Source organism: Hippopotamus amphibius, chromosome 9, assembly GCF_030028045.1.
Source record: "Hippopotamus amphibius kiboko isolate mHipAmp2 chromosome 9, mHipAmp2.hap2, whole genome shotgun sequence".
In the NCBI taxonomy this organism is placed as follows: domain Eukaryota; kingdom Metazoa; phylum Chordata; class Mammalia; order Artiodactyla; family Hippopotamidae; genus Hippopotamus; species Hippopotamus amphibius.
Window position 1 is genome coordinate 93008961 of NC_080194.1, and position 72089 is coordinate 93081049.

The following is a 72089-nucleotide window of genomic DNA, read 5'->3' on the forward strand; positions in this document are numbered from 1 at the left end:
CATATTCTCTTTTAAAATTATTTTCCATTATAGGTTATTACAAGATATTGAATACAGTTCCCTGTGTTATACAGTAAATCCTATATTTTTATTAGGATATTTTATTTTACTGTATATTTTATATACAGTAGAATCTGTTAATCCCAAGCTCCTAATTTATTCCTCCCTCCCCTTTCCCCTTTGGTAACCATGTTTGTTTTCTATGTCTGTGAGTCTGTTTCTGTTTTGTAAATAAGTTCATTTGTATAAATTTTTTTTTAGGTTCCACACATAAGTGGTATCATATGATATTTATCTTTCTTTCTCTGGCTTACTTCACTTAGTATGAGAATCTCTAGGTCCATCCAAGTTGCTGCAAACAGCATTATTTCATTCTTTTTTTATGGCTGAGTAGTATCCCATTGTACAGATATACCACATCTTCTTTGTTCATTCATCTGTCAATGAACACTTAGGTTGCTTCCATGTCTTGGCTATTGTAAATAGTGCTGCTATGAACATTAGGGTGAATCTATCTTTTTAAATTCGAGTTGTCTCTGGAAAATCCAAGAGCATGCAATATTTTTCCATTTCTACATGTCATTCTGAACAAGATGGATGTAACTGTTAAACGGCTACCTGCCTTTGTTCTGCCCCTGAGATCCAGAGGTGTGTGGAAGACGGCGTCCTCCTCCCCTCTGCCACGTCCCCTCTCTTTCCTAGAGTGGATGCCCTCAGCCGTACATCACTCAGGATCTCCTTTCTTCTCCCTGACAGTGAGCCCCTCCCTGGCTTGGCAGCAATGGCGCCCCCGACATCTGCTACCTTGAGATACAAAACAAAGCTAGATTTGGAGGAACCTGGATCAGGGGACTGATGGTAGAGTGGAAAGGGCTTGGGCTTTGGGGCCAGAGAGTTGGGTTTGAAATCCAGCACTTTCATCATGGGTGAACTTGGAAATTCTTTGACTTCTCCAAGCCTCAGTTTTCTCATCTGTAAAATGACCCAGTCTTGTTGGGAGGATTAAATAAATAATGGATGTAAAGCTTGTGCCCCAGAGCCTGGGACTCAGTAAGTGGTCTCCCTTTTCCTGCCTCGGCAGGAGGCAGTGGGAAATATCTGCCTGGCATGTTCTGCATCTCAGGGCCAAAGGTGTGGATGCAGCAGGGCAGCCTGTGGAAGGCCCAGGATGAGAAGGTCTAGGACTCCAAGTCCAGGGTCCCTTCTGTCCTCCTTAGTGTCTCTCAGCCTTCTGGAGCCACCTCGGGTGGGCCACTCCATTTCTTCTCATCCTAGATGATCTCTAAGGTGGTCCAGTTCTAAAAAGTCCAAATCGTATGGCTCCATCTGGAACTCTGTGGATCCTTGGACCTGTATGGTGGAGACCACACCTGGAGGCTAGACAGCTGAGCTGTTTCACCCTCCCTTGCAGACATCACTGACTGGACAACCTAGCCTTGCATGCAGGCCCTACGTGAGTGGAGGACCGCGACCCTCAGCTCCCAGTAAGGACACACAGAGCAGGGCCACCAACCACCCCGCTTTGCCAGAGATTGGTGAGTTTCCCAAGATATAGAACTTTCAGTGCAACACTGGGATGAATTGGGCACCCTGTGACAAATCTTAAATTCAGTTCTATAAATGTTAGTTGAAGCTCTGCTATGGGCAAGGCACAAGGACACAGTAATGACAGAAGCCGGCCTTACCTTGAAGGTGCTCAGAACACAATGGAGGAGCAGTTATAGTGGGTGATAAGGGGGCAGACTGAAGACTGTCCAAAAATTAGGATGCCTTGAGGAGAGGGGTGAACTCTGGTTTAATGGTGATGGGCGGGGGGTGGGGGGAAGGTCGCCAGGAGGGCTTCCTAGAGGAGTTGGTAGTTGAGGTTTTGAAGTCTAAAGAGATGTTTGCAAGGCAGACAGAATGGAGGGAGGGCTGGGGTAGAGCTCAAGAGGCAGAACTTGGAGATGTATAAAAAGACACAGGTATAAAAGCTTGCGTGTGTAATGGGGATGGGAGGCCAAGAGGCTGCAGATACTGAAAGGTAAACTTTCCCTTTCCTGCAACCTAAAGATGGGAGTGGGATGTGGTTGGGAAGAAGGAAGTACTTGGGACCAGGGAGAGGTTGGGATGCCCTCCCCACCTAAGGATGGAGACATAATTTGCACAATGTCCAGGTTCCATCTCAGCCTTCCAAGGCTTATGAGGATGTCACAGGGCTGCTCCGTGCCAGTGCTGCTGGCTCCCTGGCATGGCTGGGTGCCTGGCCTGTGGCTGGAGGCCAGTGGCCCAGAGCCCAGGGAAGCCAGCTGGTGACAGGATAGAGTTGTCCTGGCTTTGGCCAGGCAGACTGGTGGGCTCTGACCCAAGCTGTGATCCCTGCAGGACCTCCTCTTGGAGATATTTAGCTCTGCTAAGAGGCAAGGACGGTGGTCTGGCTCTGCCCAGAGGGTCCCCTTGCATCTCCCTTGACATGGGGAATCTGAGGACTCAGCCTCTTTGCAGGGGGAGGCTGAGCTTAGTAACCTGTCCAAGGTTAATTCCATCTCCCTCAGATCCCGCAGTCAGTGGGCCTGGGGTGATTAAGAAGCCGTGGACCAGAGTCAGCCGGTGAGCACTGGACCTCCATCCTTGAACTAAACCTGGGGATGGAACCGTTAGATGAATACAGGAGTGACAAGTGGGCAGGCCAAGCTTATTCCTTTGACCCCTGTAGGAGAGAACGCACTGCCTTGGTCCACCTCAAATCCTTTTTGGGATAAAACAGGGTATTGTAACAACCAACTAGTCAGCCAACCATCAACCATGAAAACTTGACCAGAAGCTTCAATACAGCATCTCATAGGAAGGAGCCCCAGGTACCAGGTGCCCAGTGAGGACAGGACCTAGGCATCTTGCTTCCATCACAGCCGCCCTCATCTCTCTTTATGTGGTAGCAGGATACTTGGCTTGAGAAACTGGGTGTCAGAGGCTCCTACGGTGTTTTCTTCTGACCTACAGTTGTTTACCAATGCAGATAACTTTTTGGACGCAAGGCTAGAAATGAATTCATACGGGTACTTAAAAAATAGGTCAGAGAAAGACAATGATGAGAGTGTAATGTGTGTGTGTGGGGGGGGAGGGGGGGAACACAGTGCAGCAGGTTTGGGGTCCATCCTGGCCCTGTCACTCATCTGTAGGTTGCTTAGCCTCTCTGAACCCCAGTTCCTGCCCTGTGGAGACGAATTCTGTCTCCTTGGCCTTTTCCTTTTCTGGTCACTTAGTAGGTCTCCCCAGTAGACTGAATTTTGGGGGGAAGGAGTGCTCTCCTCTTTTTTCTTCTTCTCTTGCCTTTGTGTCCCCAGGGCCTGGCACAAAGTAGAAACTCAATAAATGTTAGTCAAATGAATGAATAAACGTTTGAATAACAAAAATACCTGCTCTCTGGACCTCTCTCAGGATTATTGGGAGGATCAAATGAGATAATGCCCATGAAAGCACTTTGTAAATTGCAGAGCTCTATACAAATGCAAATTGTTCACAGCTTTGGTGGAAATTATTATTCAAATTATTATTATTATTTTCATTGTGAAGGAGGACAGGAAGGAGAGGGCCATGGAATCAGTCCCTAGTGGTGGAAGCAGGGCTCTGGCCGTGGGCAGTGCTCTCAAGCCTGCCTGGCAGCCGGGCTGCCTCCTGGTAAGGTGGGCCTGGCGGCAGCCACTCAGGTAGGGGCAGAAGTCGCTGTTGGAATCCCGCCCAGTGTGGGGACAGAAGCTACAAGCACATCTTAGCCTGAACAAAATGAATTAAACGCCAAGCTCTAAATGAAAAAGGTTTCCTTTTCTCTGCTGCTTCCAAAAAAAAAAAGTGGAAAGGGCGGCGTGCTAGAAATGGGGTGATGGCAGAGAGAGACAGACAGACCCAGGGTTCCCCTGAACTTGGAGTGCACCCCACCTCCACAGGCTGAGCTCAGATTTCCAAAGCTATTATTTCCACCTCTTCCACCCCTGGCCTGTGAGGGGGAGAGCGAGCCGGCTGGGTCGCCAAGAGACTCAGAGCAAAGGCGTGATTGATAATTGGCGACTGTAATTCTATAATTCATCTCCCTGCACCGCAGTGAAATTAAAAGAGTTTAGGTTCCCAAGCATAATGATCATCAATTAAACGCCGGGGAGATTTAGTGTCCTCATTTGAATTTTGTTTTATTTATTTAAATGTGTCTCCCTTCGGGGGAGGGAGTGTCGGGAGTGGGAGCGGGTGAGTGAGGGGCTTGCGGGGGGCGGGCGGCTGCTGCCGGGCAGGAGGGTCTCCGAGGAGCCGGGTCGCGCAGGGCTGCCGAGGGCGGCGGAGGGTGGAGCGCGGCCCGCGGGGCGGCGGGCTGAGCGAGACAGGGGATCCATCATCCCCGGGCCTAATCAGTTAATACTGATAAACTGCCAGCAATAACTGCCAATTGCGCCGCCGTTTTGGAGCTGCCAGTTCATTCATTTAGGGAGTGCGGCGGCACGTCGGGGAAGCGCTCCCGACCCCCGCATCCTTTCTGTTTGTCGGTTCTCCCGGAGAAGATGCATCTGGTGGAGGCCAAGGGCCACCAATGACTTCTGAGGGAAGGAAAAGGAACACTGGCCAGCTTAACGGTGGCCGAGCGGGCTGCGGGGATGGATCTGGCTTGAGCTGGCCCGCGGAAGAGGCCGGCCGCCTGGTTCTTCCCCACCCGGCTGGCTGGCTGGCTTGGAGAGGGCACCTGCTTGGAGGATGCATCTCCGAGGGAGAGGTTTCTGCGTCAAGCCCCTGATCTCCTGGTGCAGGGCCAGAGAAGGAAGCCCCAGGAAACAGGGTATTGTTTCTCTAGATGCTGTCATGCCCACCTGTGTGACTCAGTTTCCAACGCTGGAAAGAGGGGGGCATCTGGGCTAGGTGGCCTCTAGGGGTCCTCCTACCCGTGGCTTTACTGAAACTACTTTGCTGTGCTGGCCTAGAGGTGGGTGGATACCCTACCCTCTGCCCTGCTTTCCACCCCAGGAAGTTTGGGATTCCTAATCTCCCCTCCCACTGAGCGGCTCCCCCTCCCCACGTTCTGTCCATTTTTCTGGGTTGGTTTCTGCTGCAGTTTCCTGGCATACTCTGATTCCGACTTCTCACTTGCAATCAAGAAGCTAAAAATAGAGCATAAAGGAGCTCTCCAAGGGGGGTGGGTGGGGGTGGGCAGAGGACGAGGAAAGTGCTTGGTTCCTCTTGGGAATGAGATCTCATCAGCTCCACATAGGGAGTTAGAAATCCAATCCAGGCCATTGGCAAGGGGCCGGGTAAGAGATGAGGAGCCCTCCTGATCTCCGAGTGGGAAGTTTGAGAGAAAACCGTGTGGGCGTGCTTGCCTGGGAAAGGGGAGTTAGGGAGAAGGAGGGTGGGCGTTTAGGTCCTCTGGGGTGTCACCCAGAGCCTGTCCTGCATGATGTCCCCCACCCCTGGGCTGAGCGAGAGCTGAAATCCATAGGCCCTGGGGGTGGGGGCCTCATGGACACCAGAAGAGCCTCGTGTTCTAATTCATGTGCCAGGAGGGAGCACCCTATTCTAATTTTAACAAAGGCAGCTGGTGCAAGTGGAGGCTCCTGAGGCTTGCGGGGACTCGTTGTGTAGTTGTCCTATGGGGCTTGTAGACAAACAGGACCCCCACCAGGGATTTCTTCTACAGGACCCCAGAAATGATGTAAGGAATGGCTGTGGTCAAGCTTAATGTGACAGGATGGGCATCTTGAAGGCTCTGCTGGGAAAAAAGGCTGAGAGGGAGTCTGGACTCTCAGAGGGCAGGTCCCAGAGCACAGCTGAGCCCTTCCTGTTGGTGGGGGCGGTGGGGGGTGGGGGGGAGGCTGATTCTGGAGTCCACAGCCCTGAGCCACATCACTCCATGCCTTGGGACTGTTGCTTGTCCCTCTGAGCCTCAGTTTCTCCTCCTGTCTAACAGGATGTACTGCATAAAAACTCAGGGTGGGGAGGTACTTTACAAACACCAGGAGTTGTTGTTTTAACTTTCATCTCTCATGCATGGAAACAGGCAGCAGTCTGGCCTTATCTTCTAAGGGGCAGCACCGAGGGAGAACTTTATCTCCACCCTTGTCTGGTGCTGCCTCACAGGCCCGTCTCACACCGGGCTATCTGCAGGACCCATGGGGGAAGAAGGGAAATGGCTAATATTAGAATCCAGAGACCTGCCATGTTTTTGTACCACAGATTCAAATCAAGATACTGTCTTTCAGTCTCCTCTCTGTCCGGCTGAACTTATTCCAGTTTCCTTACCAAGCCCATCTCTATCCAGAGAGAGTCGGTCCTTGAAAGTGTAGTGATTTCTCCTGAGCTGCAGGGAGCCAGGCATCCCTGGTTTTTTCCAGTCTCATCTGCAAGGCTGTCTTCTCCTAGCTTCTAAAGGAGCTCTTCTCATCGCCCCTTCCTCCAGAAAGGCGTTCTGGGTTGATCTGAGGAGAGATGAAGGTGACCCCTGTCCCCAGGGAAGCCTACGTCTCTTTACGGATCCATCATGTTTTGTCCTGTGCCTGGGCCATCCTCCTCTTCCCTGACTGGTCTGGTGTCAAGGGCTGTTCTGTGGCTCCCCAGGAATGTCTTTGGCCCCTCGGGCAGATCAGCAGATGTATTTGAGATAAGGAGATCCAGGGGTCAAGGACTTTACAATTTTCCGTGTGGAATCTGTAAGTGCACCAAGCCCAAGTGGGCATGCAGCCCAACAAAGGCTTTTAAAAATTACCATGAGCTGTCCTTTTCTCTGATTACAAAAGTAATACATATTTATGGTCAAAAATTTGGAAAATACAGAAAAGCACAAAGAAAAAAATTCATCCATATTCCACTACCCGGAAGCAACCACTATTAATGTGGGAGGTGTATCAGCTCGCGGGCCTTCCCTTTCTCTCTGCTCCTTATCTCTGTCTTTGAACAGGAATCTCATGCAGTAATATCTTTTTTTTTTTTTTTTTTTGGTCACCTGCTTCATCACAGTGTACTGGGAGCAAACGCTACACACAAAGTGTAGCCAGGTGTTTGCTCTGGGAACCGTGGGAGGACAGGCTCTTGGGGATCTCAGCGCTGACAGATCTGACTCCTCTCTTGCTCTCCGTGAAGACAGAGGACCTTCAAGCCTATCAGCTGGAGGTGGCCTGACAGGCAGGGCAGTGTGCAATCCACAGTGTCTCCAAGATGTCTCCAGAGTGTGCAGGCGGATCCTGCAGCCTCACCTGAGGGCCCTTCACGGCATCAGCTTTCTTCCTATGTGGGTGCTTGCCTCCTCCGACACGGCAGGCAAGCGGGAGGCAGGGAGAGGGCCAAGGTGCCAATCACTTGGAAGCTCAAAGTAAGGCTAGAAATGTAAAGGGTGGCACCAGCAGTTGCTTGCAGTGAGGATGGAGCCCAGAGCTTTTTCCCCCAGAGGAATGTGCCTGAGAGATGCTGGTAACAAGGAAGCCCGTCCTGTTTAACTGCAGAGATTCAGTTGAGCTAAGTAGGGTGTGCATTTGGGGTCCGCAACCTCTCCAAATGCTGAACAAAGTGTTCCAGGATCTTGGTTTGCAGACGCTGCCCACACCCAATTCATCTAGTCAGCACAGCCTACCGGGTTCACCTTCCTTCATGCACTCCTGATTTGACAGAAGCCTGTCTCCTTTCTACCTACTTTTTTCCTCTCTTCAAACTCTGCTCAAGATGCCCTTCCTTCAACCACAACAACCTCCTATGCATAACCCAATGAAAAATGGGAAAAGGACTTGAATAGATGATATACAAATGACCTGCATGCATGTGAAAAGATGCTCAATGTTCCTGTCACCTACAAATTGGCACTGGCCATCTACCTCGACAAGGACCACATGAGCCACTGCAACTGCTGACCATCAACACCCCATGAAAGGAGTTCAGGGTGGAGTTCAGGAGTGGGGTGCTCTGTGCTCTGGGAAAAACTGGCAGAACAGGTCTTCAGATAGATATTTTCAGGAGGTGATTTTATGAGTCCAATTCTTGTATCTCCTTATATCTAGAAAAGCACCAAAACCCTTCATGGTGATGTCTGCTTCTCGTGACTAGCAGTGATCTTCGCGAGACTAGCAGAAACCTGCAAAAAATATGTGCTTGAGTGCATGTACTCCTCCTTCCCCCACATCATGTATATACTGACTTTCCTCCCTACCTCTTTGGAGCAGTTTCTCAGAGCTATCTGAAATGCTGTCTCCTGGGCTATAGTCCTCATTTTGCCCCAAATAAAACTTAGCTTACAACTCTCACATTATGCATTTTTTTTCAGTTGATGTTACTAATCGTTAGAGACAAGGAAGTCAAAAGCACAATGAGATATCACCTCACACCCTTGCCCCCCCACCCCCCCAAAAAAACCCTCAAAAACAAGTGTTATGGGGGATGTAGAGAAATTGGCACCCTTGTGCACTTTTTGTGGGATCGAAAAATGGTCCAGCCGCTATGGAAAACAGTATGTCGTTCCCCAAAATAAAAAATTAAATTAAACTACCATATGATCCAGCAATTCCACTTTTCCACTTCTGGATATACTTCCAAAAGAATTGAAAGCTGGATCTCAAAGAGGTATTTGCACACCCATGTTCACAACAGCATTATTCAGAGTATCTAAGAGGAAAGTAACCCACATATCCACTGATGGATGAAACAATAAACAAAATGTGGTATAAACATACAATTAATATTTTTCAGGCTTAAAAAGGAAGGAAACTCTGATACACACTACAGCCTGGATGAACATTGAGGACATTATGCTAAGAGACATAAGCCAGTCACAAGAAGACAAACACTGTATGCTTCCACTTATGTGAAGTATCTGATGTAGTTAAATTCATAGAAACAGAGAGTAGAATAGTGGTTGCCAGGGGCTGCGAGGTGAGGGAAATGGAGAGGTTTTTTAAAATGAGCGTAGAGTTTTACTTTCAGGAGATGAAGAGTTCCAGAGGTCTGTTGTACAACAATGTGAATGAACTTACGACTGAATTGTACACTTAAAATGGTTACTATGGGAAATTTTATGCCATTTTATTATTATCATTATTTTACCGCCACTGAAGTCTCTTCCTGCCTTCTCTGGCCAACCCAGCAAGAAAGGAGCTCTCCTTTTACTGAATACCTAATGTGCTTGCGTTTTCTAAGCTAGGCCCCCAAACTAACCTTTCACCTTCTTATATGTTCACATTCAAGCGGCCTTTCAGACAAGTTCTTTGAAGGCAGGGATACAGGCTTTAACTCTTCATTTTCCTCATGGCACCTAACACAGTGCCTCAAACCCAACCCAGTTAATAGTTGCGCAATGAATCGTCACTTCCCTTAATAAAATTTTGGACTATGGGCTGGAGAGTGATGGGTGGAGGTGAGAGCAAGTACAAAGAGGAAGGTGGAAGAGAGGGCCTGGTGTGAGCCTGGTTTCCACACACGGGCTGTGGATTGTTTAGGCAACTGCATCCACGCATAGGTCAACTTACGTGACTCACACTAGTTTTACGTGAACACACTTATGAGATGGGGGAGGGGAGAGACTATGGATTCCTAATCTTGAGTGAGAATTAGACCTGAGGAAATGGTGTTTTGAACCTTTTCAGAGCTTTCAGACTAAAAAATGTTGGAAGGCATTAACTTAAACCACCTGGGACATGTACCTAATTTTAGTTTTCTTTAGGATTCCTAGAGAAACAGATTCTCGACTCTCCTCGGGAGCATGGATCAGTGTCTTACAGCTCTTCTGCCTGGAAAGTTTCTCCTGACCCCTCACCTCCATCCCTCTGGCCGCAATGTAAACTCCTTTGCTGAAATGGAGAACATTCCCTGCACCAAACATCCCTTGTAGGTGCTTTTTCAAAAACTGGACTTTAACAGAATAAAGATCCTTCACATTAGGTATCTGTAATTTTCTCTTTGTAGGGTGGCTCCTCTGCTAAATTAATTATCTGGTTCTCTTGAAAAGCAATCTTTTCCCCCAGTTCATGTTCGTTCTTGACCTAACATGGCCATTCTTGGCCTTTTGAATGGAATTTGCTTCTAGTGGGGAATTAAATTTCCATAGCAACGCCAGCAGCCATCTTGTTTCCATCCTCTACCACCTCCAACACAGGCTGGTCGTTTGCTTGCTTGTAAGTCATGGTATCTTTATTCTCATTTCAGTCAGGGCGGACAACAGCGGTGGCAACTCAAACTACTAATGGGATGAACAGAAAAATACATGAAGGAGCCTGCCTGCTTTTAGTTCCTAGGGGCCCTGGGCTCCTGAGGAAACATTGGTGTTTACTTTTTAGCTTTATAGCATTAAAAAAAAAAAAAAAAAAAAAAAGGTGGGGATTGGAGGTTTTCATCTTTCTGGGTCTTTTTCTTTAAGCAGGGCACCCTGCTAAGCTAGAAGCAGGAGAGAGGCCTGAATCCTAGTTTTGGGGTTGTGTCTGTTTGTTCAAAGTATATTATTTATGGCTGTTTTTAAGTAAACCATAAAAAGGGTGAGGAGTTTTTCCTCCCAAACACACCACTATGCTCCCTATCAGTAACTCTGAAAGGGTCTTAGTTGACTGTGGAATCAATTCCTAATTCTGTAACATGGCGCTCAAGGCCCCCAATTCTCTGGCCTCAACCTGCCTTCTCAGTTATAACTCCCTGACTCCCCCCTTGGGTTCCTACCCTCCTGCCAAACAGGGTATCGGCATGTTGTCAAAACACACCAGACCTTTAGACCTCTGCCCTGTGCCCCTGAACTTGCAACATTCTTTCTCCCAACTCACCTGCTGAAGTTGCTCCTTCTTCGAGGCAGGGCTTCCCAACTGGTGTGTAGTGAAGTGTTCATTCCTCTTCGCCCTCAGCGCAGCCAGATGGGGCCACGGCCACCGGAAACCTTCCTGGCCTGTGCTCCCATCCAAGGGCAGCTTTATCCATTTGTCCCAGTGAGCCAGCCAGCTGAAACCATTTTCTGTGAGTGCCACAAGGTGAAAAGGTTGGGAAGCGTTGTTTAAAGCCTAGCTCAGTGCAGTCTCCTCCACAAATCCCCTCCCAGGCCCTCCAGCCAGAAGGCTCCACCCCTCCCCCAGATACCACACCCAGTCCTTCTGGTCTGCTTTGTATCTTGGATACAATCCTTATGGTCTGCTTTGTATCATGGATATTTAGTGCTTTTTATAGGCATCCTCCCTGCTTCCCTCCCCCCCAAAAGATTGGAAGAACTTTGCAAATTTTGTTCTTGTTTATCTACACACAGAGTCTACATGATAGTGATTTATAATAAGAAATATATATTTGGTCCTCATCCACCTTTCTGGCACATAGTTCCTAAAACCCTAGGAATTTCCTAAATGGTGAGAGCAGTATTGGTGTCTTTAGTTATGTTAATGAGGTTACCTTTAGACTGCCCCTGGGTCATCTAAGGATGGGGGCTGGTTGCCAGAGGAACCAACCTGTGATTAGAGGGTTGGAACTTTCTTCCTGTGGGAAAAGAGGCTGGAGGTTGAATCAATTGCCAATGGCCAATAATTTAATCAACCTTGCCTTTGTAAAACCCCAAAAGGATGGGGTTTGGATAGCTTCCAGGCTGATGGACACGTGGAGATTTGGGGAGTGTCTCGGCTGGAGAGGGCATGGATGCTTTGTGCCCTTTCACCCTATCTTGCCCTGTGCCTCTATCTCTTCCATCTGGCTCTTCCTGAGTTTTATCCTTTCATAATAAACTGGTGATCTAGGAAGTCAAATGTTACTCTGAATTCTGTGAGTCACTCTAGCAAACTAACTGGACTCAAGGAGAAGGTTGTGGGAAACTCTGATCTATAGCCTGTCAGTCAGGAGCGCAGGGTCCTGGACTTTCAATTGGGTTCTGAAGTAGGGTGTGGGGGGCGATGGTGCAGGGGGTGGGGGGTGAGGGAGCACTCGTGTGGAATGGAGCCCTTAACCTGTGGAATCTGATGCCGTCTCTGGGTAGATGGTGTCAGGCTTGAGTTGCATTGTAGGACAGCCAGCTAGTGTCTGGAGAGGTGCTTGTTGGATGTGTGTTGGGGGGGGTCCCACTCCCACATTGGAATTTGGTGGGCAGAACACAGAAGAGTCTAGAACTTGTCTAGTATGTACTAGGGACACCTTAAATGTCTGTTGATTTGAAATCTAGAGCTTGTCCTCCCTGATATACTGCTCTTATTCCAATGACCCTAGCAGTGTTCAAAATATTTCAGGCATTTCTTCTCTGGAATGACTCTCAGAGAAAGTGTATGAGCCAAAGAATAAAACTAGTCTCTTTTCTTTAGAATCAAACAACATATGTTTAATTTTCATTTTGTTGTCATTGTTAGTCAACAAATATTTATTGAGCCCCAGCCACCTAGTTGTTTTTTTAAAATTTAAATATAAATATAAAAATATATATAAATGACTTGTCTACCTTATTGGCAAGATTTGACTCCAAATAAGATTGGTCTTTTTCCAGAAATCGAACTTACCCTCAAAACATTAAAGATTTACTATCCTGGAGCAGATTCACAGCAATGAAAGCAAGGAATACAGAACTGCAAAAAAACCAAAACTTAAACCAAAACACAGTAAGTGGTAACATCGCTGGGATAAATGCAGAGACTCCTAAAGTATCAGCTTGCAAGGGACAACATTAACTTGGATACATAGGCTCTGGAGTGTTTGTTAAAAGGACTTAGTCTCCCTGGCTTATGTCACACCTTGTACAGGTATGTATCATTCAGGAACTAATGATGAGTCAATACAGTGTAGTTAGATTATGCCATTTGAAGCCAATGGGTACAGTTTATGCCCTCAGTCTGTCACCTACCAGTGGGGTGGCCATGGGTAGCCATTTAAAGTGTCAGGTAATTTCTTGCCTGTATCATAAGGGATGATGTCTACTTTATAGGGCTGTTGTAAAGGTGAATGTTGACTCTGGCACCCAGATCATCTGATTTTGAAGAAAACATCTATACACATTTTGGATTATTATTTTTTCCCCTAGAGAATAAAAGGGCTAAGGAATAAATTGTTGCCTTCAAACTTTTGGAGACTTAGATTGCAGACTGGGCTTTAAGTTTTTCTCTCTGATTCCTCAGAAGAGAGTAGGAGAAGCCCTGGCATTTGGTTGCTATAGAAATGAGATGGGCTGGATCTCATGATGAACTTCCCCTGAAGATGGTTAGGCTGAGGGATGGGTAAATAAGTGAGGGTGGAGGGGATCATTTATTGAGAAGCAGCACCCTCATTTGGTAATAGAGGTAATGCCTGACTTTTTCCTGTACTGTAGCTATTTGAATGACAGTTGGTGTTACCAAGTCCAAGCTTGCTCTGCTTGCCACACAAGAGGCCAATAAATCGGGAGACGAGTTGTTGAGGCAAGGAATATGACTGGCAGACAGAGAAGATGGCAGACTAATGTCTCCAAAAAAACCCATCTTATTGAGGTTTGGATGCCAGTTTCTTTTATAGAACAGAGAGGGGAGGAGATGAAGAAGTAAAGTAAAAAGGCCATAAGTCTTGCAAATATCTCCTAGAATGCCCAGTCTTCTCAGGGAGGGGATGTGTTAATTTCTTCTTTTCTACAGCCATTCACAGGTGGGCAGGGTCAGATTGTCTCCCTGTGAGCTGAACAAACACACTTGAGTTTAACATTCAGGCAGAGGGTTAGGATTCCCTGAGGCAGGCCATGGTGCATAATAATAATAAAGGCAGAGAAAAAAATAATAACAAAGGCAGAGAAAAGCAAAGGTTAAAGTAAAAGAAACAGATCCAACATGGAGTCAAAATTGGCTCTTCCCTATTACATTGGGACCTTCTTTTGAACTGTGGGCTGTTCTGCCTAAACCCAGCTGCACTCTCTGGGCATTGGGCATTGGAAACTGCTGGGCAAAGCTCAACTTCTCCAGGAAGCTTTCCCAGAGAAACATGATTATGATGTAATAGATATGGTCACGTCACACAGACCCACTCACTTAACCCTAGAGGCGGGTTCCATAATGGCCCCTGTTTTATGGATGAGGAAATAAAGGCCCGGAGATGGAAGCAGATTGACCATAGCTAGTTAGTGGCAGAGCCAGGGTTGGAGCCGTCCTAATTTCCCAGCAGCCTCATCACTCCTTGACTCTGCCCACTTGAAGGATTTGCAGGTTAGTACAAATGAATTAATTACTTATCGCGTTCGTTGTTTGTCCTCTTTCCATCAGTGCCTAGGCCCCATGAGGTCAAAAATTTTTGTCTTTCTTATTAACTGCTGAATCCCTAGTACCCCGAACAGTGGAAGCACACATAAGAGATGTTTAATAAATGTTTGTGGAATAAATGAGCTTGTTAACATGTTGAAATACATTAATGCATTTAAAAATGTTTTAATTGAAGTATAGTTCATTTACAATGTTGTGTTAGTTTCTAGTATATAGCAAAGTGATTCAGTTATTTATATATATATATATATATATATATATATACACACATATTTATATATATATATATATATATATATATATATACACACACACATATTCCTTTTCATAGCCTTTTCCATTATGGTTTTTTACAGGTGCATTATTTTTTTAAACCTTTTTTTTTTTTTTCTTTTTTCTTTTTTTTTAGCACATTGCTTTTTAGGAGTTCTGACCTGCACACTCCTGAGCTTCTGACAGCCCTGCCTTGCACAGGGCTGGATTTTAATCAGTGTTATTAGTCAGGATACCACCTCTTTTCCAGGGAAAGCGTATTCCCGGTCCAAAGCTTGTCTTCTGTGGGTACTTTTCCTAGTTAGAGGAGATCATAAGCCCCAGAAATAAACTTGTCTCGGAGTTGTCATGATAAAAAGGCCGCACAGAGATGATTTTCTGGTGTTTATTTACTTTTTTTTTTAGGCTGAGTGACTTTTGGTGGGAATGTACTCCTCTCTTTGCTGCAGTCCCTTACGGCCATGGTTTAACAGTCATCCAGTTTCCCTCCTGGTCCCTAAATGGAGTCACATGCTTCCAGTCCAACCACATGGTTTTACAGTTGAGGAAACTGAGACCTAGAGAAGGGGTGACTTGTTTGTGGTCACGTAACTGGCAGAGCCTGGAATCCAGTGCTGGCCCCTCTCCCAGCTGGTGTGCTTCCTCTTCTGCCAAGGTGTGTGCCCTGGGCAGGAACGCCTTGTCTGAACAGGGATGAAAAGCAGATGTCATTAGTCCCAGGGATGGTGAGTTTGGGGAGAAGGGATGACAGAGAGGAGTTGCATGGCAACAGGCACTTCTCCTTGTCCTCCATCCCCTCATAGTCCCTGTGCTCACTGGCAACCCCTTCAAATGACGGTATTTTCAGCAAATGGGAAATGGGTCTTTCTCTTTCCCTCCCCACCCCCCATTGTAATTAGTTGTCAAAAATTTTAAATGGAAGGGGGAATGTTCAGGTCCTGATGAGATGATACAGCAAAGATTTCATTTCATCTTGAATTTGACATTAAACTTTAATAGTCTCAAGGACAAGAAGCCAAGAGATATCAGATGTAATGAGATAAAGCAAAGTTTCTCTGACAGCAAATTTGATCACAAATGGGCTCCGAGATTGCTTCTTTGATATAAATGAAACATAATTCATCTTCTAGCGCCCCGAATGGTCTTTCAGGCTGGGGATGAGGCTGGCACCTCTCTTGCCTGGTGCTGACAAGTGGCGGCACGGGGAAGAGGTGGAGGCTTTGCTGGACACTGCCTGGCAGTTCAGTCACTCCGTCTGGGAAGAGATGGGCCAGCCAGCCGCGGGAGCTGGAGGGCATCGAGGGTTCCAGCCGGGGGCTGTGAACACCTGCACTCTGAGCTGGGTTTTTTCTTGGGAGGTTCTCTGCAAGCTCAGAATGGCAAAGAGAGTGTCACACAGGTCAGGGCCCCCCTCACACGTCTGAATTTCATGGGAAACTGCACTTTTGATAATGTCCTGGTTTGGGCACGAGAGGTGCCTTACAGTTTATTTTTGAATGCCCCCGTCATGCTCCTCTGAAATGTCTTCCTGATACAGTCCCTTCCTTTCTCCACCTCCTGCTGCTGCCCAGATTGAGACGCTGTGTTGCTAAGGTGGGGGTGGGTGGGAGGTTCTAGCCTCCCAGTCTCTGTCAAATCCCCACTGGTTTCCTTAATCTTGCATAAATTATCATGTTGATGCCTTCAGGTCCTGCTCCCCACCCTTCAACAAGATGACTGCCCTCAGCCAGTTGTATGCAGACTCTGCAGGTGCTGCTGGGTCAGCTTCCCTGCATCTGGTCGTGGGGGAGGGCCACTGCTGCAACCTCCTACCTCCAGCCTTTGCCCCTTCTGACCCCTCCTCCTTGGGTCACAAACCTGTACATATTTTAGGACAGATGTCTTAACCTGCTGCCCCAAGCGCCTTTCTAGCCCATCCTCCACACCTGCCCTGAGCACCTGCTTCATAGCTGGGTGGGGATGGGGGAGTGGAGGACCACACCCTCCTCCTGCTCTTGCTCCCGCTGGCCCCTCAAGAAGCCCTTCTCCTTTTGCTCAAACATTACTCACCCTCCTTCTATCTTTTCTTTAAATTTATTTATTTATTTATTTATTTATTTATTTATTTATTTTTGGGCTGTGTTGGGTCTTTTTTGCTGCGCACGGACTTTCTCTAGTTGCAGTGAGTGGGAGCTACTCCTCCTTGCGGTGCGCAGCCTTCTCATTGTGGTGGCTTCTCTTGTTGTGGAGCACGGGCTCTAGGTGTGCAGCTTCAGTAGTTGCAGCACTCGGGCTCAGTAGTTGTGGCTCATGGGCTTGGTTGCTCTGAGGCATGTGGGATCTTCCCCGACCAGGGCTCAAATCCGTGTCCCCTGCATTGGCAGGTGGATTCCTCACCACTGTGCCACCAGGGAAGTCCCCTTCCTTCAATCTTGATGTCACATCATCTGAGAAACCTGCCTTCCCCAGCTCTGCCAGAAGACAGCTGCTGTCCTCTGCATTCCTGGGCCCCTGTAGGACTCAGAGTCCGTCTTCCCTGTCTTACTCTCTTTCTGCACGTATCTGTCTCCTTGTCCAGCCCCTGAGCTCCTCAGGCCATGTCTCACTGATGTTTCTGTATCCCTGGGTGTGTATCATGGTGCCCGACATGGAGCAGGTACCCAGCCAGGACGTATTAGGTGAAACCGAATCCTGGCCCATGATATGGCCTTCTGGGATATGCCTGGCTTAGTGTGGCCAATAGTCCTCCCCTGGGGTTAAGAGAATCAGAATGCATGCACATTTATCTATCTGCCCAGATTGATGGGCAAATATACCAAACACAGTAGTTCAAACTAAATAATAACTTTGTCCAAGTTCTCCTTGATTGAAATATCGGGATTGCAAAATTGAAACCAGATTAAAGACAGAAGGTCTGCTGACATCCTCTCCTCTTTCCTGGAGGCCCAGGGTGAGGGCTCTGTTTAAGGCATCCTCACCTTTCTCAGCTGAAGACAGTCTGAACACCTGGTTAGGAGGGACCTTTCCTTGGAGACGGCATGTTGAGTTTGGAGTTACTTGGGCTATATAAACATGCAGGCAGGAGGGCTGTGCTAGAGTAGGGTGTGCATGGGAGCTGGCCAGGCCAACCAAGGAGGCAGACTCAGAGCGAGGGAGCAAGGACTGGTGTGCTAATTCAAAGGGAGCATGGGTTTGAGAGCTCTGGGTCCTACTGGAACTGTAGACTTAGCCCAAATGTCCATCAACAGATAAATGGATAAGCAAATTCTAGTATATCCAGACGATGGAATATTATTCAGCCATAAAAAGGAATAAAGTAGTGATATGTGCTACAATGTGATGAACCTCAAAAACATTCTAAGTGAAAGAAGCCAGTCACAGAGGTCATATATGATTCCATTTCTATGAAATGTCCAGAACAGGTGAATCTACAGGGTTGGAAAGCAGATTGGTGGGCACCAGGGGCTGGGAGGAGTGAATATGTACATGGTGTTTTCTTTGGGGGTGATGGAAATATTTTGGAACTGGACAGAGGTAGTGGTTGCCCAATATTTTATTGTTCTAGATGTGAACATACTAAATTGTTCACTTTTTTTTTTGAATGTGTGTGGTGTTTTTGTTTTTTAAAATTTTTATTTTATATTGGAGTATAGTTGGTTAACAATGTTGTGTTAGTTTCAGGTGTACAGCGAAGTAATCAGTTGCATCTATTCTTTTTCAAATTCTTTCCCCATTTAGGTTATTACAGAATATTGAGCAGGGTTCCCTGTGCTATACAGTAGGTTTTTGTTGGCCATCTATTTTAAATATAGCAGTGTGTATCTGTCAATCCCAAACTCCCAATTTATCCCTCCCCCCACCTTTCCCCAATTGTTCACTTTAAAATGATTAATTTTGTTACATGAATTTCGTGTAGATAAAAAATTACAGACAAACAAAAAAGAGATTGTAGGCTTATTTCTAGGGGATCTGGGTAAATTCTGCTGGTTGCCTTTCTCAACATCCTTACCTGTCTTATGAAGCTGCCCACATATATGTGTAGGTGTCTCCCTGGGCTGTCATTCTGCACAAATCCAGGGGACACCATTGACGTGATGGTCCATGCAGATGGAGTACGGTGGGCCTGTGTCCACCCTGGGGAACCTCGGGGCCTCTGGCTAAGAGAGGGGTACAGCAGAAGCTCCAGGCCATCCCTGTCTCCTGCGCTCATAGTCGTGATGGGATTCATTTCCCTCCCTGCAGATGCTGACCAAGGGGACTGACTACTGCTTATCAAGATGTAATGGGTGGAAAGATGGTCTCCCCCTCTGTGGCATCAACCTCCATCCCTGCTGTCCTTCCTGTCTCCCAGCAGCGGGGTCATTGCCAGCGCTCTTGAGATATAGTGGGCAAGGGAGGGAGAGGAGACCCTAGGTGATGACAGAGGAGACCTAGAGTCATTATTTTAATGGAGTCATTGGCTGTGCTTCCAAATCTTCTTATCAATGTCATTAGGATTAATTCGATTGCATGCTCTTCCTCTTCTCTCTCTCTCCTTCCTCATCACAAATGACTTTCCTCATAGGTCTGTTACCCTGGGGCACAGCAAGTTTCTGGGCATGGGGACCCTTGAGGCGGTGGTAGTGATGTGCAGAAGCTTCTGCTCACCGGGAGCTGGCTGCAGAGACCTCCTCCTCGTGGATGCTGCTTCCCTTGTTCTCAGGGCATGAGCCTTCTGTCTGGCAGGTGTCTCCCTAGAGAACTAAGAAATCCTGGGTCCTGCTCCCATCAGCCACAACCAAATTTAGGGACCAGAGCTCTGAAGAATCTTTGCTCCTTGACTCAGACTTAAGCCACGTGAAATTCTCCACCCTGGCCCTAGACTCCCCTCCCACCCAATCCAGTCCTCATAGACCAGAGGCTTGTGACACAGTCTCATGAGGGCTGTGGGCTGACCTGCATACCGTGCACGGGGAGGGGAAGGGGGAGGGGGAGGACTCATGGAAAAGGATCTGTAAGTGAGAGTGAGGGTCCTTTGGCACGAACAGGTATCATCCACTGGGTGAGGCCCCCCGTGGTTCTTGTCACTGTGTCCTCAGAGCTGACCTCACTGAGGCTGCAAATGAGGAGCGGAGCTTCCCGGGTTCTGGGCAAACTCCTACTTTCTGCCACCGACTTCCTTGGGCAGCCTGAGAAGCTGGTCACATGTTGTCCTTCTGAGAAGACCCTGTGGAAAGGTCCTTAGTGTGTTTGCTAACTGCCAGCTGAGGTTTCAACAGGGTTGGAAATAGGAGCATGTGGCAGCTGGAATGGCACCCATAGCCCTTGACCCATTGCGCTGTGGGCACGTGCCTGGCCTGATGGCCTTTACAAGATCAGGTTGATTCCAGGATCTATGGGTGGGACATCAAGTGAGTGCTCCCCTCTAGCAGACGGGCTCTGTTTCTGTGTCTGAAAGAATGCCTGGAAGAGGCTGCTGCTCTGACTCTCTACAGAGCTCAGGGTCACACCTCGCAGAGGTAGGGGGTGAGGGTTAGACTCTGTGTCAGTGTGCTGGAGTGAAAGTAGCCCGGGAGGGGGTCCAAAACCCCTTGGAGCCCTGCCTTGGCCATTATCTAGCCGTCTGACCTTGGACATGTCATTTCCCCCTGTGGGCTGTATTAGTTAGCTCCGGCTGCTATAACAAAGTACCACTAACTGGATGGCTTAGAACAACAGAATTGTGTTGTTTCGCAGTGCTGGGGACTAGAGGTCTGAAATCAAGGTGTTGGCAGGGCTATGCTCCCTCTGGAACCTGTAGGGGAGGATCCTTCCTTACTTCCAGCTTCTGGTAGCTCAGGACATTCCTTGGCTTGTGACAGCGTAACTGCAACCTTCACGTGGCATTCTCCCTGTCTCTTCACATCGTCTTCCCTCTGTGCATATCTGTCTCTGTGTCCAAATTTCTCCTTTTGTAAGGACACCTGTCACATCAGATGAGGACCCATCCTAATGACCTCATTTTAACTCGAATTCCTCTGTAAAGACTCAGTTTCCAAATAAGGTTGCAAGCTGAGGGGGACACAGTTCAACCTGGGACATGGGCCTTGGTCTGCATACCTGCATAATGAAGGTTGAATTAGGGCCCCCTCCGTCATGGACCTTCTATAATCCTGTATCTCTTGCTAGAAACTTTCACCCATTTTTGCCAATGTAAACGAAGGAAAGTCTAAATTTCCAGGCAGAGGAAAAGAAAGGTTTTGTATCGGTAGTTGTCAAACTCTAAGACCCTCCTGGGGAGCAGGTTAAAATGGCAACATTTTGGTCCCACCCCTAGAGATTCTGATCCAGAGGGATTTGCTGAGGCCTGAGGATCTGCGTTGTTACAAGCTCCCTGTGATTCTGATGCCAATGGTCCTTGGACCGCAGTTTAAGAAATTTCACCTTTCACGGTGTATGTGTGTATCAAAACATCAAGTCATACACCTTAAATATATACAATTTTAGTTTGTTACATCTCCATAAAGATGGGGAAGAAAGAGAAATTCCGCTTTGCCTCTTGGTTTAGACTCCGGTACTGTCCTCGCCTAAGAGGTGGAATATGGATGCTGGGATAGAGGGCTGGAGGAAGAGCTATCTGAACTTGACCCTCAGCACTTTGGATCCACTGCCCAAGGCTTAGTTACAGTCCCACACAGAGAGACCCGAGGCAGGGGAGGCTCCCCAATATGCATGCCTCCAGGGTCTTCTCTCAGGTCCCAGGGAGAGAGTCAGGGTTCTGTGAAGGAGGCAGGGGCTGGTAGGAGTGGTGGGCAGCTGCCATCACCTCAAGGCCTGTGACAAACACCTTTCATTGTTGCCGAGAGGAATAAGGCAGGTTTTGCAGTCCCAGATATCTTTTCTTAATTGGTGAGACAGGGCTGATTTATTTGTTAATTAACAGATGGAGGCGCATGCAATAATGTGCTTTGCTTTATTTATAATTGACGGTGGTGGGTTTCTGGAGGAGCACCTGGGGATGCAAGAACTGCTTGAAGAAGGGACTGGGATAATGGATGTGATGGGAAGATGAGTCATCCTGGTTGGTCACCTTCAAGGTTACATTTGTTTCCCCAGGGATATCCCACCTTCCTCTCCTGACCAGGAAATCAGTGCCTCTTCTGGCTGGAAAATTTGTTCGGTCAGGTAAAAAACCAAAGGTATTATTTATCAAAAATCTCAAAATTTCCTCCTTTCATTATTTCTTAGTCTCTTCTTCTACAAATATTGACTGTCTACTATTACACATGCCAGGCACTGTTCTAGGTGCTGGGAAGTCAGCAGAGAACACCCCAGACACAGCTCTTGCTTTCAGAGATCAGTGGGGTAAGCCTAAAAGGGCTTCCTTTTTAATCAAGATATAATTGACATATAACATTTGTATAGTTTAAAGTGAACAACTTGATGGTTTGATTGATTTATATATGCAATGTGATTACTGCCATAGCCTTAGCTAGTATCTTTATCAAGTCACATATTTATCATTTCTTTTTTGTGTTAAGGACAGTTAAGATTTAGTCTCTTAGCATCTTTGAAGTTTATAATACAGTACTGTACACTATAATCACTGTGCTGTGCATTAGCTCCCCAGAACTAATTTATCTACTAGTTGTCAGTTTGTTCCCTTAAATGAATAGCATCTCTCCCGTTTCCCCACCCCCAGCGCCTGGTAAGCATGATTCTACTCTCTGTTTTTATAAGTTCAGATTTTTTAGATTCCATATATAAATGATATCATACAGTATTTGTCTTCCTCCATCTGACTTATCTCACTTAGCGTAATGCCTTCGAGGTCCATCAATTTTGTTGCAAATGGCAGAATTTCTTTCTTTCTTGTGGCTGAATAATATTCTATTGTATGTATGTATATACATACACACAGATATGTGAGATATGTTTATATATCACCTTCTTTATCCATTCATCCACTGACAGACACTTAAGTTGTTTCTGTATCTTGGCTGTTGTAAATAATGCTGCAGTGAACATGGGTGTAAAGATGTTTCTTTGGGATGCTGATTTCAATTCCTTTGGATCTGTATCCAGGAGTGGGACTGCTGGATTGTAGAGCAGTTCAATTTTTCTGAGGAACCATCATATTGTTTTCCATAGTGTTGCACCTATTTCCATCCCACCAACAGTGCACAAGAGTTCCCTTCTCTCCTTGCCAACACTCGTTCTCTCTTGTCTTTTTTTTTTAAATAAATTTATTTATTTATTTATTGGCTGTGTTGGTCTTCTTTGCTGCATGTGGGCTTTCTCTAGTTGCGGCAAGTGGGGCTACTCTTCACTGCGTTGCGCATGCTTCTGATTGTGGTGGCTCTCGTTGCAGAGCGCGGACTCTAGGCACGTGGGCTTCAGTAGTTGTAGAACGTGGGCTCAATAGTTGTGGCTCACGGGCTGTAGAGCACAGGCTCAGTAGTTGTGGCACATGGGCTTAGTTGCTCCACGGCATGTGGGATCTTCCTGGACCAAGGATCAAACCCGTGTCCCCTGCATTGGCAGGTGGATTCTTAACCACTGAGCCACCAGGGAAGTCCCTCTCTTGCCTTTTTGTTAATAGCCATCCTAACAGATATAAGGTGATAGCTCATTGTGATTTTGATTTGTGTTTCCCTGATGATTTGTGATGTTGAGGGCCTTTCATATACTTGTTGGCCATGTGTGTGTCTTTGGAAAAAATGTCCACCTTTGCTAGAATGGCTGCTCTGTTTATCCTGTTCCTTCTTGCTTAGTGTGAAGAAACAGGGATCCACACAGGATGCACTTGGCTCTAAGGCAGACCCAGCTGCACTGAACACTTGGCAGATGCCTCCTCTGGCTGGACTGACCTATGCGGAGAGTCATCCCCAGTCCAGTTCCAGTATGATCGGAAGTCTTTCCCTTGAGGAGCTCGCACAGGGGCAGAAGCCTGGGCTTGCCTGCATTGGAGGGAATTTGCAAGTCCCTAACCTGGGGTGTGGGCATCCTGGTGGATGCCTTCCAACCAGGTCTGTGCCTTTTAATTCCAAATGTTGGGACCAGGTTTCCAAGGATCCTTCACATTTGATCCACAGCTCAAATTCTCTTTAAGACTCTGGCCAGTAGATGGCCATGTCTAGGCTGAATAGCAGAAGCTAGCCAATGTCTATATATTTTGTAGTTTGAAGTGCTTAGTGGTTTTCCTATTACCTTGGGCCTTAGCACATTTAATCCTCATAGCAAGCTTATGAGAGAAGTACTATTATCACCTTCATTTTATAGATGAGAAAACAGAGGTGGGAAGAGATGATGCTTCCCTGGGAGATGAAGGTCTCCAGGTGGATGAAGGGCAGAACTAGGCTCTGGTTCTAGAGCTGGTGTTCTTAACCACTTTACTACCCCCCTCACAGGGTAGTGTAAGCCTTGTCTATGGCCAGATCCATAGCTACACCCAAAACCTAATCTACCTCCTCTCGCTCCGTTTCGGTACATGCTGACACCTAGGTGAGTATCAGGACACAGGTGGGCTTGAAGTCAAATACACTGCAGTGGGATGCCGACTTGCCTTTACATGGCTGTTTGTCCCTGCCACTCGACATTGCCATCCCCCCTTCTCTACGTACAGAGGAGCGTGTGAACGGCGTTTTCAAGTAGGCTGGAAGAAGAACAGCAGCCTCCAGTAAAAAGCAGTTGTGAGCAGGTAGCTTAATGGCTGTGGGCTTGAGCTCTGGAGCCAGTCTGTCTGTGTCATAGGCCTGCTCTGCCGTGGACCAGCTGTGGGACCACGGGCCACTCATCTCTTCAGGCCTCGATTTCTTCCTGGGTTAAGTGGAGATAACAGTAGTACCTGTCTCATATAGTTATGGCAGCAATCAAGTCAGGTAACGCGTGGAAAGCGCTCATCACAGCCGCGGGCAGAGTCAGTAGTGAATGAACAGTGGTGGTGATGGTGTTGATGAAGATGATGATAACGCACATGATGAAGATGCTGTGGATGAAGGAGGAAGACGAGGAGGAGGAGAAGGGGCCAGGCCTGTGTGGAGGACTTTATAAACGTCCTCGCCACCAACTTTGGGGAGAATACGTTTATCTCTCTGGTCCAGAAGACACTGCCCGACCGCTATGGAGGAAGCATCCCTTAGCAGATGTACAAGGAGAGGAGCAATTTCAATGTGTTCCCCTCGTGGGGGGCAACCGTGTGTCCACACACATGCGCATTCGCCCTGTGCTCTGGGAACACCTTGACAGTGAGCCATGCAGAGCTGCAGTGCCGGCTTCCAAATCCTTCTATTCAACTCTGCAGATCCCCTCGCTTCAGTCTATGAAAACAGATGGTTTAAGTAATTAGAAAGCCAAACAGCTTTGCTAAGACCCAAGAAGGTGACTATTTCCACCAAGCATTCATAATAGCTACCATTGTGTCCCAGTTAGGTGTCAGGTCCTCCACAAAACAGTCAGAGTGATCCTGTTAAAGGGTAAATCGGACCATGTCCATCTGCTGCTCCAGAGGGATCCCCATTTCACTAAAAAATTTTTAAAAAGCCAACACTTTACAGTGGCCTCTAAGGTCGTATGGAACTGGATCTTCTGTTCCCTCTTCGACCTCATCTCTTGCTCCTCTTCGCCTGTCTCTCTCTGCTCCAGTCATACCGAGGTTCTCTATACTGCAGACATATGAGGCACACTCCCACTTCAGGGCCTTTGCACTGTCTGTTTCCTCTGCCTGAAGTGCTCCCCTCCACACATCCCCATGGCTCAGTCCCTCCCTTCTTTCAGTTATTGTTCAAAGATTCCCGTCTTGGTCAGGACCACCCTGACCACTTTAATTGAACTTGAAAACCCTTCCCCATTCCCTTACTCTGTTCTTTCTTTGTAGAAACACTTACCTTCTACTACGCTGGATAACTGTCTAATTTGTTATGTTGTGCTTGATTTCCCAATTAGCACGTAAGCTCTATGAAGTCAGGGATTTTTTTTTTAATTAATGGGTATAGTTCAGGATTTTTTTAAAAAATAAATTTATTTATTTATTTATTTTAGGCTGCGTTGGCTCTTCATTGCTGCACACGGGCTTTCTCTAGCTGCAGTGAGCGGGGGCTACTCTTCGTTGTGGTGCTTGGGCTTCTCAGTGTGGTGGCTTCTCTTATTGTGGAGCACAGCCTCTAGGGCTCTAGGTGAGCGGGCTTCAGTAGTTGTGCCTGGCGGGCTGTAGAGCACAGGCTCAGTAGTTGTGGCACATGGGCTTAGTTGCTCCGCGGCATGTGGGATCTTTGCGAACCAGGGCTCGAACCCATGTCCCCTCCATTGGCAGGCGGATTCGTAACCACTGCGCCCCCAGGGAAGTCCTGAAGTCAGGGATTTTTATCTGTCTTGTTTAACGAGGTAGTCCTGGTGCTCGGACCAGCATGTGGCACACAGCAGGAGCTCAATAAACATGTGCTGGTGGATAGGCAAGTGCTTTATGTGTATTCTCTTACTTAATATTTACAAAAAGCCTACAAAATAGGTAGTAGTATTATCCCCATATTATCCTTCAGTTAAGGAAATAGAGGTCCAGAGAGATTAAGCAACTTTTTCAAGGCCACACAACCGAAAAATGGTGGAGCTGACTTTGGAACCCGGCATTACTTTAGAGCTGATGCTAGGGTCAGTTATACCATGCTACTTCTTCCATCCATCCTTCCAGACTCTCTCTCTCTGGCAAAATCTAATTTGACCAGTTACCATGATAGGCTTATGGATCCAGAGAAGACATGACGGGTAACTGACTGATCATTGCCTTCAAGGGTGCACGGCACGGCAGCGCAGGCCTCCAGGGGCTACATTCAGATTTGTAGGAAAGGAAGTTGGTTCTAAGCATGACTAAGCTGGAAAATTTGGGATGATTTTCTTTGTGATCTGGCTTCAAGTATCACGGTATTAATCTATTTTCATCTTGTCTGTGTACCACAATATCCACACACTCTGCACACAAATCTCTACATAGGAAGGCAGAAGTCTCATCTGAATATTTTATTTGGTGCCTGACACGATGTTGGTCCCCTGAAAGCTCTTGGTAGAAATGATAGGAGGTGGGGGATGCCTGAAGCAGGAGTTTATCATTATGTTGCTGCTTTAGTTAAAGTTTGCCCTGACTGAAAGTTACAATGGAGAAAAAGAACCAAATTGTTCTACTTATGTGAAATCCCAAAGGCTAAAAGTTAGTTTTTTGAAGTCTGGATCAGTGAAGTGTCCATATAAGAAAGTAATTGAACCTGGTTTCTTGGTATCAGAGGCAAGTTTTGTGAAATTCTTTCCTACTAGTGAAATGTCAACACAGTTTCATTTGTTATTCTTATTCTTATTTGTAGGAATAATAGTGAACATTTGTTGTGCATTACTACTGTGGCAAGCCTGTGCTAAGGGCTTTTACATATGTTATTTTATTTAATGATCACAAGATACGCCCCCCCCCCCCGCCCCCGCGCCATAGGTAGGTAACATCAGTTCCATTTTACATAAAAGGAAATAAACTTGGAGATTAGTAATAGAACATGTTCAATCCAGCCCAGTGCCTGGGATATAGTGGGTGCTCAAACAATGTTAGTCCTCTCCTTGGCTACTCTTCTTAATAGAACGCTATGGCTGTAGAAGCCTTGAACTTTCCTAGACACACCTGGAGTCCATTAGTGTTTGCTGCCTACACCACCTCTTGGGTTAATGAGTTTTACAAGCTGACAACCAGCTGTGCCAAGCAGTAGTTCTTCTTTTCATTTGTTTTAAACTACCTATTTCAGGCTTCAAGTGGTGCCTCTGTAGATCCAGTGATTCAGGAGCTGATGAGCCCATTCACGCTTGTCTTTGACAGCCTTTAATCTCGCAGCCATTTATTGTGCACCTGCTAAGTGCCAGGCATTGTGCTACCCTCTGTGCATCCAAAAAAGAAATCTTCCCTGACCTTAAGGAGCTCTGACTTAAAAGACTTTGATTACTGGATGCTGTAAGATAGAGGAAATGGACTTCGGAACCAAGTGAGCAGAGGCCTTACATCGAGTACATGGGTTGTGCACTGCATAACTCTAAGTGGTGCCATCCACACTGTACACAGTTGTACACAATGGATTTGTGCAGTGCACGACCTGGACAACGGCACTTGGGGACCTTGTTGCTGCTGGGAGTTGGGAGTGGGGGTGGGGGCAGGGGTGGTATCACAATCAACTTACTCATATTTTCTTTAAAATTCTTCTTCCTTAGCTGAAATATGGTAATCCCACTCCCTTCCTCACAGAGTCACCTTGACGGTTAAACAAGATCATGAATGCCGAGTGAAGATTACAGGGTCTGGCATACAGGGGCTGCTGAGTAAATAGTAGCCTCTATCATCTTGTCTTTCCAAGGTCAAGAGTATGCTTTGCTGTGGAGTGAGCTCTAAATGGGTCTGATCTTATCTGGGAAGGCTCAGGCTGATGGTCCTACCTGAGAACATGCACGTATTTTATTGAGACCTTGGCCCTGATCGATAGAAACAGAGTTCTCAGCTGCTGCTGAAAGGTTAGAAACCTCATCTGAGAGCCGAAGCCTGACGTGGCTGCACAGAATCCTCCCCAGCTCTTTCTTGCAAAGCTTAGACAAACTAACAATACAATCATTATTGTTGTTGTTTTTATTTAATAAATATTTGACATTGGTGGTTTGCTAAAATCTCTGAACAGTCTTAACTGTTATTTTTTAATATTTATTTATTTATTTATTTGGCTGCATTGGGTCTCCGTTGCTGCGCACGGGCTTTATCTACGTGTGGTGAGCAGGGGCTACTCTTCACTGTGGTGCATGGGCTTCTTACTGTGGTGGCTTCTCTTGTTGCAGAGCATGGGCTCTGGGTGCTCAGGCCTCAGTAGTTGTGGCTTACGGGTTCAGTAGTTGTGGCACATGGGCTTAGTTGCTCCTCGGCATGTGGGATCTTCCGGGCCAGGGATGGAGCCTGTGATCCCTGCGTTGGTAGGTGGATTCTTAACCACTGTGCCACCAGAGAAGTCCCTGAACAGCGTCTTTAGATCTGGGTGATTTGCACAGATTTTCGTAATTCTTCCTAAGGCAGAGGCCAGGAGACTTGCAACCTCCCTTGCAGCTGAGGCCTGGGTCATGACTGAGGTTGGGCCAACCAGACTGGTCCTCAGAGAATTAATAGCAAGTGGAGATGGCGATGGGGTTGGGGGGGTGAGGGGGTGGTGGTGGTGAGGAATTGGTTTTCTGGCCAGCGCAACGGTTGACTGTTTGGGTCTCTGAGGGTGGCAGTGGCAGAGCTTCTAGCATTTAGTTCTGAGCTGATGGAGGCGTCAACAGGCCACCCGCAGAACTTTGATCCTGACTGCATGAGCCTAGAGTCTGGGTCTGCGTTGTTGGGAGCTGCATGTATCTTTTAATAAATATCTTTTTTTTTTTTTTTTTGCAAGAACTAGCCAGAGTGGGTTGGGTTCTTTACACCTAAGAAGGCTGACTGATAATGTAGGAATGGAAGTGATAATGTTTATGTCAGGATAACTACAAGCCCCTCTGTATCCATCACCTTTGGCAGGAGTGACTGAGGATTCCCAGGAAGCACTCCCACCAACACTGCTCACCCTTCTCTCCTCTCCACGCCCGGCCTCACCACCTCTCTCTAGCTTAGTCTCTGGACGCTTTCCTATGCCTTTCATCCTCCTTTATGTCAATCACAAGAGAAGCCTTCTCACCCCGGAGGCCCTGCCCTACATTAGGCTCTGCATGGCTCCTTTTCTGACTTAATTTCTGGTCCCTCCCAGTCCTCGCTCTTGCCCTCTGGAACTCATCACCAGCCATCAGCAACCCCCTCTTTTCTCAGTCTCTTCTCTCAACAGTCCCTGGTTTGTCTTTGCTGCTTTCACACTATCCTCACTCCCCTCTCGCAGCACCTGCAGCTTTGGAACGCATGTCGTCAAGAGTTGCCATGGGTTCCTAACGGCTCTGGGTGACTTGCTCTCCTTCCTTCAGGATTCCAGCCCCAGCCCACTGCCTTTCCGACACTACCTGCTCAAAATTCTTGGTGGTTTCAATATCCGTGATCCTTCTAGTACTTTGGCCTCTTAATTCTTTGACTTCCTCCGATGTTCTCCATCCTACCCCCGGCCACCCTGCCCCATGGCCATGCCCTAAACTTCGTCATTGCTGATCACTGCCACCCCTCCAAGATACGCATGTTAAGGACCTCCTCTCCTTGTTCTTCTAGCTTCCAAGCTCTGGTGTCTGGTCTCTAACAATTCTTCCTCTTATTGGAACCCACAATGCCCTTCTCAGGCCCTCCCTTTTATCCGTATCCAGTTTAAATTCCCCAGTCCATCATGATCGTCCCTCCTTCACCGCCCCATCTTTGCATTCCTGGAGTAAAACCCCAACTCAGATGAACCCCAGCTCTCTGTTGACTTTGAGCTTACATGTGGGCAGCTGAACATGGCTGGAGAGGAACCCATCCTCATCTGACTGACCTTACTGCACATTCACGAGCCCTGAGTTCTGCGCAGTCGTGTTTTCCCACCTCTCATTCTCCCACTGTCCCCATGACTGTTTCCTCCCTTTCCTCCTCCTCAAAGCTGCAGCACCTCCTCCCCTGTCTTTGCTCTCAGCTGATGACTTTACCTCCTATGTCACCACCCCATCTACCTACCTGGGCACCTGTGCCCATATATACACCTGCCTCGCTCCTGTGACCATGGCTGTATCGCCCATGCTCCTGGGCAAGTGTGTGCTCTGTCCTGCCCCCACCAGATTCCCAAGGACATGGCCCCACAGTTCTTCCTGCTCTCCTCATCTCATCAGTTTCCTCCAACCTGCAGCATCATTTATCTTAGCATAAAACTTACTGTTATCTCTCTTAGCTTTAGAAAGTCTTTCTTTTGACCCCACATATCCCTTTAGCAAGCTCCTCCAAAGAGATGTGTGTGCCTATGCCTCCAATTTCTCCTCTCATTCTCTCTCCAACCCATTCCAATTAAGTATCATTGCCACCTCTGAAACTGCCATTGTCAAGGTCACAAATGAGCTCTGAGTTGCTAAATCCAATGGTCAATTCTTCATCTTCTTCCAGCTTGGCACCTCGCTGATATTTGATAGCGATTTGATGTTTGACCCTTTCCTACTCAAAACACTTTCTTCATTTGTCTTTCAGGACATCTTTCCTGTTTTCCTCTTTGCTCACCAGCTGCTTTTTAACTCCCTGTCTTCTTAATGATGGAGCGTCCCAGAGCTCAGTCCCTAGACCTCTCCTCCGTCGACCCCATGTGACCTCAGCAGGCCCCCACAGCTGTAAGTTCACAGCAGATAAGACGCTCAGATGTGTACGTCCCGTTCAGCTGCCACCCTGGACTCCAGAGTTATACCCAGCTGCTTGTCGACACCCCCACCTGGATGTCTAGACATGAACTGCTGACTCTACGCTCCAGACCTGCCATGACAAAGCGCCACAAACTGAGTAGCTTGAACAACAGAAATTTGATGTCTCACAGTCTGAATCAAGGTGTTGTCAGGGCTGTGCTCCCTCTGAAGGCACCAGGAAAGAATCTGTTCCAGGCTTCACTCCTAGCTTCTGGCAATTCCTTGACTTGAGGCAGCATAACTCCAGTTTTCACACGACGTTTTCCCTGGTGTGTGTATCTGTGTCCAAATTTCCTGTTTTTATAAGGACACCAGTCATATTGGATTATGGACATTAGGACACCCTAATGACCTCACCTTAACTTGACTATATCTGCAAAGACTCTCTTTCCAAATAAGGTCACATTTTCAGTTCTGGGGTTTAAGACTTTAACCTTCCTCCCTCCCTCCCTTCCTTTCTCGGCTGTGTTGGGTCTTCATGGCTGCAGGCAGGCTTTCTCTAGTTGTGGCGAGCAGGGGCTACTCTTTGTTGTGGTGCAGGGGCTTCTCATCGTGGTGGCTTCTCTTGTTGCAGAGCATGGGCTCTAGGCGCATGGGCTTCTGAGGTTGTGGCACATGGGCTCAGTAGTTGTGGCTTATGGGCTTAGTTGCTCTGAGGCACATGTGATCTTCCCAGACCAGGGATTGAACCTGTGTCCCCTGCATTGGCAGGTGGATTCTTAACCACTGCACCACCAGGGAAGTCCCATAAGGTATCATTTTTGAGGGATATAATTCAATCCATAACACCTGCTCCTCCTACTTTATCTCATTTTGGTAAATGGTAACTCCATTCTTTCTACTGCTCAGGTCAAAAACCTTGGCATCATCAGTGACTCTTTGCTTTCTTACACAATGACATCCAATCCATCAGCATATCTGGTTGGTTCTACCTTCAAAATATATCCAGAATCCAAATATGTCTCATTACCTCTGTTGCTACCTCCCTGGTCTGAGCCACTATCTTCTGTCATCTGGATTAGTGGCAAGAGCCTCCTAACTTGTCTCCTTGTTTCTGCTTTTGCCCTCCCTCAGTAGCCAGAGTGACTCTAAAAATGTTAAGACTTTGTCACTGCGTTTCCCTGGTGGCACAGTGGTTAAGAATCCATCTACCAGTGGAGGGGACATGGGTTCGATTCCTGGTCTGGGAAGATCCCACAAGCCACGGAGCAACTAAGCTCATGTGCCACAACTACAGAACCTGTGCTCTAGAGCCTGCGAGCCACAACAAATGAGCCCATGCTCTGCAACTACTGAAGCCTGCGTGCCTAGAGCCCGTGCTCCACAACAAGAGAAGCCACTGCAATGAGAAGCCTGTATACCACAATGAAGTGTAGCTCCTGCTCTCTGCAACTACAGAAAGCCTGAGCACAGCAACAAGATCGAATGCAGCCAATAAATAAAAATAAATCAATTAATTAAAAAAAATTGTCACTGCTCTGCTCAAAACCCCTCCCTGCCATGGCACATAGAGTAAAAGCCAATGACCTGCAAGGCCTTACAGGACCCACCACCTGCTTTCCTGCTCTGGACTCAGCCCTTGCTACTCTTTCCTTCCTCCCTCCATCTGCGGCATCCACTCTGGCCTCCTTGCTGGTTCTGCCTCAGGATCTTTGCACTTGCTGTTCCACTGCTCAGAACACTCTTTCTCTGGATAACTGCCCTGCTTGCTCCCCTCATTCCCTTAGAGCCTTGTCCAAATATCACCTTCTCTGTGTGGTCAGCCCTGAGCAGCCCTCCCCTCCTCACTCCTTATACTCCCCTCCCCAATTTATTTTCTCTCTAGCATTAAGCTTCACCTGATAAACTACATATTTTACTTGTTTCTTGTCAGTCTGTCTCCCTCACTTAAATGCATGCTCCTTGGAGACAGGGACATTATCTGCTTTAATTGCTGCTATATCTCCAGGCCTAGGACAGGGCTGGCGCATAGTAGGTGACCAGGAAATATTTGCACAAGGAATTCATTAATTGAATTAATAATCATAATTCTAATGGTGACCTGACAGTGATTTGCAGCTTTCAGAGGATGGTCATCACTGAATTGCTCCTCCAGGAGCCTGATGAGGTCGGTCTTATTATCTTCACTTTGCAGATGAGGAAACTGAAGCTTCATGTGATTATGTGATAGATCCCAGGTCATGCTGCTAAGAATGAAGCAAGAACTTGACTTTGGGATCAGACCATCCAGGTTCAAAGGCTCACTCTGCCTCTTTCTGTATGTGTGTGGATTAAGCATTTTCCATAATCTCTTGGCACTTCAATTTCTTTTTCCATAAAATGGGGGTAATACTAGTTCTCATTTCATAGAGGTGTTGAGAAAATAAAAATGAGATAATCTTTGGGAAATGACTGGCAAGCAGGAAGCACTTGCTAAGTGTTACTTTTTTAAAATTAATTAGTTAATTAATTTATTTATTGGTTGTGTTGGGTCTTTGTTGCTGTGTGTGGGCTTTCTCTAGTTGCAGAGTGGGGGCTACTCTTTGTTGCAGTGCATGGGCTTCTCATTGTGGTGGCTTCTCTTGCTATGGAGAATGGGCTCTAGGCACACGGGCTTCAGTAGTTGTGGCATGTGGGCTCAGTAGTTGCAGCACACAGGCTTAGTTGCTCCGAGGCATGTGGGATCTTCCCGGACCAGGGCTTGAACCTGTGTCCTCTGCATTGGCAGACAGATTCTTAACCAGTGCGCCACCAGGGAAGTCCTAAATATTACTTTTTATTGTTATTATTCTACCAATTTATGACCGTGACTATACCCCACTGATGAAGCGACAGATAAAATTATGGAGAAGGGAGTCTCTTTGAGAGTCTTTATTTCTTTTGGGCAGCAGCTCAGCATATAGCTATAGCATTCTTCTATGATCTTGAAATTCATTATTTTAAAAAAACCAGGCCCAATCTAGTCCCGTCTCAACAAGTATATGTTAGTGTTAGTGTGTATGTGGGTGAGTGTGTGTTGCTTGTGCCTGTGTGTCTTTATTTTCCATTTACTTAGAAAATGGATAGATTTCCAATTTAGAACAAGGGGGGACCAGGAGCGAGAAGGGAAATGGAGCTGCCCATCAAAATTAGCAGGGAAGTGAGTAAAGGTCATTTGATCACAGCTTGGCTGCCTCTGAATTAACCTGCATAAGAGAAACTTGTTGAGTTTGCAGCTCTTTAGGGTGCATATTAACACCAGGAGTGAGGCAAGGAGACACCTGAAAAGAAGGTCAATTTGTGGCTGCTCAGATCACCAGGGCTCCTGGAGAAACTTGGCTGGAGAAGCCAGCCCTGGGCCATTAGGGTGAGGAGCAAGGCAGGAAAGTCTGGTCCACAGAGGAGGCCTGGGTGCCTCTCCGAGGGCTACTTCTGAAGTCTGGCTGGCCCTGTGAGATCCCTGGTGTTGAGGCTGGGAGGGGCATCCTAGCTGCTGAAGCTGCAGCAGAAAGAGAATTAAGGAGACGTGAGCACCGCATCCAGTGTGGCAATTGCAGATTCATTAATCGTCTGTGGGGAAAAGAATGGGAGGCATTTATATGATAAAGATGCTGGGAAATTAGAAGGAGCAGCAGTGCTGTTTACTGTTTTTATTTTATTTTTATTATCATTAAATTGCTTCAAGTCACCTGTAATTTTCCGAGGCTGTCACAATTACAAATCTTCGAGGATTACACAAGACACACACAGAAAGGTATAGAATTTAAACTTTCAAAGGTCTCAGAGCCTCCATTCTTTTTTCATTACCTCCCTGGCATTTGGCTCTGTTGGGTTGAGTTAGGTGATCCACACCCCCCCTCCCCCCCCCCCGCCCGCAAGCCCAAGGCTGGTTCCAGCCCCCAAGCTTCATTATTTTTTATCATGTTGGGGGCATGGTGGACCATGAGGCAGCTGTACCCTGGAGGGAAGAGGCATGACCTGGGGCCAAGGACCTAACTTCATATTCCTACTTTTCTCCAGAATGTTTCCCTGCCTAAGGGGGAGTCATGTACCGCCTCTGTGTCTCAGTCTCCTCATCTGTAACATGGGATATTGATATGCAACTTACAAGATTGTGGTTTGACTTATATAGGGCTGTGGTTCCTGTGTTCTGACAATTCTCTGACACCTACTGAGTGTCCTGCAATACAATTCAATTCTGACACTACCTGGAGTTAGCTTCAGATTCCAGAGTTAAAGACCAAGGACCTGGACATACCTGATGGTCCACTAGTTAAGAATCCACCTGCCGATGCAGGGGACATGGGTTTGATCCCTGGTCTGGGAAGGTCCCACACTCTGTGGGGCAACTAAGCCCGTGTGCCACAACTACTGGAGCCTGCGTGCTCTGGGGCTTGTGTACCTCAACAAGAGAAGCCACCACAATGAGAAGCCCTCACATCGCAACAAAGAGTAGCCCCCACTCACCACTACTAGAGAAAGCCCACAGGCAGAAACGAAGACCCAATACAGCCAAAGGAAAAAAAAAAAAGACCAAGGTCCCCAACAAGACTGCCCTTACCTCAGATGTGCCACAAATGGGGTCCCTATCCTACCTGCACTTCTGACTTGGCTACAAACTCAGGGGTTCCTACAACCTCCCTTTAGGTTGGTTAATTTTCTAGAACTCCCTGAAAGTGCTATTCTTACAATTACAATTTTATTGTAAAGGATACAACTCAGGAACTTCCAAATGGTCTTGGGCGGTGGTGGGGGCGTGGCTAGAGCATCCATGCTCTCTCCTTGTGGAATTGGGTTCAGTCACCTCTCAACACACAGTATGTTGGCCAACCAGGAAGGGCCACAGAACTTCAGTGTCCAGAGTTTTTATATGGGTTCCATTACGTAAGCACATTTGATTAAATCAATGGCTATGTGATGGACCTCAATGTCCAGTCCCTCTCTCCCCACCAGAGGTTAGGGGCTGGGACTGAAAGTTCTGTTCTTGGTCATTCTGGCATGGCCAGCCCCTCCCTAGCAACTAGCTAAGGGCCCACAGTTAGCATAAACTCAGGAATGATCAAAAGAGGCTCATTATGAATAGTGAAAGACACTCCCATCAGGAAATTCTAAGGAGTTTCGAAGTTCTGTACCAGGAGTTAGGGACAGAGACCAGATAATAAATTGCCAGCTTATAGTTTTCTTTATTTTTATTTTTTTAAAGGTTTCTTTTAAAAAAATTTATTTATTTATGTATTTATTTATTTATTTATTTATATTTATTGGCTGTGTTGGGTCTTCATTGATGTGCGTGGGCCTTCTGTAGTTGTGGTGAGCGGGGGCTACTCTTCAGTTCGGTGCGCAGGCTTCTTAATGTGGTGGCTTCTCTTGTTGTGGAGCATGGGCTCTAGGTGTGTGGGCTTTGGTAGTTGTGGCACGTGGGCTCAGTCGTTGTGGCTCATGGGCTCTAGAGCGCAGGCTCAGTAGTCGTGGTGCATGGGCTTAGTTGCTCCATGGCGTGTGGAATCTTCCCAGACCAGGGCTCGAACCCGTGTCCCCTGTGTTGGCAGGTGAATTCTTTACCATTGCAGCATCAGGGAAGTGCTAGTTTTCTCAGTTTCCAGGGTCCCAGCTCTCCAGGTGATTGATACATCAGGTCTTGGCTGAGACCTACAAATCTGCATGCCTACCATGCTCCCAAGTGATGTTGGTGCTGGTGGTCTATTGCTCATACTTGGAGGAAAGCTGATGTGTTATCATGTACAGTGATAGGCATGAAATTGCTCTGAAAACTGTGACATTCATCACAAACATCAGGCATTGTCCTGAGAATTGTCTCCTCCTTTGAACAGATCTGATCATTGGATATATGTTAAGTGTAATTATAATTAAATATCAGAGTTGAAGGAAGCCTAGAAGCCTTAGGACTCTAGTCTTCTGGAACTCCTAGAGGGGTTTTCAGGGGTTGGGAAAAGTTAGAAGATGGAGTCAGAACTGTGGGGTGTGCAAAGGCTAACGGAGTTTAGAGTCAGGCCATTTGCAATGTTCTCCTAGCAATTCCTGCAGTCACCCTCTTCTCTCCCCCTGCTCTTTATGTCCTTGTTCATCCCATCGATGGGTGAACCCCACTTACTGCCTCACTCCCACTCCTGGGATGAGTATGATGGATATAGCCTGGGGCCTCTGCAAATCTGGGCTCTCAGCTGTGACCCCAAAACTCTTGCAAGCTTCTAATTCAGTTTTTCCAACTGTGGTCTCAGGACATCTCCCAAAGAACCACCTGGAGAGTGATCCTGAAATGGTATCTTTGTGGGGGGCAGAGGTGGGCCAAGGAATTGGCTTGCTAGACAAGTTCCCAAGGACCCTAACCCCCTCTCCCTGAGCAGACGGCCTTGCCTCCAAGTTGCTGGAAGTCTGGTGCAGGGTAACAAGGGTCAGTTTCCTGTTGGCAGGTAGTAGGTCCTCAGTGGATGTTTAGGGAATGAATGAGAGTGTGACGGATAATTCAGTTCTTCATCTCTCCACCTTCAAGTTCTTTTGTGTCTTCCTTTGTCTTTCTACTCCCAGCCCACGTCCTGACTGAGACCCCGTAAGGCTTCTGGCCTCTTGCAGGTTCTTGCTTTCTTAGTTATTCTCTTTCCTGTACCTTCAGCCTCTTTTTTTTCCACCAGCTCTTTCTGCATAACTAGGTCTCCCCAGCCCTTCTTGCAAGGGACCTCCTGTTCTTTCTCATTGTCTCTGATCAGCCTTTGCTACTTCCCCACTGAGATTAACGGCATCACCCCTCCCCCAGCTCCCTCCCACCCCAGCTGTCTTCGACTCCTCTCTCTCCTTCATTCCACATCCAGTCTGTGGCTTGGTCTTCTTTACTTTACCTCTGATTTCTGTCTTATATCCCTTTCTTTTCCCCTCCCCATGTTACTCCTTCCGTCAGGCCTTCATGCACTCAAATTGGGTCTCTTGCAGTAGCTTCTACTCTCTGACCGCTGCCCTCCAAATGACACTGAACCCTTGGCCCAATTCATCATTTTAAGTCTTAGGTCTTTTCATACCATTACTCTATTCGGAATGTTTCTCTGACTCCCCATTGCTAGCAGAATAGGTCGCCAGTCTTCAGCCTCCACAATACAACCCCTACCTATTTTTCCAGATTTATCTTCACTACTCCCCTAAACTTCCAGTTTTCCCAGAATCCTAGATTCCTAACCTCTTGGACATAAATACTTGCTGTATCCTCTTGCCTCCTCATCCTTACCCTTTCTCCTCTCCCATCGTCATTGCCCACCCCCCACCATCTGTTAAACTCCTTCAACTACAATGGCACCCGTTCTAGGAACCCTTCCATCATCCCCAGACATAAGGGCATCCCTGGAACCTCTATGAGACTCCACTGGTCTCCGCTCTGCTTTGCTTTGTGGTTATGTATACATGTATCTTCTGAGATTGTTAACTCCTTGCAGGCAGGTAACGGTATCAATAACAGCACACTGAATGACAGGGATGACCGTAATTGATTGAGCGCTTATTACGATTACTAGGGCCTTTGCATGCAATAACTTATCACCATACTCTGATTTAGTTATCTCCATTTTAGAGATATGGAAACTGAGGCTTAGAGAGGTAAAAGCCAAAAAGCTGACAAGTGGTAGGGATGAGATTTAAACCTAGACTGACTCCAAACCCACTCTCTTTCTACTCCCAACACAGCTCTCAAAGCAAAGAAGAAAATCTACATTCATGGAGCAACTACTATGTGCCAGTCAGTGCTGGCAGGGGTCCAAAATTGGGCAAGATAATTCCATGAGATAATATACATGAAAGTGACCAGCACTGTGTTTGGCACATAGTAGGTATTCAAAATGCTATAGATGCTAACTGAGAAATGGATAAACTCTGTGTCTACTCCGGGCCTGAGCTTGCTTCTGGGGTAGTGGCTGTGTCCCACTTGGAGAGCTGTGGAAGGAACCCTGGGGCCGAGATCTCATTCGGGCTCAGCCAAATGCATTTCCAATGACCTTGAGCAAGTCTCACAGCCTCTCCAACCTCATTTCCTCACAGTGAAATGGAAAAGCCAGATGACTTTTTTTTCTAAGGTCTTTCCAACTCTAAGAGGTAAGGTAATGTAGGGGTCAGTGCATTGTAAACAGCAGAGCAAATACAAATGGAAGTGATTATTTTCATACTTTAGATCCTTCCTGCAGCAAGGGCGTTTCTCTGGTTTTCTGGAAGGTAGGATAATTCCCTTCTCGGACGCTGAGTTTCTGAGGCTAAAGTCCCCAGCTCTCCTGGGCTGGCAGGGACAGAGGACAAACGGCCACCCCTCCCTAGTGCATGCAGGGGAGAGGAGGTACCACTTGGGTCCCCTTCTGTCACATGGGGCACTGAGTTCTGTGGGATCTGGTCATGCCTGGCAGAGAGTTAATTAATGTCTGCAGGGCAAATTGGCAGAAATAACAATTCTTTTGGCTAAGCGGGGGAGGTGGCTATGAGCTTTGCTTTAAGCAAAATGGACAAAGAAGGAATAGAAAATCATCCACTTGGCCTCCTTTGCTGGGCCCACTGGCCTTTCTCTGTGCTGACTGCCAACCCCTCCAGTTTCCCCCAGGAAATGAGGTCCCTGCCCCAGTCGTGTATATATATGAGGCCCTGGTTTTTGTTTTTGCAGATCAGAGGATCAATACTGCTATGGGTTTGTGAATGTGAACTTGGACAGGAGCCCAAGATGACCGGGAAGAGGCAATGATGACAGAGCTGACGAAGCTGGGTGCTGTCAGGAGCGAAACACAGGCACCGACAGGGCTTGCCCTCAACAGGGCTGCCTCAAGTGGGTGCTGTTCTAGCCGCTTTCCCTGCATTTTCTCATTTAATCTGAAGCCTCTGGTTCGGGTCACTGGACCTCAGAGTTAACGGAGCCAGTGTTCTTATGCAGGTCTGTCTGTCTTGGGTGACACCATGATCACTCATGATAATATTCCTCCTCCTGGGCAGATGGAATGCAAGGAGATGGGAAATATTGAGAAAGAAGAGGAAAGGGGAACCAAGAACAGTGGGTTTAAGAGGGGAGAGGACTGAGCCCAACAGTCCTCCAATTTGCCAGCATTGGCTGCTGGAGGCTTCTAGTGCTAACATTGGTTGAGTCCTACTAAGTGAGAGGCTGAGGGGCACTGCATGTACCTGCTGGCTGAGTTGTCACAGTAACCGCACTGCTGTTGTTTCTCATGGGAGGAGATGAAGCCTGGAGAGGACAAACGTTTTGCCCAAGTTACACTGCCAGTGAGAACTGCTAGAATTTGAACCCAGTTCTGTCCTACACCTAATGTCCATGCTGGTTCCACCCTGTGGCACTGCCTCCCTCTTTGCAGAGCATCTCAGAATGCTGGTAAGTCCAGCCTTGGCATGAAGCACACTTCTCATCCCCAAGGGTGGAAGAAGTGGGAAGGCGTGGGCGAGGGAATGAGGGACAGAGCTCTTGTTGAGTCCTTCCAAGCCCTGCCGCTTGGCTAGGCACTCCACCTGTGTTTAATCTCATCTCATTCTCCTAACACCGGGTGCGAAAGGCGTAATTGCCACATTTTGCAGATGAGTGTATTGAGGCTCAGAAAAGGCAATTGATTTGCCGAAGCTCACAGAGCTGATAAGTGATGGACCAAGGATCCCCATCCAGGCCAGCCCAACTTCAAAACCCAGGCTAATTAAAAATATAACTTTGTACTAAATCAAGTAGCATCTCATGCTAGATTCTATTAAAGGCAAGCTGTAGCAGAGGCCAACATTTAAAAATAATTTTGTAGTTGAAACATTTGTAATTAAGGCAATCACCAATTAACTTATTTTTCTGGGAATAGAGAAAGGTTTGCCGTTATTGAGTTTTCACTGCTGAAGAATCTGGAGCCTCGTTGAAGAACCGTGGAGTGTGTTCAGTAAAGCAGGAGTTAGAGAGGGCAGCTCAGGGAAGCTGACCCCGGCAGCATGCCCAGAAAGGGGACGTGTTCAAGAGCTTTCTGGGCATGGAGAGCAGGCGGGAAGCACGGCCAGCTTCGCCGCTGCCCGGGAGAGTAGTTTTGGCTTCAGTCTAGGCTGTATGCGGTGTCTGCCAGGGAGGATCATATGTTCTCAAAAAACGGGGACTGAGAACAAACTAATTTGATCATTTGTCTTCCCTGCTCAATAACCTTCAGTGGCTCCCCATTGTGTCCCAGATAAATCCCAGGAGCCCTTGACATTCACAGCTCAGCACAGTCTGGTCCCAGTTTACGTTCCCAGTCCTGTGCCCCACTCATCACCTCACATAAACTGTATGCTCAGGTTAAACCGGTCCACTTTTTATTGCATTAAACCAATTCTGAGTCTTTCTCCTTTCCTTCCCTTTCCCTCCAAATCTACTTAGTAAAATCCTGATCATTCTTCAAGTTCCTTTCCTGGGTGCCTCCTCCATGAAGTCTCCTCTGATTGCCCACCTAGAAGCAAATGCTCCCTCTCTTTACTTCCAGGTGGCACTGATCACATGGTGCCTTGAATTGAGATTATTTACGTACATGTCTCCTCTTTCCTACTAGGCACAAGCTCCCTGTGGGCAGAGGTGATCCCCCACACCTGTGAGTGTAGGAATAAACCAGTAACTAATGAGCTAAAAGATTAATGTCTTATCTGTGACGTCATTGTAGTTAAATAATGGTCGGCGTTTACACTCAACAATTTGAAAGGACTCAGCTTGAACTTGTTTAAAAGTGTGTTAGAGACATGAAACGTTTTGAGAATTAGGCTTTTTTGGAGTTCATAAGTGATTAATATTCACTCATTCATTCAATATCCTCAGGGTGGAATAGTAGTTGTTTTCAGAGACTCCCCACATCGTGACTGAGTGTATCAGGAAGCACAAAGCCACAGGTCCTTAGCGCCGTCAGGACCGCCAGGCTGTGTGTCTGCACGTGCGCACGAGCCCCGATTGCTGCATCCTCACATTTGCCAGTGACTGTAAAATAACTTTTACTGAGATATAATTAATATACAATAAACTGCATGTGTTTAAAGTGTACAGTTTGATATTTTTTCTTATTAGTAATGTATATATATGGCAATCCCAATCTCCCAATTCACCCTCCCCAACTCCCCCTCCCCCCACTTTCCCCCCTTTATGTCCATGTTTGTTTTCTACATTTGTGTCTCTATTTCTGCCTTACAAACCAGTTGATTTGCACCATTTTTCTATATTCTTCATATATGTGTTAATATATGATATTTGTTTTTCTCTTTCTGATTTACTTCACTCTGTATGACAGTCTCTAGGTCCATCCATGTCTCTTCAAGTGTTCCAATTTCATTCCTTTTTATAGCTGAGTAATATTCCATTGTATATATGTACCACATCTTCTTTATCCATTCATCTGCTGATGGACGTTTAGGTTGCTTCCATGACCTGGCTATTGTAAATAGTTCTGCAGTGAACATTGGGGTATTCTGAATTATGGTGTTCTCTGGGTATAGGCCCAGTAGTGGGATTGCTGGGTCATACGGTAATTCTGTTTTTAGTTTTTCAAGGAACCTCCATACTGTTCTGAATAGTGGCTGTATCAATTTACGTTCCCATCAACAGTGAAGGATGTTCCCTTTTGTACTAGGGTTTCAACTCTCAAGATTCCATCCATGGCTGCAGAGAGCAGCTTTGCCAGGCATCCATCTCCTCCGTGGTTAGGTCAAGCCAAGAGAGAGAAATTGAAGGATGCTGCTATTAAAAGTACTTGGTAACCAGCCAAGTAATTTCTCCAGCGTTCAATTCCTACATTGTACTCTGTTCATGACTGGGAGGGAGAGACATTCCCAACCAAGAAATACCTCTGGTCAGTTTGCACAGCAGTGCTGGCCCTGATCTCTAGTTCACTTGTTAAGTTTGCAAAATTAAGTCAGCAAGGCCCCATCTTGGATCAGTCACATCCAGGAGAAAGACAACCACTCTGACTCTGGCCAAAAGCTAAGTGCGGCTCCGCTTTGTCAGTCTCCCCACAAACCTGGACCTACCTGAATGAGAAAAAAATTGTCGTTCTCTTTGGTACTCTCCTTTTTTGGAAAGTTGGAGAATGATCTCATTTTGAGTGGAAACCAAGATGACTTTTGCTCTGCTTACTGCATCCAGAGACAGTTTACACAGTTGTCCAGGATTCAGGGCTCTGGGGTCAGTGGGAACTCAGCTCACCCTTGAGCTGTGGGTTTTGTTTTGCGGGTGTGGTCAGGTTTCTTGACCTTGCTGTGCTTTGCTTCCTCGTCTGTAAAGCAGGACTAATCACAGGACTTCCTAGCTGTCGAGAGATTTAGATGAGCTGAACGTAGCATTGGACGAAGGAAGCACTCCATGGGTGTCAACTGTTATTAGAATCACAACTGCCCATGGTGACGCGACAGGATCAGCTGAGCTGCTGTGACCACCCCACTCATTCCGAGGATGTCAGACTCCTTCCTTTGCTTTTCCTCCCCTAAATGATCGATCCCTTAATCAAAACTCAAACCTCACCATGAAGTTTTTAGTATTTCTTGTTGAACGTGACCCTTGACTGGGGATGGGATACTTCCTGTGTTATTCCAGTCTGTGCAGCAGACATTCCCACACTGTTCCCTTCCAGAGCGGAGCTGTGCTAGGTGGTGGGAGGTTTGGGGGTGAAAAGGTAGCGACGACACTGTTCTTGCCTTCAGGGAGCTTGCTGCTCTGGTCAGACTGTAAGAAAGGTGCCTGATTCCTATAAAACACCAAGTGTGAAAACTGTCGAAAATGAGACGCAAACCCAATGATCAGGCTATTGGGGCTAACCCATGTCATGATCCTGCCTTTTTTAAATTATGGTTTCCCTTCTCTGCTATCATCAAATTAAAAAATCCTTCACATGGTAGTCTAGCAACAGTGTTACACTGCCATTCTGCAAATCATGTGGAAAGAGCAAATTGTTTTCAGGGAAAGTTTCAAGTAAATGTATGAGCTTATGGACAAATTGCCTGTTATTACTTTTGAAAAAAAATTTTTATACACTGTCAATGGACTAATTTTCAACCTTCGAAAAAAGAATGCCATCTCACATGTTTCTGGAGCTTTAAGGTTTATAAGTCTCACTGCTGTGTATGTATTTTCCCTCTGAGTCCTGATGGTGACTCTGGTGGGAGGAATTCTCAATCTCAGGTTGGAAATGCAGGCAGAGGCTCGGCAAAGTTGTGTCTTGCTCTGTTCACGTGCTGAGGAGGCTTTGGAACCCAGGACCCCCGACTTCAAATCCAGAGTTCTTTTTGCTGCATTACTCTGTAGTCAAGTAGTTCTGCACCATTTCACTAACATTTAATTAGCTAAAAGTGGAAACAGATAACCTTGAAATTAATTCGAGTTAATGTTAAATGTTGCTAACTTTTTATTAGTTGAATGTTTCCATTAACTTTTCCAGTGGCTGCTTTTTTGTACCCACTCACAGCAGTGAACAACGAAATTGAGTCAGTCCTCAATAAGTCTTTACGGAATAAACAAAGAGCTCAGCTGGCCGGGTTTGGCTGCAGGGTGGGGTTAGAAAGTTGAGTTACTGAAGACAAAATTGAGTATTTAATTTGCTCTTTGGCTTGTCAAGTATTTATTATGTCTCTGTTCTATGGATGGTGCCCCGTGGAGTAGAGCATGGCACACATGTGGCCCTTGGCAAGTTATTTAACCTCTCTGAGCTTCAGTTGCCTTGGCTTTAAAAATGAAGAATAACAATAGTACCCAACTCATGAGATTGTTATTAGCATTGACTAAATTAATGTATACAAAGAGCTTGGTACAGAGGTTAGCATGGGTGATTGGTGCTCAGTAAGTGGTAAAGATCGTCATTATCGATCTCCGTGCTATGTATTTATACATGGTTCATACCCCGAGGTTCCAGACATTCAGTGAAGTAGTTTGTTGCACTCAAGAGCAGCACAGAATGCTGCAGTTGGTTTATTTTGGAGCAGAGGACGGGAACAGAGGCCAGCTATGAAAGCAGAGCTGCTTTCCCATGGTCCTGATGGAAGAAAGGGTCTTCCCTCTTAATCTTAGGTGACAGTGGGGGAAGGGACCCAGACGACTCATATGCTGGTCACATGCCTCACTCCCCTTGCGGCCCCCACTCAGCATCTTTTGGGAAGTCTGGGCCCCTGGGCCCTTGGCCGATTGCCTAGATCAGCTGTGTGTGCAGGGATGCAGGGATGGGGGCCGGTGATACAGGGACCACTCTGCGTTTGCGCTACAGAAAGACAAAGCTGGCAAAGCAGGGCGCAGGTAGATTGCTTCTCCTTCTGCAGTTCTGTGTCCTCTCTCTGCAGTGGAAGGAAAGAGTCCTCCCTGGGGCCCCGGACTGCTCCCGCCTCAGGCCTCCCCTTGAGCAGCGCTCTCCCGAGGCTGAGCCCTGAAGAGGGGAGAAATGACTGGAGTGCTGGCTTCATCCCCAGGGACCTCCATTTTGACTCGTCCCAGCCTGGGCTGCAGTCTGGACCTGATGCATGGCATTGAGTTACTCGAACGCATGGAGCTGCTGGCCACCTCATTTACGGCCTGACATTCTTGCTGGCCCTGCCAGAGGCCTACTCTAAGTGGGGAGAAGCCATTTAGGAAGACAGCAAAGCAACCTACCACCAATCTGTCAGCAACTGGATTCCATTAGGGATAGGATGGCCTGTGAGGTGGGGGAGGGGCAGGCTGGGAAGGAGAAGGAAAGAGAAAGACAGCTCTGTCTGTTTCATCTCATCAGGTTTCCAAATCCCAAAGATGTTGGTAGAAGCCTTGGTAGACTGGGAAATGACGGGTCGTCTCTTTCAAGGTGGCAGCTGGGTTCAAAGTTGCCTTCAGCTCTCTCTCATAGAAAAGAATCAAATGCCAGTTTTGCTGATTGTATCAATTTGTAGAAGTGCATCAGGTTTATCATAAACTGTCCTGGCTACCCCCAGTGTCTATCTGTTGTATCTATCTATCCCATGTCTGTGTCTCTCGACTGGCCATTGCTTTCCCCATGTTTTTCTTCCCTAGTTGTATTTTGAGCAGTGGTTCCCAAGTAGGGAGGCAATATTGCACATGGGAGACGCTATGCATAGAACCATGTGGGATTTTGGTTGTTTCCATGACTAAGGGCTGCTCCTGGCTCTCAATAATCACTGGGTCTGGACCAGGGATCTAAACATCCTGCAACGGGCAGGACAGTCCCACACAAAAAGACTCATCCCACTCAAATGCCAATAGTGGTCCTGTTAAAACTCTAGGGCAAAAGTCTAGGGGCATGTACCCCAATGTTCATTGTAGCACAATTTACAATAGTCAGGACATGGAAGCAACCTAAATGTCCATCAACGGAGGAATGGATAAAGAAGATGTGGTACATATATACAATGGAATATTACTCAGCCACGAAAAAGAATGAAATAATGCCATTTGCAGTGACATGGATGGACCTAGAGATTGTCATACTGAGTGAAGTCAGAGAAGGACCAATATCATATGATATTGCTTGTATGTGGAATTTAATAAAATGGTACAAATGAACCTACTTACAAAACAGAAATAGAGTCATGGATGTAGAAAACAAATTTATGGTTATCAAGGGGGGAACGGGGGCAGGAGGGATAAACTGGGAGACTGGGATTGACAGATACACACTAGTATATATAAAATAGATAACTAATAAGGACCTACTGTGTAGCACAGGGAACGCTACTCAATACTCTGTAATGACCTAAATGGGAATAGAATCTAAAAAAGAGTGGATATATGTATATGTACAACTGATTCACTTTGCTGTACAGCAGAAACTAACACAACATTGTAAATCAACCATACTCCAATAAAAATGAATTAAAAAAAAATTCTAGGGACTTCCATGATGGCACAGTGGTTGAAAGTCTGCCTGCCAATGCAGGCGACACGGGTTCAATCCCTGGTCCAGGAAGATCCCACATGCCATAGACCAGCTAAGCCCACGTGCCACAACTACTGAGCCTACTCTCTAGAGCCCAAGAGCCACAACTACTGAGCTCATGTACCTATTGCTCTGCAATAAGAGAAACCACTGCAATGAGAAGCCATAGCCCCTGCTCCCCACAACTAGAGAAAGCCTGTGCGCAGCAACGAAGACCCAACCCAGCCAGTAAATAAACAAGCAGACAAACAAACATAGTTCTGCCAAAAAAAAAAGTCTAGGGCAAGAGGAACAAAGGTACGCGGTGTAACTGGGCTCCAGGGGGTGGGGGGCTGACTCATGCTAAGTCCCCAGAGACTGGTAAAATGGATTACCCTGGGACAATTTACAGAGGTGCTCTTCCTTTTTGGTGGACAGAGACCTCTCTCTGCTCTTTGGAGCTCCTTCTTGTTCCAGGACAATAGGGAACGTGACCCATCCGTCCAAAGGTGAGCATGGACTAGGGGCTAGTGGAGGCCAGGGCACTGTGAGACCCTACAATGATCACCTGTCGTGGTCACAAATGCCTCTCTGGAGCCTGGAATACTCGTGGCATCTGTGTCTCTCCCTTTCAGCCAGTGCTGGATAAACCCCAACAAACACTTGCTCCTGGGGCCCCTGCCACCTGTAAACCTTGCCCTGGGCTTGTGATGCAGAGGGTCTCGCTCTGGCCCTCCCCCTACCTGGGACTTTGGATTTCCTGCCCCAACAGCCCCAAGCCAGTTCCCAGGGCCTCTACCCCGGATCCATTGGCGGGATGCACGTCCTGAGGCCCAGGATGGCCAAAGAGCAGCTACTTTGCAGGAGGTGGGGAGACAGAGCTTGGACAGGTGGCTTGAGTTGCAAGATGGAGCCGAGGCAGGAAGAAAATGGGTGGGACTGGCTTTGGGCTTTCTCTTTCAGGATCCAGGCCTGGAACCTTCTCCTATTAGTACACCCTCCCCCTACCCCCGCCCCGCCCCGCCAGGGGTTCCCAGACCTTTGCTACAATCATATCCAGTCTTCCTGGGAAAATGCCTGTGTTCCCTTGACTGGATTTGGGACCATTCACGCTTCACTCACTCAGATATGGGTTTCTCTCCAGTGCTTTCTTGTGTTTATTTTGTTGGCTGTTATAAGTATGCACATCCCTCTGAGGTCCTGTGTGGCAGGTGAGGGGACAAGATGGGACCAGATCTCTGTAACTTCCCACCGTTACAATGATGTCTTGATGACGGCTGCTTTATTCCTGCTCTCTTATTAAGTCTGTGCCTGTGTCTGTTTGGCCCAGTGTTTTGTTTATTCTGCTTTCTTAAAAGTTTTACCTTTTGGAGCCCCGGGCACAGGACCATAAACTTATTCCATCACACAGTCAATTTGCAGGGTCGGTATCGCTTCCATATAAACATTAGAGGTTTTGATGTTTCAGGCTGCGGTTCTAGCAGTTTCTTTGATTTTTTACTGACCAGTAAATTATTTACTGCGTCTGTCATAAAGATAAACCAAAGCCTATAAACTATATTTATAGTATCACAAAAATCTCCCTCCTACCTGGCATCTTCAGAGGTAGACTGTGGTCCTGATGATGATGAAGCATCCGGGGCCAGAGCAGCACTAGGGCCTGAGCCACTTTGTCTCCTTTTTAATACCTTTTCTTCTTTCCTTCTCTTTGAGCTGTTTGCCTTCCTTCCATGATTTGGCTTCGTTTTCCCTTCCCTCTTCTATTGTTTTTCGGCTCCAGAGCTGAGATTTTTGTGAAGGTGGTTGTTAAGATCTTATTGCCACTCCCTGGCTTCTGGGAGGCCACGTCCCCTTTCTGCTTGAACCCCAGGCCAATCTCAGCTCCTCCGTACGGAAACCTACATCCCCAGGCCCTAGCCCCCAGCTCCAGGCTATTGAAGCTAATTCCTTCCCATACAGTCCTCCCGACTTGAAGCCCAGACACCGTCAACCCCTGGGAACATGAACTGTGCCCAATCACCGGCCAGTTCCAACAGACACTTTGGGCTGTTGGGAGAATTCATTACAGAGTGTGAAGGTGTGATTGGATGTGCTTGGGAGCAGATGACTGCCAGCCTTTAAACACCTTTCATTTTATTTTTCCTTTGACTTTTAACTAGCACCTTCCTCAATTAAAGTGGTAAGGCAGAGCAGAGGAGGAAATCAGTGGCTCTCTTCCCGAACATCAATAAAACAAAATTCTCTCCGGGATACCTATTTGTTATTTGGATATGACTGACTGTAATCTGTTTCCATTTTCCTTCTTCGTGTCCCCCGCCAGAAGCTGGAGGCTCAGCCATGGATATCCTGCTGTCTCCATTTGGCTGAACGAGGGAATAGATTAGGTTCCTATTTGCTTTGTGGACGTTCCCATCTGATACCCATTAGATGTGTCAGGGAGAGCCTGGAATATGTGTCTCCCCTGTTTATTTGGGTGTTGGTGGGGTGGGATACTCATGGGGAGGGGCTCTTGAAAGATGTTACTAGCTGCCTCGAGGGTACCACCATGATTTTCTTTCTTCCTCTGCTTGATAATAAATCATGGCCTGGGTTATTTCTGTTCTGAGAGATACGGACATCAGGGACTGCTCCCTGCTGCCGCGGAGGAGAAGAAGCTGGACCTTGGTGGGAAGGTGGGAAGAGTACCTTCGACGCAGCATCCTACAGTGCAAGGCGCTCCATTGTACAGAGGAGGAAACTGAGGTCCAGGGAAATTAAGTAGACTGTTCCCATGGGACCAGCCATGTCATCCCTTCCGTCTTCTTTCCTGCTGCCCGTTCTCCCGAGGGTGCCTCCCGCCTAGCCACTCCCTGCCCTGCCACTCGCCATGAGCCCTGGGCACTCAGGCGTGGACGAGTCATTGTTATGGGCTTGCAGCCAGTTAGGAAGGCAGGGACATGCCTGGGAACTGTGATTCCTACAAGCGGCCTAGCATGTTGCTGGGCACAAGGCAAGCTCACAACTCATCCTGGTCAACGGATTGAGCCCTGGGACTCAACTCGGAGGTCGCTGTCCTCTATGACAATTGCTTATTGAACACTTACTATATGCAGGTCTCGTCAAGCCTTCTGGCCCCCGCATACCCACGTCTTGGGGACCTCATTCCCACCATTCTGGAGGGTTCATTCCTTCTGCGTCGGCTAACAGACCTGCCTCTCCCCTCCTTGCTTTGTCTGTTTCCCGTCACCCACTCCCCACACCGCCGCCATCAGTGCTGTGTTACCAGGACAGCCTCTCACCATTTGCTTGGTCCTGCCCCCACCCCCGGCCCCGCCTCCAGCTGCTACTTTCCAGGCGTCCCCACTTCAGGGGGACGGCTCCTTTTTAAAGAGAGCGTTGTTTCCCACGACACGGGCAATCCTTCAGAACGGACAAGGCCTGTCTCTGCATCTCACACTTTGCCACCTGCTCTCAACCTGCGGCCTAAGTGACTTGTCATCTTCTCTCGTCGCGGCTCCGGCTGGCACTCCTGCTCCTCCCTCCCCACTGGAGCCGTAATCCTCTCCCTTTGATATCACAATTGTCTCCATGGCATTGAGCAGCCCTCACAGCTCTGCAGGGGTTCTCAGCCTTCGGAGAAAGACGGAAATTACAGCAACAAAGACCTTCTTAAGAAAAGGATGATATCCAACTCCACCCCCTGTCCCTTCCCCCTCCCCAGAAAACCATCTCTAGTAGAGAAGGTACCCAGGAACTGGGAGAATGGCAGAAAGGCCCCCAGACAGAAGGCTCTGTTTGCCACTGCTGTTCCAAATGGGATTATTTTCCTGTTTAAGCAGCACGCCCAAGAGAACTGGCTCCTGCCTCTGATATGACATGGGGAGCAGGGTGTCCAGCAGCAGGATGGGCTCATCTTCCAGAAGGGAGGCTCTGGCGTGCACCCCCTTAGGACACTGGAAAACTCAGATCTGGGAGGCAGGGAGTAGGGAGGGATGGGAAAATAGTGCAGGTTTTGGAATTCCCAGTGATCTCTATGTGATGCTAACAGCTTGGCATGGGTTACACCTGCACCTAGTCATGTCAGACCCCAGTGGTTTGTTTTTGCTTTTTGTTGTTGTTGATTTTAAATAAATACAAGATCAGCTTTTTTTATTTATTAATTTGGTGGCACTGCGTGGCATGTGGCATCTTAGTTCCCTGACCAGGGATCGAACTTGCACCCCCTGCAGTGGACGCGTGGAGTTTTAACCACTGGATCACCAGGGAAGTCCCCGGACCCCAGTGTTTTATGATTGATTCCGGGGTTCTGCTTGGTTCCCCCAAACTCCGGAGGGTGGTTTCTGAGGTGTCTCTCTTGGGCTGTGTGGTCTGCCAAGCCAAGGGCCAGCTCTCAGAGCCTTAGGGTCCACTCCCAGGCTGGCCATTTGCTCCTTCTGTGCAGAGGGGGAGATGTGGTGAAAAAATGCTCAGATCTGTGCTAGTGAGTACTGGGCACGTTTCCTAACCTTAGATTGTCACATAATTTATGTAAAAACTTGGTGTTAGGAAAATAGAAAGCTCTTGATGCAACTGTATTTATTATGCTATTTTAGATAAGTTGTTTTACCTCCCAGGTCTCAGTTTCCTCATCTGTAAAGTGGAATAGAATGATCTTACTTTCCACCTTATTACAGGTCATGCAAGGAGATGGATGGAAGTGTGAAGTATGAAGAATTATTTGTAACCTTCTTGTATACCTGTGTGTCTATCATGTAGGGGAGAAGGACTAGGATAGAATTTGCCTTAAATGCTCAGAAACGGTTTCCAGGCTGTCAAAATCCCTTATTGTCCCTTCCTTGCCAATCCCTTCATCCCTAACTTGCTTTGGCCTCACAAATTCCCCCAAATCCTGTAGCTGCTCCCTGCAGACACCCCACCCCCAGGACAATTGCAGACTCCATGCCTGGTAAACAAGGAAGGTTCTTGGGGATCTGTCTCCCCCATCCTCCTCTCTTGTAATTATTCTCCCATTTGCAGCTCTCGCCAGTCTCAACTTTGACTTGTTAGGAAGTCAAGCAGAGCAGGATGGAGCCCTCTGTACCTGAAGCCTGACCCTGGGGCCCCCAGCCTTTCTCCCTAAGATCAGTGAACTGACTGTTCCAAGGCCAGTCTGCCCCTGGCCATTCCCAGCAGGAGTCTCTTGGCCCCAGCCCAGACTTTCACCTGATTTCTATTTCTGCCTTGTCTGTGGGTTTCCTGAACCGAGCAGGGACAGAGTGGGAGGAGAAAGGCAGGGCCATACCCAGCCAAACCAGCTGGGGGCTCCAGCCTGGCTCTGGGAAGTTCTGTTGGAATATTAACACTGGAGGAAGCCAGTGATTACGTCTGAGACTTGCAAATGGGTTGGGTGACTCGGCTCTGCTGAGAGCTGGACAGACGACTAGACAGTGAGCTATAGCAGTGAGGGCAGCACATGGTGATGAAGGAAGAGATTTGCTTCCCCAGAAAGCGGGCTTTCCGGGGACTGCCTCCTGGTGAGGGGTCTTTTAAGTGAATTCATCTTGGCAGTTTCTGCCTTCCTTTAGAGAAGTCCCTGGGCATTGCTTTTGCCGTTTCTCTCTGAGGACCCAAGGGAGAGAATGCACCAGGTGATAGGGAAGCACACACTCACCCAGGTACTCCACAGGTGGCTGGGGAGATTTCATTCATTCCCTCAACTAACTTGTCTTGTGCACTCTTTCTGAGTCAGGCTCTAGGCTGGTTTCTGGGGACACAGCAGTAAGAAAGATATTCATTCCACCCTCCTTTTCTCCACACCAGATGTGGTCAGGGCCCAGGATGGAGGTTAGAATCCCCTCAGCTGCTCAGTGTGCCTTCATCAGACCCAGGTCACTTTTCCATTCCAAACCGAGGCTAGCACAGTGGACATGTCACATGTGGGGATGGTCTGGCCCCCTGACCCACTTTGTATTCCCAGCACCATTTCTCTAAAGAAGAGAACCCAAGGGCCCGTAGGTGAACCAGACACTCTGGGTATCTCAGCACTGCCCCCAGCTCCTGTGGTACCTGGTGCAAAGTATAAACAAGGACTCTTTCCTCAAGACACGTCACTGCCATCTGCTGGAAACTCTCGCAGTGAATAAATGCACAACTCTGCATGAAGACACTGTGAATGGTGCCCCCTAGATTTGTTCAGCACTCCACCCGCCTACCTGTGTGTTTCGTGGTCTATTGTTTATCGTATGAACGCCACTGAAGATCCACAGGGCAGCTGTGGATCCACAGGCTGCTGTCAAACATGTCAAGAGAAAGATGCTGTGCTCTACTGAGTCCCAAACTCCTGAGATGCTACAAGCCATCTCTGTTTGCTATTAGCATATATTTCTAAAGTTCTATTAGGTGGAGGGTGAGTGAGGGTGGAAATTTACACTATTCCAAACTACATGTGAGAATCTGACTAATGAGGAGGTAGAAGGTAATCTAACAGTGTCTCATTTCCTTTTCCCTCCTCCTTATCCATTTCTGTTCTCTCCTCCATCCTGGAAACAGAAAGCATCACCATTCAGGCAAGTGCCAAACACTTGGCCAGAACAATTCCCAACTTCTTGGCTGCCAATACTCACACATTCTTTGGAGGAACTCTTGGAGTATTTTTGTTTGAGTCATTGCCTTAGGGACTTCCTTGGTAGCGCAGTGGTTAAAAAGCCTCCTGCCAGTGCAGGGGATACGGGTTTGAGCCCTGATCCGGGAAGATCCCACATGCCTCGGAGCAACTAAGCCCGTGCACCACGACTACTGAAGCCTGCACGCCTAGAGCCCGTGCTCCGCAACAAGAAAAGCCACTGCAATGAGAAGCCCATGCACCGCAACAAGTAGCCCCTGCTCGCCACAACTAGAGAAACCCTGCATGCAGAAACAAAGACCCAACGCAGCCAAACATATATAAATTAATTAATTAATTTAAAAAAAAAGAGTCATTGCCTTATAGTTTAAGTTAAAGAGTAAATCTCTGGCCTCAAACCCCTTTGTCCCCAGAGGAGGTAGATAAGCAAAGTAATGGATTTAATCAACAAGAAAGGGAAACGCAGGGCTGTCTCAAAGAACTGAGGGCCTCTATTTCTAATCCTGTAGGGGCTGCAGCATGCACTCACATATGCACGCATGCATGCATGCAGCAGTGCGCGCACACACACACGTCTGCACCTGTGTGTACAAGGATTGGAATAGATGAACCGGTATCTAACTCAGTGCCTTTTGCCCACTGTGTAAATAAATGTTGTTGATGAAATTGTTGATGGTACCTCTAATGCCTGGGCCCTTCCCTTTCTTGAGCTTTGGGGTGCTTGTAGGTAAAATAAAGGGGTTATCTCTGTGTGGTGTCTTAATCTGTTTGCAAGGCTATAACAAAAATGCCATAGACTGGGTGGCTTAAACAACAAACATTTATTTCTCAGAGTTCTGGAGGCTGGGAAGTCCAAGGTCCAGGTGCTGGCTGATTTGGTGTCTGGCGAGAGCCTACTTCCTGGTTCATAGATGGCTTTCTTGCTGTGCCCTCATGTGGCAGAAGGGGTGAGGGAGCTCTCTGGGGTCTCTTTTACAAGGACACTAATCCTAGTCATGAGGGCTTCATCGTCATGACCTGATCACCTCTCAAAGGCCCCATCTCCAAATGCCATCGCATTGGGGGTTAGGATTTCAACATATACATTGGGTGGCGGGGTAGACACAAACATTCAATCTATAGCGGAGTGGAGTCATTGCCTACTCAGATCCCAGTGGCTTTGAGAATCATTTTGGGTGAATGTCCAGCATATTCCCAGCGGCTGGTGGCTCCAGCTGCAGAGGCACTCATCAGGCCCCAAATGGCAGGAGAGGGCTGCCCAGGAGCCTGAATCAGTCAGAGACAACACATTCCTAAACTGAGCCTCACTGCCCTGCCTTTATCAGTCATGGGGTTGCAGGAACTAGATTCCATCAGCCTTGAATGCCTCACTTGCTTTCTGCCTTTAATTCTCCAGCCCTTCCCTTATTTATGTCATCTGTTCATTTGAGCCTAAGACCCAAATTAAGGCAGCTCTGAGCATACACGCCGAGCCTGGCCACGGGCGTCAGGTGGAGTCAGTACTGCTCTGGGGCAGGGCTGCTGCCTTGGCCCCAGGCTTGTGGGGTTCTGGGGGGACCAGTGCATTCTGGGACCAGTGCATTCAGAAGATGCCTTACCTGGGTCCTGGCTTATGGCCCTCCATTGATCCACTTGGGTGCTGAAAAAACACTCATAAAGTCCCCCTGTGTGCAGGGCTCTGTGTTGTGGGCTATAGAGGGTACATAGATGAATGAGACATGATTCCAGCCTAAAGAGCTCACACAAACCCAGCATAGGGCTGAACGTGGTACCCAAATGCCACAGGCTTCCAGGTTGTGAGATCTGGCTACAATGCCAACTATGGGGAGGGAGGGAGAGAAGGTGGGATGGGGAAGGGGAATTGGGGACTGGTCAGCCAGGGCTTTCCCTCTTGATCGAGTGAGTCTTATCAACCAGGGTTGTCTGTGTCCTAATCCCCAGAACTATCCAGGTGGGCTCTGTAAAAAAAAAACACACAAAATTCAACAGAGTGAATTTGAAGGTCTAATTGACTTTAGTAAGCAATTCATGAATCAGGTAGCATCTTATTTAGTAGTAGAGAGATACTTTGAGGAGTTCTACAAAAAGGAAGGATTTTATAGGCAAAAGGAGGGACAACAAAGTTATTAGCAAGAGAAAAGAAAGAATTGTTTCATGCCAGGTCATCTTCTTTTGAGGGAAGGGAGTGACAGGGGTCTTATTATGCAGACTGCTTTAATAGTGCTGATCAGGACATTTCAGGTTGTCTGTTTAAAGGCCACATTCCTGGGAGAGGTTGAAACTGCAGTTAAGTCTTGGTTTGCTGTCATGGGGCAATGACTTTATTTTGGGCCTGTTGTTTCTTTCTTAAGAGCTCAATGTATTCACAAGGGACTCATTAGAGGGAGGTAGGTCCTCATAAGAGGGGGTCAAAGGGAGGAGAAGGCCCTGCATGCTGAAAGCAGAAATTGGAGTGATGCAGCCACAAGCCAAGGAATGATGGCAACCTCGAGAAGCTTAAAGAGGCAAGGAACAGATTCTCCCTTGGAACCTCTACAAGGAACATAGGTGTCACCTTGATTTTAGCCCCATAAGCCTCCTTTTGAACTTCTGACCTCTAGAACTGTGAAAGAATAAGTTTGTTTTGTTTTAAGCCACTAAATTGGTACAGGCACCAAGCAACAATAGGAAACTAATACAGTTGGCAACTCCTCCAGCTGTTAATGGTTTCTAACCTAAGGCAAGTTGTTCAAATTTTCAGTTAGACGCCAGTCTCCTCATCTTTTAACAGTTTAACAGTAGTACTTAACTCATAGGATTTTTTAAAAAAATAAATTTGTTTATTTATTTATTTATTTATTGGCTGCATTGGGTGTTTGTTGCTGTGTGCAGGCTTTTCTCTAATTACGATGAGCAGGGGCTACTCTTCACTGTGGTGTGCGGGCTTCTCATTGAGGTGGCTTCTCTTGTTGTGGAGCGCGGGCTCTAGGTGCGTGGGCTTCAATAACTGTGGCATGTGGGCTTGGTAGTTGTGACATATGGGCTTAGTTGTTCCATGGCATGTGGGATCTTCCCAGACCAGGGCTTGAACCCATGTCCCCTGCATTGGCGGGAGGATTCTTAACCACTGAGCCACCAGGGAAGTCCCAACTCATAGGATTTTAAGGATGAGCTGAGATAACAAGTGAGGCACCTGCACATAGACCGCTTGTTGGGATTATTATTCCTGCAGGATGTGTGGGGCTCAATAACCTACGCTTGCCTTCCCTTCCTCTCCCCCTCCTGGACTCTTCTCAGTACAGTTTTTCTCCTTAATCACTCTCTCCTCCTGTAGCTCTGTCACCAGAAGAGGGACCCCTTCCAGGGCCTGAGAGTGGGCTCTTGTCTAACACATGGAGATGAATTGTCCAAGGAGACACATGTGCGACAAAGCATGAAACTTTATTGGGAAGGGGCCCTAGATGGAGAGCAGAAGGGTAAGGGAACCCAGGAGAACTTCTCTGCCATGTGGCTTGCAGTCTCAGGGTTTATGGTGATGGGGTTAGCTTTCTGGGTTGTCTCTGGCCAATCATCTTGCTTTGCCCATATTTGGTCCAATTCAAGGCTCTTCCTGGTGGTGTGCACATCTCTCAGTCAAGATGGTTTCCAGTGTGAGGGTTTCTGGGAGGTTGGCAGGACATATTATGGGCTGGTGTCTCCTCCCTCCTTTTGGCCCCTCTTGAATACTTCTGGCTGGTGGTAGCTTGTCAGTTTTGTGTCCCTTATCAGAACCTCCTGTTGTGAGATAACTCATGCAAGTGGTTACTATCCTGCCTGGCCAGGGTGGACGATTTCAGTCAGTGGTTCCCTAATAGCTCTATGCATGTAGCTCTGTGACTTGGGGTGTTACCCACTTGGGCTGTTCATGTTCTTGACACACAGGGAGGCTAAACAAACTGCAACTTTGGCTTTTGGAGCAGAGGAAGGTTTATTGCAGGTCCAAGCAAGGAGAACAGGTGGCATGTGTTCAAAAAACTCAAACTTCCCGATGGTTTTCGAGAAGAAGTTTTTATAGGCAAAATTTGGGATGAGGGCTACAGGGTATGTGACTTTCTTCTGATTGGTTGGTAGTGAGGTAACAGGGTGAATCTGCCCTTTGGTATTCAAGAAGTTCTAGGAGGCTGAAGCCCTTTTCATACAAATAAGAAACAGGGGAAGTGGAAAGGATTTGTACCCTGGAGGGCTCCACAGGATCTTGCTTAGTTTCAGTTATTGACAAATGATTAACATTTAAAAATTAGTTATCTATTTTATTGTAAGCACATGTAAAAAATGCTCATTTTGTGTACAGCATTTAATGAGGTTAACAAGTGAATCTTTGAGATCCATAGGTAGCTGGATGTGACTAAGTTTCGGTTTTAGAAGATATGCATGAATTGTGTTAGAAGTCTATTCCTGATTGTTGGAAGTCTGTCACTTCTAACAGTGACAGACCCAGAAACACACATTGTTTTTATAAACATGTCTTTTTTATAGCTTTATTGAGATATAAAGACATGCAAGAAATCATACATATTTAAAATGTCCAATTTGGTTAAGTTTTAACATATCTATCTACCTGTGAAATCATCACCATAATTAGGATGATAAACATATACATCACCCCCTCCCTGATTTCTTTTTGCGCCTTTGTAATCTATTCCTCCTGCCCTTGTCTGTCCCCCTCTGTCCCTTCTTTCCCATTCTCCCTACAGGCAAGCCATAGATCTGCTTTCTATCACTAGAGATCAGCCTGCATTTTTATAATTTTGTATAAATGGAATCATACAGTATGCATTTTTTAATATATAAATTTATTTATTTATATTTATTGGCTGCATTGGGTCTTCATTGCTGTGCATGTGCTTTCTGTAGTTGCAGAGAGTGGGGCTACTCTTCATTGTGGTGCCCAGGCTTCTCATTTTGGTGGCTTCTCTTGTTGTGGAGCACGGGCTTTAGGTGCGTGGGCTTCAGTAGTTGTGGCTCACAGGCTCTAGAGCACAGGCTCAGTAGTTGTGGTGCATGGGTTTAGTTGCTCCACGGCATGTGGGATCTTCCCGGCCCAGGGCTCAAACCGTGTCCCCTGTGTTGGTAGGCAGATTCTTAACCACTGTGACATGAGGGAAGCTCAGTGCGTGTTCCTTTTTGTCTAGTGTCTTTCACTCAAAATAAAATTCATCCATGGTGTCAATAATTCATTCTTTTTCATTACTGAGTGGTATTCTACTGCATGGATATACCACAGTTTGTTTATTCATTCTGTCAGGGGAACCACTGACTGAAACTACCCACCCTGGCCAGGCCTGATAGTAACCACTTGCATGAGTTATCTTAAACAGGAGATCCTGGTAAGGAATGTGGAACTAACAAGCTACCAGTGTTAGGGAAAGGTCAAAAGGAGAGAGGAGACTCCAGTCTATATATCCTACCAACCTCCCAGAATCCTCGCTGGAATCCATCTTGGCTGAGTGATGCATGTGCCACCAGGAAGGACCCTGAGTTGGAGTGATTGGCCAGAGACAACCCGGAAACTAATACCATAACCAAAAAACCCAAGAATGCAAGCCATACGGCAGAGCAGTCCTCCTGAGTTCTCTTACATGCTGCTCTCCTCCCGGGAGCCCCTTCCCAATAAAGTCTCTTGCTTTGTGAGCATGTGTGTCTCCTCAGAAAGTTCATTTCTGAGTGTTAGACAAGAGCCTCCTGCCTCAGGCCCTGGAAGGGGTCCTCCTTCCTGTAGCACTTCCCCAGAGGCTGAACATTTGGGTTGTTTCCAGTTTGAGGCCCTCACAAATAAACGGCTCTGGACATTCATGTGAGAGACTTTGTAAGGATATCTGCTTTCATTTCCCTTGGGCAAATACCTAAGAGAGAAATGGCTAGGCCATATGGTAGGTGTATGTATAACCTTTTAAGAAACTGTCAAACTATTTTCCCAAGTGGTGGTACCATCTTACATTCCCAACAGCAATGTATGAGAGCTCCCTACCAATACTTTAGATGGTCAACCTTTTTCATGTTAATCATTCTGCTGGTGGTATCTCATTGTGGTTTTAATTTACATTTCCATAATGACTAATGATGTTGAGCATCTTTTCACGTGCTTATTTGCCATCCATACATTTCCTTTGGTGAAATGTCTTCAAATATTTTGCTCATTTGGAAAAATTGTGTTGTTTGTATTATGATTGAATTTTTAAAGCTCCTTATTTACTCTGGATCCAAGTCCTTTATAAGATATAGTCTAAGATTTTCTCCCTGTCCCCGGCTTGTTTTTCATTCAACAGTATCTTTTGAAGAGCAGAAATTTTTAATTTTTATTAAGTTCAGATTATCAATTTTTTTGTTAATGAATAGTGTTTTTGATGTCGTGTCAAAAAAAAAAGTCTTTGACTACTCTAAGTTCACAAACATTTACTCTTATATTTTCCTCTGGAAGTTTTGTTGTTTTAGGGTTTACATTTAGGACTATGATTCATTTTGAGTTAATTTTTGTTTGAAAAGTTAATATTTTAAAATATGGATATCCAACTGTCCTAGCACCATTTGTTGAAAAGGCTACCCTTTTCCCACTGGAGTGCCTTTGCACCTTTGTTAAAAATTAGTTGATCATATATATGTGGATTTTTATAAATATTTTAATGTACTCTTTCAAGTATAAAATAAGTGATGTATTTAAAATTGCACATTGTAGAAATTCTAAGATTATTTTCAAAAAGTTCAAGTTAACAAATTGTCGTAAATGAACACCATAGATTTACCTGTCAAAGATTTGTGTCAATATTTTTTTGTGTGTGTGTGTCAATGTTTATAAAGGCACTATTGCTTGCTTTTATTAGCACTTTTGCTGGAATGAGTCATGAAAACCACACCTAGCTAAGCCTTGGGGAAATACACCTCAGTGTTTTATAAATGCCTCACAGTAAAATTTTGATATTAAATTGGTGCCTTTCCAATTCTTTAACCCCCTCACTTCTCCGCCTCGACCGTTCCAGTGGCAGCAGCTTTCTCTGCATTGCCCTTAGGGTAGGGACCATACAGAGAGAACAAAGAGTCCCTTTCCTGGCTTTTGAGCTCTTAAGTAGCCTTTTGTAAATCTATTGTAGAGGCAATGGTATTGAGAGCCACGGATTTCAATTCTAAGGGCAAGGTGCTTGAGAGAAAAAAGGGTATTTTTGAATTTCAAAAGCTTGGCTTTAAATATCAAAAGCCAAAGCCAGAGGGCTCAGAGCACAGATTTTATATCATAAACCAGACTGTGGAGAATAACAGTCTCTTTCTCAGCCCAAAAAGAGGTAAGATTTCAACCAGGGGGTGAGGTGGAGCGGAGGAGGGAGAATTGGAAGGAACTTGATTAAAGTTTAAACTGAAACTGGTGGGTTCCTGGGAAGGGGCTTAGCACTCCATTCACTGGGCCCAGGCTGTGATATTGACTGTAGCCCAGACAGGACTGAGGGACCTCAAGGAGAGGGGTGACTGCCTGATCACCCTGAGTGCAGCTTGCATCCTCCAGAACCACACCTAAGCAGTGTGGGAACAGAGGTTGGAGATATTTAGGCCTGAAGGGCCCCCAGCCTCCCAGAATCCTTATGCTCCAGTATAAGGTGGGCACTCCTAAAAAGGGCATGTTGGTGGCCATCAGGGCTGGCAGGCTGGAAGAAGCATTCTAATTGGGGTGAGAAGCATATGGAGTCAGTGTCACTGACAAGGGGATGCCCTTGCTGGACCACAGGAGAGCATCTTGCTTCCCTTTCCCAATGTAAGCATTCCAGAGGCAGCAGGATCCTGCTGGAGTGGGTGAAAAATGTGACACCGTTACCAAACCTGACCTGGGTCCACTTGCTGCATAGCAAATCCGTCCACTGTAACTGGGTTGTGGTGAAGGAAAGTACAGTGTTTATTGCAGGCACCAAGTAGAGAGATTGGGCACCTCACGCTCAAAAGACCTGAGCTGCCCAGTGGCTGTTAGGGGAGGGCTTTAAAAGGCAATGGTTGGGGTGAGGGTTGTAGTTTGTGAACTTTCTTCTAATTGGTTGGCGGTGAGGTAACAGGGTGGTGTTTTGGGAATCTTAATCATCAACTTTCTGGCTCCAACTAGTCTGGGATTTAGTGCTTGTGGTTAGCATTCTGTTTCTGCAGAACAACTCAAGGTATGTGTTAGATTGTTATGTAAGTTCCTTGAGGGGGAACTAGGATTCTGTTTTATTTCTGAACAGTTATCATTACTTTCTTGCTTGGCTGCTTTTCATTTGTTTCTGCATTCCCTCACTTCCCTAATTAGTAACTGCTTGAGTCTGCTCTTTGGAACTCAGGGAAGGCCTTGGAGACTAAAGCTTCTTTCTACAGATAAGAAATGGGGGATGCAGGGAGGCTTTTGTACCCAGGAGGGCCCCACAGGGTCCTGCTTGATTTCAACACCAAATCAAATTGATTATTGCCAAATGTTCAAACTGAAACCATGCATCTCAGATTGGGACTTGAACTCACTGGGCTTTTAATTGAGATCACACACCTGGCCTCAGGACTTAATGAAGCTCAGTTTCTTGATGTCTCATAGCAGAAAGAATTCAGTGAGAGACAAAGTGATAGGTAAGAAGTGGACTTATTTAGAGAGAAACACACTCCACAGACAGAGTGTGGGCCATCTCAAAAGTGAGAGTGACACCAGGGTATGGGGTTGTCAGTTTTTATAGGGGTGGATAATTTCATAGGCTAATAAGTGGGAGGAATATTCCAGCTATTTTGGGGAAGGGGTGGGGATTTCCAGAAATTGGGTCATCACCTACTTTTTGACCTTTATGGCCAGCCTTGGAACTGTCATGGCACCTGTGGGTGTGTCATTTAGCTTGCTGATGTGTTACAATGAGTATATACTGAAGCTTAAGGTCTATGACTCATCTGCCATCTTGGACCTATTTGGTTCTTTTTTTTTTTTTTAAATTTTTTTTTGGGGGTACACCAGGTTCAATCATCTGTTTTTATACACATATCCCCGTATTCCCTCCCTTCCTTGACTCCCCCCGCCTCGAGTCCCCCCCACCCCCCCCACCCCAGTCCTCTAAGGCATCTTCCATCCTCGAGTGGACCTATTTGGTTCTAATCAGTTTATGTTGTGTCCTTGGGCTATGTCATTCTTTTAAAGGTTGTGCCCTGCCCCCTTCCCTCATATTTCAAAACATCTGAACTGAGATTATGTTCACAGCTCAGAGTGCAAGTGGGATCTTCTATTTCATTGGTTCTTGGCAGGTGTGAGTAGACATGGAGCCCCTCAGCTTTCAGACTGCCTGATTGGGGCCTGGGGCATGTTCAAGCCCCAAGGCAGTGCCCCCACACTTGGGTACCTATGTCCATTTATCTCACTGTATTATATAAATACTATTTTCTCTTCCTGCTTTGATAGGAAGAATGCTAGGAAGCTACTTTATTAGTTTTCTACTGCTGTGTAATGCATTACCACAAACTTAGTGGCTTAAAACAATATGCTTTGTTATCTCAGTTTCCATAGGTGCAGAGCTTGGGCACAGGTTCTCTGCTCAGGGTCTCACAAGTTTGAAATTAAGGTGTCTGCTGGGCTGTGTTCTCATCTGAAGCTTGGGATCCTCTTCCAAACTATTGGCAGAATTCAGTTCCTTGTGGCTGTAGGACTGAGATCCCCATTTTCTTGCTGACAGTCAGCCTAGGTCCTTAGCTCCTAGCAGGAGAGTCTCCATCTAGTCTGCTATGAAGGAGTCTTATGTGGTGTCACATACTCAGGGGACTAACTATCCCAGCATATTCACAGGTCCTGACCACACTCAAGGGGAGGGAATTTTATAGGATGTGTGCACCAGGGGGCTGCAGTCTTGGAGGCCATCTTAGAACTCCACCCATCATGGCCATCTAGCTATGGAACATGCCCAGAACCAAGATTATCATCAAGGGCAAAGGGAAAACTGCCCCCACTGAATAAATCATAAAGGGACAGTGGGAAACAAAAATGTTATGACTATATCCATGAGCTGTTTTTGTTCATGATGCAGTTACATATTTGGGGGAGGGGAAAATTTCCTTTCCCCCTTCCTTCTTTGGTTCTTTTGGCTGGTCGAATATTTTAAATGACATAAGACAGATTAGCATGAGGAAGTTAATATTAATTTGTATGTACAGGAATCCCACATACATGAGAGGTCCAGAGATAGAAAGACAAAATGAGGTATATATGCCATCCTGAGCTAAGGAATGGTAGAGGGGCCTGGGCTCTCAAGGACAAGAGGATCGTTCACAGGGTATAAGAAGAAGAGCAGATGTTGGGTAAATTAGATATTTGCTGGAAGATGGACCCACCTAGATAAAATTCATCTCTGGGAGTAACTCTTTTTCTGGGAAAAATCCCCCAATTCAAATTCTTCTAGGTAGTTGAAAGGCAGCAGTTTCTTTTGAGTCCACAAGGTCTTGATTGTCCTTAGCTCAAAATAATCCACTTGCCAAAATGGCTTACCCTGGGGAGGCCTGTTCTGAACCCCTATGCATGTGACATAAACATTTTAACTTGGACTTGGTTTTCATGAGACAGCTCAATCACAAATATCCAATATCCTGTGTAAATAGTGAGGGCTCCAGAATTTCTGCATTGATGAACTTCAGGGAGGTAACTTAGTTGAAGAGAATGGACTTTTCTTAAGTCACAAACTGTTTTTATTTAGAATGAATGCTTATCAGATATGCCTTCGGAAATCATTGAGGGAGAAGATGGTAAAGCCATCTCTAAGTGACTTTTAGAATTTCCCACCAGTGAATGTGTCAGTGAACTTTGGAGAAATATGCCCAAACCTTCTAGGTACATAGATTGTGTTCTGGGTATCCTGGTATGTGACATCACTGAGGTTGGCACAGTGAGAAGTGAAAAGTGCATCAGAATCACAAGCCTGGGCTCTAATTCCAGGTCTGTCTGCCTGTGGCAGGCTGTGTGACTTTGAGCAAATCCCTCTCTGAGTCTCTATAGAGCAATAGGTTAAGACAAAATGTTTTCCAAGGGCCAGGCCATCAAGCTCTTCCCAGTGTCCTGGATGCCAAGGGCATCCTTGATTTCCCAAAGATCTGAACAGAATTTCCCAAAGAAACTCACAGGCTGTCAGGCCATTCTGAGGGTGCTTGTCTCTAGATAAGTCAATATTCACCCTGATGCAACCAGACTGGGCTCTTTTCTACTTATAAATATCTCTACAAAGAGATGCCATGGCCTCTTCCTCTACTCGTATTTCACCATCACCCAACCCAGTCCCACTTCTAGGATGATTTCCCATCAACCCACCAATGCCAGCTGGGTATATATGACACTGTATTACACCAACATCTGAATTAATAGCTGAAAATGCAGTCAAATTCGTAGTTGCCATAGTGGGTTCGCAGGTTAGGAACAGGGGAGAATATTTATTCAACAGAGACAAAATTCTTCCAACCAGCATTCCCTGAGTATCTCCTATACAAGGAGCACTAGCTTAGGTCCTGCTAGATACAAATATAAATACAAAACCCTGGGAACGGTGGAGCAGAGCAGCAGAATGAGCTTCTAGGGCTCCCCCCGCCAATTTAACTCCATGGAGAGGACCATCCTCAGGAATTACCATTCATTCCAGGTTCATAGGAGCTTGTGGTGAACAGGCTGAAGCAGAGGATGGGATCCTTAGGGAGCCACCTCCATCCGTGTGAAGGTCTCTTGGATGAGTCAACTTGGCTAGGCTACAGTCTCCAGCTATTCAATCAAACACGAATCTAGGTGTTGCTGTGAAGGTCTAATGTAGATGTGATTCAAATCCATAATCAGGTGACTTTAAGTAGGGGAGGTTATCCTAGATAATTTGAGCGGGCCTGATTCAATCCGTCGAAAGGAGATTAAAGGCAGAGCTGAGGATTCCCTTAGAGAAGAGGACATTTCACCTGTTGGCAGCAGCTTCAGGCCGTGCCCCAGAGTTTCAGCCTGTGCTACAGATTCCAGACTTGCCTAGCCAGCCCCTACAATCTCGTAAGCCAATTCCTTGCAATAAATCTCTTCATACATGCCTCCTATTGGTTCTGCTTCTCTGGTTAGACCCTGACTAATGCAGAGTTCGCACCAGAAGCGGGGTGAACGTATTTGTGTTTTGCTTGTAGGGTGGACGTGTATCTTTGGGCGTCAGAAGGCAGACTGGCAGGCAGAATGATGCCCCTCAGCTGCCACCAAAGATGTCCACACTCTGATCTCTGAAACCTGTGATTATTCTATTTGACGTGGCAAAGGGGAATTAAAATTGTACATGGAATTAAGGCTTCTAATCAGCTGCCCTGAGAATAGGGAGATTATTCTAGATTATTCAGGTGGGTCCAATGTAATCCTCAGGGCTCTTAATGGCAGAAGAAAGAGCAGGAGGGGGAGAACCAGAGAGAAGGCAGCACGGGAAAGGCTAGGCCCCATGTTACCGGTTTTGAGGGTGGAGGAGCTGAGGAAAGTGGGCAGCTTCTAGAAGCAGCAAAAGGCCAGGCAACAGATTCTCCCCCAGATCTTTCAGGAGGGACTGCAGCTCTGCTGACACCTTGATTTTAGCCCAGTGAAACCCATCTTGAACTTCTGACCTCCAGAACATAAGATCACAAACCTGTGCTGTTTTAAGCCACTAAACTTGTGGTAGTTTGTTACAGCCGTGCTGGGAAACTAATACAATTCCCGTCTCTCCCAGCAGTGGACCGTCCGCTGCCTAGTTGCTCTCAGGGTAGGGGATTGTTCTTTCCCTGCCACCCCACAGGTCAGCCAGCCCACCATCCAGCCTCTACCTCCCCCCTTCCTCCGCAGCTTCCCTCCCAGGGCTCTCAGGGTAGTCCTCGGCTCTTCTGACACAGCCTGTCCCCACCCCCACCGTCTGGGCGAATCTGGAAAGGTCCAGAGCCTGTTAGTTGGAATGTTATCAACATTTGTGGAAAAAAGGGAGGAAGGAAAAGAAAGTAGTGAATATCGCCCCATTCTTTACCCTCCCTACCAAGACAGCTTCAACACCAGATGCGCTATTTATAGGCTATTGGCATCCAGAAGACACTTAAGGGAAATTATACCAGGCTGTCTCTTATAATTTTTCTTAAAAAAGGGTTTCATTCTCTCTCCAGCTTATGAGGCCGTGGGGATACACTAGCTTTATAGCCTCCTGTTATTTTGTTATCAGAAGGAAACATTTCTTCAGCTTCACTCACTTTCTCTTTCAAGAGGGTATGTCAAGCACATGCTTATAATACTCTCTGGGACTTCCCTGGTGGCACAGTGGTTAAGATCTGCCTGCCGGTGTGGGGGACATGGGTTCAATCCCTGGTCCGGACCCAACACAGTCAAAAAGTAAAATAAATGAAATAAAATATAAATATAATATTCTCTGGAAGGAATCTTCTCATCCCACATCCAGAGTCTAAAAACCCCTGGCAATAAATAAATAAATAAATACTCCCTGGCAACTGTCTAGAAGGAGAGCAAGGGGTAAAATGCAGTTTCATTTTCTTCTTTTCCCTTTTCTTCCTTCCTTCTTTCCTTCCTCCCTTCCTTCCACGAATATTGATAAAGTTCCAACTCTGGTTCTGACGTTGTTTTAAGATGTGTACTTGTATTTGTTTCCCAAGGCTGCTGGAAAACATTCATCTCATGTGGAGAGCAGCAGGGCATCAGGGAGTGTCCAGGCTTGGCTCAATGGACAGCTCCATCCTGCCGTTGAGAACCTAGGTCCTTCCCATCTTCCTGCTCTGAGGTCCTCAGCATGTTGGCTGTGACCCCTCACGGTGGGAGATGGCTTCCCGCACAGACAAGACAGCCTCCTGTGGAACAGGAGGACACGTCTCTTCCTGTGTATCCCTTTTCGTCAGCAAGGAAACCCTTCCTTGAAGTCGCCCATGAGATGATCTCTTATTCCTCATTGGCCAGGTTTGGGTCCCCTGCCCCTTCTAAATCACTGACAAGAGGAATGAGTTTCACATGATTGGCTTTGATGACTCCAGACTTACCTTCGCGCCACGTGGGAGAGAGGTAGATGCCTGAACGGAAACTCTGGGTAGGCAACCAACAGTGTCTGCTGCAGAAGAGCGTGTACTGGCTCCCGTGGGAATTCAGCCTAGAAAGGCTGGTGGCGTGGGTTAAGAGATTACCAGCAAGACAATAGAAAGAGATTCTAAACTCTTAAGGAGATAGCACGACCAGAAGCCGGTGGCTCCTCAGGGGAGGAGGCAAGAGCACAGAAGAGGCAAGGCTGACCAGGTTTTCTCCTGCGCAGCTGGAAAGGAGGCCCAGTTTGGGGCAGCTTCTCTCTTGCCTTTTCATTCACACACTCGACACATGTCACTAATTGTGTTTCATGAGCCAGGAACTTCCACTGGAGTATTTATAGAGATGATATTTTTAGATGAGGAAATGGAGGCTTAAAAAAATGAAGCAATTTTTCCAAGGTCACACCGCTGGTGAGTCAGCAGTGGGCCTGGATTTGAATCTAGGTCTTTCTGTCTGACCCTAAAACCCATTTTCTTGCCACAATTCCATCCTGCCTCTGTTAAATGAACATAAATCACGATCCGTGTGCCGTAAAGAACAAGAGATAGTGTATGTTAACTGCATCTCAGTAAAAGGTCTTAAAAAAATAAATAAAAATAAACAAACAAAAAAAGATTTCACGAGAAAGAACAAGAGAGATAAGTACACAAGGAAATATGCTGAACGTTAGAATGCGATAAGCGCTAAAAAGGAACTGGAAAGAACTAACATTTTTGAAAACCAACTATATGAATACATTACATAGGTTATCTGTTAATCCTCGTGACAACCCTAGGAGGTGGTTTTACTCTCCCCTCCACAGATAAAGACCCATTCTGGGCAGCCTATAATAACGATCAGGCACTGGGTGACATGCTTTGTTTGTGAACCTCACAACCACCCACAGAGGATGTGCCCACCCCATCTGAGATGCCAAGAAATGCCTGCAGAGGCGCACAGCTAAAGTCTACCCTGATCTCTTCACTCCCTGTCACAGGGTTTCAGAGTTTACAAAGCATGTCCGTGCTCCTCAGCTCACTTGATCCTCTCTAAAACCTCGTATAGTGAGAATTATTATTATCCTATTTCATAAATTTTCACACTGACATTTTTTCTCACTTTAACATCTCTGATATCAGGATGGGTCTTACAATTGATGGCATGTCATAGTTTAATTGGTAGCATTTACTTTTTTTTCTTAGTGGTAAATAAAACAATGATGGGTCTTATAGTTAAGAAAATACAGAATCATCCCTGTTTGGCAGATAATGAGGCTGAAGTTCAGAGAGATCTAGTGGCTTTTCAAGGTCACATGGCTCTGTTGTTGTCTCTGCAGGCTGGAGGAGCCATGGGAAAGTCAGGGCCATGCGAAAAGCTACAGTACCTCCAGCCGGAGCATCTTCTCTGCTCTCAGGGGATTTGATTTCCAAGCACAACACAGCTTGCCGCTCTCATTTTTCTACAGGGAAAGGAAGCTCTGGCCTGTCCCAGGATGAGCTTCAAAGGGAGTCTGTCCCCTCCTCATTCCACCCCACCACGGGAGCAGCGGGAGTGTGGCTAAGACCAGAGTTAAGCGCATCTGGGATCAAAAGAGCCCCCGTCTCTCCGGAGAACCCAGGGGTCCTGACTGAACTCCCTCTCCGGTCTGCTGAGTGATCAGTTGACAAAATACATCGGGGCGAGGAGGAGGCCTCTGTGATCAGCTGTCATCTCCCCTAAACACGCCTGAGCATTTTCTCTCTTCATTACCCAGGAGATGTCAACCCTTCTGTGGCGATCCACAACCTGACACAGCGGCTTCCCTGTGGCTGGAAGGCAGTCACGCTGCTGGGGGAGGAGATGGGAGCAGGGAAGGCAACCTGTCTGGAGCCCAAGAGAGAGGGAAGAGAAGGAAAGGAGAAGAGAGCTGCTGGAGGGAAAGGGGGGAACCCGCAGCTGGTGTTGCCTTGTCTTCACCCCACGTCTAATTCCAAAGGTGAGCCCTGGACCCAAAGGCAGGCATGGGCTGAACCCAGCGAGCACAACGTAAGCATGGCTGTGCTTGTTCAGCACCTAGTCCTACACACACACACGCACACTCACACACACACATACTCACACACACATGCACACTCACACACACGCACACTCACACACACGCACACTCACGCGCACACACGCACACACACACTCACACTCGCACACACGCACACACTCTCACACACACGCACACACACATGCACACACACACAAGCACACTCACACACTCACACACACACTCACACACACACACACACACACACACACACACACTCACACACTGCCTTGAGTCAATCTCTTTCCTTGCTTCCTACCTGGAACTCTCCCCCTGGTTACGAGCAATATATGAGAGGATTAGCTATTCTCTTCTTGGCTGTTCTGTAGATGATGTGAGATCCCAAAGGGTCACCTTACCTGGTTTAGTTGCAATCCTCCACCTCCACTGTATCTATATCTCTTCATCAGCTCTGGAGTTCCTCCAGAAGAATTCCCAGGCTCCTTTGTCTGATATTCAACTCCCCGCTACGATCTAGCCCCAGTCCATATTCCCCAATGTAACAAGCAATATTCTTTAATCTGAATATTGCGCTCCAGTAGAACACATTTTTCCAACTAGACCAGAAGCATGCTCTACAAAAATCCCAGCCCTGTGTCTTTTCTAACTCCATGCTTCTGCCGATAATGCCCTTCTCACTTTCTGCATCCTTTGAAGCTCAGCTCAAGTCCTACCTGTTCTAGGAAGACCCTGCCTAGGCCCAGCCTCTAGCTGATGCTGCCCACAGCTGGAGTGCTGGTCCTTCCTGTGAAGGGGAGCCTCAGCCTGTGCCAGTGGAATCAGTGAGTGAGGAGGGCTACTCCAAAGGGACCCAGGGTAGCACCACTGCAACCCGCCTTGCTGGCCCCACCTTGAAGCCATGTGCCAGTTCTGCTGACACTGTTTATGCACCCGAATTCTAGTTCTGGCAGGAAAGAGCTCTGTCCTGTGTGTCCACCGATCCTCATTCCAGGGTTCAGTTCAATTCCAATTTTTAAACATGAGCCCCTACATCTTCTTGGAACTCTCACCCTGGATCAAGGTGGAGCTTTGTCCCTTGGTACCTGCTTGTTTACCTGACTGAGCCTCACATGTCATTGTCCTCAGCTGGGTCAGCTTCCCGCTGTACCTCACCCACCCCAGGGGCATATAGAGTGCTGGCTCCCCACCGCATCCCGCCTTTCCCATCCTGCTCTCAGGGACCGACTCTGCTCGGCTCTGGCAAATCTCAACAGCCCATGAGGTCTTCTGACTGCTGTGGTCAACAGGGCTTTCACCATGCCATTCTCTTGCTTCTTAAGGGATGGGTACAGGAAGCAAGGCTATCTTCGTACAGACATGTCCTATTCCCTTGACTTCCTTGTACATTCCTTGAGATCTGAGGCCCTCTGCAAACCTCCCACCTCATACCCAGTGGGTGCAGTGAACGCACATTGATGGTGGAAATGTTGAAATCCTCAGCAACTCCTTGCGGATACCTCGCCTAAACCCTTCCTGCTCTGATGATTCACTCCACTCTCTGCTTTCAGCTCCCACCTGTCCTTTTTCTTCTTGAGGATCCCTCTTCCCTCTCTGCCATCATTCACAATTAAATCTTAGTGGGTTAGATGAGAATTTTCTAGGGCAGAAACTGTGGTTTCCTCATGTTTATTTCTCAGTGTCTGGCATGGTACCTGTCATAGCAGATAAGTGGAAAACAGCTGACTAGGACTGTGAAATTGAGCTCAATAAACATGTCTTGTGCTCCTAATATGTACAAAGCATGTGCTAAGTATCTTAGGTTCCAGAAAGAAAATACAACCAAGGTTTGGGTATCTAACCTTCAGGAAACTGGGCCAGGTCAAGGCAATAACATCAATAATTCCCGATTAATTGCAAAAAAGTGCCACATGGGTTGACGTTCCCTTCTAGATAAGGAGTTATCAACTGGTGAGATAGAGATGGTAGTCTCAGAAGAACGCAAGACTCCTTCATGGTTATTGGGACATGAAGAGAATTCTCCATGGGCACGTAGTTGCCCTTTTTGGGACAAATCTTTTGCTTCTCTCCTGGCGAAGTTCAAGGTCTTCAATACTCTGACTGGCAGGTCATGCTTAGGGAAAGGCCAAGAGCTACGTACCCTGGAGGATCCCAGTCCCCGCTGGCCCCACCTTTTCCTCTTCCCTCAGGTGAAGAGTGAGGCATCTGATGGGAGGAGACAGCCTGCCAGTGGCTGCCTGAGAGGCAGCAGGCAGTCTTGTCAGCCATTACCCTGCTGGAATAATCCTCGAACCCGCGCGCCCCTCCATTTGATCTGCCTGAGCCTGCAGGAGACCGTCAAATGCTTTTGGCTAATATCATATGCATGCATAATTAGATGGCAGCAATTACCATCTGGGTTCCTAGCTCTTGTTCCAACATCCAGGCCCTGGGCAAGGAGCTGGTGGGAGCGAGGAAGGGAGGTCTCCCCCAGCCCTGCCCGTCCTCTGTCAGCCTCCCAGAGAGCAGATTGGAAGCCTGGAGCCTGGGAGCGCAGCCCCGTGCAAGGGCAGCGATGCTCAATGAAGAGTGACAACAGGCAGGTGGCAGAGAGATCGTGCCGCGGTAGTGTCTCTGCCAGCTCGTAGGTTGGCATGGCCTCGTGGGCTGGGTGGGTTGCCACAGGCATGGGGGATGAAGGCTCGTGGGCAGCCCTTGTATCAGAGAGAAAGCCAAGAGTAGGTTGGAGGGTTCTCAGAGCGGTGGCGGGGCCGATGAGGTGCCATCTGCCCCGCCCCTGGCACCGGGTTCTTCCACCTCCTGACTTCTGGAGCTTCCTGCGGTGCCAATGACACAGGCATATGCTTGGCCAGGCCTGGCTGACATTTTCCTGAGGCTGGCACTCAGACTTCATCTGCACCTCCCCTGCCCAGCCAGGGGAGGTGTAGGTGAA